Source organism: Orbicella franksi, chromosome 6, assembly GCF_964199315.1.
Source record: "Orbicella franksi chromosome 6, jaOrbFran1.1, whole genome shotgun sequence".
Taxonomy (NCBI): domain Eukaryota; kingdom Metazoa; phylum Cnidaria; class Anthozoa; order Scleractinia; family Merulinidae; genus Orbicella; species Orbicella franksi.
Genome location: NC_138150.1, coordinates 24,161,568 through 24,230,352, shown reverse-complemented (window position 1 = coordinate 24,230,352; position 68,785 = coordinate 24,161,568). Strand labels below are relative to the sequence as shown.

At 38.9% G+C, this 68,785-nt stretch overlaps 2 protein-coding genes across 12 annotated transcripts in view; one reads left to right on the top strand and one right to left on the bottom strand.

Annotated features, from left to right (window-relative positions):
• Positions 1 to 32,897, top strand: part of LOC145488906 (uncharacterized) — a 122,243-nt gene extending 89,346 nt beyond the window's left edge. The window contains exons 2-15 of one of the 8 annotated variants that reach the window (XM_081467751.1): positions 12,393 to 14,289; positions 14,586 to 14,607; positions 16,460 to 16,529; positions 17,515 to 17,624; positions 18,664 to 18,786; positions 21,371 to 21,538; positions 21,932 to 21,977; positions 22,581 to 22,725; positions 23,080 to 23,190; positions 23,915 to 23,997; positions 25,137 to 25,295; positions 28,734 to 28,821; positions 30,613 to 30,662; positions 31,319 to 31,424. In XM_081467751.1, the coding sequence (XP_081323877.1) occupies positions 14,196 to 14,289; positions 14,586 to 14,607; positions 16,460 to 16,529; positions 17,515 to 17,624; positions 18,664 to 18,786; positions 21,371 to 21,538; positions 21,932 to 21,977; positions 22,581 to 22,725; positions 23,080 to 23,190; positions 23,915 to 23,997; positions 25,137 to 25,295; positions 28,734 to 28,821; positions 30,613 to 30,662; positions 31,319 to 31,423 (1,374 nt within the window). In that variant the 5' untranslated portion in view covers positions 12,393 to 14,195 and the 3' untranslated portion in view covers position 31,424. Of the gene's footprint in view, positions 1 to 207; positions 5,598 to 10,492; positions 14,290 to 14,585; positions 14,608 to 16,459; positions 16,530 to 17,514; positions 17,625 to 18,663; positions 18,787 to 21,370; positions 21,539 to 21,931; positions 21,978 to 22,580; positions 22,726 to 23,079; positions 23,191 to 23,914; positions 23,998 to 25,136; positions 25,296 to 28,705; positions 30,665 to 31,318 lie in introns of those variants that run through there. The other 7 variants (XM_081467750.1, XM_081467746.1, XM_081467747.1 and 4 more) reach the window with 7 other exon arrangements.
• A 1,059-nt stretch (positions 32,898 to 33,956) lies between these two features.
• LOC145488903 (voltage-dependent T-type calcium channel subunit alpha-1H-like) lies at positions 33,957 to 55,712 on the bottom strand. 4 transcript variants are annotated; one of them, XM_081467732.1, is made up of 26 exons: positions 55,485 to 55,712; positions 54,825 to 54,919; positions 54,403 to 54,574; positions 52,383 to 52,689; positions 51,781 to 51,873; positions 49,969 to 51,030; positions 49,451 to 49,602; positions 48,546 to 48,849; positions 47,487 to 47,645; positions 46,419 to 46,658; positions 45,760 to 45,906; positions 45,179 to 45,285; positions 44,000 to 44,123; positions 43,254 to 43,322; positions 42,683 to 42,867; positions 41,707 to 41,833; positions 41,174 to 41,299; positions 40,401 to 40,490; positions 39,329 to 39,512; positions 38,652 to 38,800; positions 37,728 to 37,837; positions 37,164 to 37,291; positions 36,423 to 36,493; positions 36,076 to 36,154; positions 35,677 to 35,798; positions 33,957 to 35,039 (listed from the first exon to the last, which is right to left on the bottom strand). In XM_081467732.1, the coding sequence occupies exons 1-26, from the start codon at positions 55,613 to 55,615 to the stop codon at positions 33,957 to 33,959; spliced, it is 5,616 nt and encodes a 1,871-aa protein (XP_081323858.1). In that variant the 5' UTR covers positions 55,616 to 55,712. The 4 variants fall into 4 exon arrangements, with proteins under 4 accessions (XP_081323858.1, XP_081323860.1, XP_081323862.1 ...); XM_081467734.1 differs by having other exon boundaries at positions 46,548 to 46,658; XM_081467736.1 differs by lacking the exons at positions 33,957 to 35,039; positions 35,677 to 35,798; positions 36,076 to 36,154 and having other exon boundaries at positions 36,173 to 36,493.
• Between the last annotated feature and the right edge of the window lie 13,073 nt (positions 55,713 to 68,785).

The following is a 68,785-nucleotide window of genomic DNA, read 5'->3' as shown; positions in this document are numbered from 1 at the left end:
GTGCGGGCTCTAGGAACGATTGGTCGCTGGTGTTTTATTTCCGCTCATTTCCATTGTGCAAGAACGAGCCATCTATGTATAACTTAGAAAAAAAAACAACAAATTAAACAGGACAGTGGGTTTTCTGCAGTACATCTGACATGGCAAACAAGGTATTTACTTCCATTTAACTTTGTAAATGCATGCTGTTCTTTGTTTTCTGTTCAGATGTTACAGCCTACACGAACGCATTAAAGGCATCAATTAGAAGACAAACCGAGTTCCAGACCAAATCGATATCCTCTTCCACCATTTCCAGCGTCAAAACGGACGACATATTCACTAATCTTCTTATACAGCATGGAAGAAAGCCTGTTGAGGACGACTTTCATTTGGAAAGAAAGGAATCCCTTCGGCGATACGGTCAAGTAAGTGAGACTCGCCAAGTCAAACATTGTCAAGAAATATTCGTCCGTACCAACGATGACGACCGCAATCCCAAATCTATCCTTCTCACAGGGAAGGCAGGGATTGGCAAAACGCTGTTTTCCCAAAAGCTGATTCGAGATTGGGCTGATGACAACTTATTTCAGGTGAACACAGAGGCTGAAGTTCCAGATTTCAAGTTTGCATACTTGCTGACTTTCCGTCAGTTGAATCTTTTGGGAGATGACCCTGTTACCATAAGAGAAATCTTGAACCGTTCTTCAGTGCTGGATGACCACTCGATTATTGATGAATCTTTATTTGAGTACATAGCAAATCATCCTGAGGAGGTGTTGATTGTCATTGACGGGTTTGACGAGTATTCACAACAAGATTACATCGCTAGCCATTTGGATGAAAAGTACCCAAACAGCGCTCAAGAGCAAATGCCAGTAGCTGCTCTGTGTGGCAAGCTGATCAAAGGAGACATTCTGAGTGGTTCTGTTGTCATAACAACGTCAAGAGCCGACGAATCTGATCAATTGAAGCCTGGAGTTCGCTTTGATCGTTTTGTAGAAATTGCAGGATTTTCAGAAGAACAGGTGAAAGAATACATCAAAAAGTATTTCAAAGAAGATGAAAACATGAAGAGCACTGTACTTGATCACATCGCGAGAAATGAAGAACTTGCCAGTTTTGCCCACATCCCTGTGCTTTGTTTTCTGATGTGTTCTTACATGGAGTATCTTCTAAAGGAATCAGGGAGCGCTGATTCTCTCCCTGTCAAAGCAAGTGACGTTTATTTTGAGGTTTTCAACAAATTTGTACAGGACCACAAGAGAAAGGAAATTCCATCTGAAAGTACACTGAATAAACTTTCAGAGCTAGCAGCGCAATTGCTTGTAAAGAAGAAGTTTCTTTTTGTTAAAGAAGACATGACAAAGTTTGATTTACTTGAAGTTGAAAGTCTGAGAGCAAGTGGCATTCTTCATTGTGGACCTCCTTTCAGGAAATCTGCCTTTGAAGAGACGAAACATTTTTGTTTTACACACCTTACTCTGCAGGAGTATTTGGCGGCTCGTTGGTTTGTGGAGAGAGGAGAGATTCCCTCCACGCGAATAGTGTCTTCAATGGTTATGCAGTTCATGGCTGGTATTTTGTCGAAGAAAAAAGACAATGAATTCATGGAAAAATTACTTGAAGTACTGCAATCAGAAGAAAGCGACGGAGACGGCCTTCCCATTGGAGTTAAGTGTCTCGCTGAGTATGAAGACAAAGCTTTCGCCAAAAATTTCATAAAGAAGCATCCCTTTCAATTCAGGAGTTACACATTCCGCCGCTTAACTGATATGGACTGCATTGCTGTTTCTTTTTTGTTAGATGTGTTTTGTGAATTGAATGAAGAAGCCACTAAAAAACATCAACCATTTACTGACCAGCTATTGTTTGTTAACGAGAAGTTGTCTATCTCACATTCAAATCTAACACGGTCTGGAATTACACGAATCTGTAAAACTTTGGAAAAAGAATTTTGTCCAGTCGTAACACTGGAGCTGATTCATTATCGAATCACCGATGCCGGTGTTACCAGATTGAGTCAAGCATTACAGTCACCAACCTGTAAAGTAACCACACTATACCTGGAAGGTAATAACATCACTGATGCCTTTGTTACCAGTTTCAGTCAAGCATTACAGTCACCAGCCTGTAAAGTAACCACACTAGACCTGAGGTACAATCAGATCACTCATGCCGGTGTTACCAGTTTGAGTCAAGCATTACAGTCACCAGCCTGTAAAGTAACCACACTAGTCCTGGAACGTAATGAGATCACTGATGCCGGTGTTACCAGTTTGAGTCAAGCATTACAGTCACCAGCCTGTAAAGTAACCACACTAGACCTGAGGTACAATCAGATCACTGATGCCGGTGTTACCAGTTTGAGTCAAGCATTACAGTCACCAGCCTGTAAAGTAACCACACTAGACCTGAGGTACAATCAGATCACTGATGCCGGTGTTACCAGTTTGAGTCAAGCATTACAGTCACCAGCCTGTAAAGTAACCACACTAGACCTGTGTGCTAATCAGATCACTGATGCCGGTGTTACCAGTTTGAGTCAAGCATTACAGTCACCAGCCTGTAAAGTAACCACACTAGACCTGGGTGCTAATCAGATCACTGATGCCGGTGTTACCAGTTTGAGTCAAGCATTACAGTCACCAGCCTGTAAAGTAACCACACTAGACCTGAGACTTAATGAGATCACTGATGCCGGTGTTACCAGTTTGAGTCAAGCATTACAGTCACCAGCCTGTAAAGTAACCACACTAGACCTGAGACTTAATAAGATCACTGATGCCGGTCTTACCAGTTTGAGTCAAGTATTACAGTCACCAGCCTGTAAAGTAACCAAACTAAAGCTGGGTGGTAATAACATCACTGATGCCGGTGTTACCAGTTTGAGTCAAGTATTACAGTCACCAGCCTGTAAAGTAACCACACTAGACCTGAGTTATAATCAGATCACTGATGCCGGTGTTACCAGTTTGAGTCAAGCATTACAGTCACCAGCCTGTAAAGTAGCCACACTAAACCTGGAGGGAAATCGGATCGCGTATACTGTTCAGGAAAGTCTTAGAAATCTGAAACTCCGGAAACCAGATCTTGAAATCAAATTTAGAACAATAGAGCCAAAGAAGAAATCCTAAGGAATCGCTTTAAGCTGGATAGACAGAGTTGACAAGTCATTGCTGATATAGCTTAACTGATAATTTTTTTCCGTGTAACCTTTACGAAAATCTGTTGTTAGAATTCTTTAAGGGAAAAAACAATTACAAACATTTTGCACCATTAAAATAACATTTATTGAATCAGTTAATAATGACTAAGGGTTACCAAAGGTTGTTGTAATGCTGAGGGTTTGTGCTTTACTTTTGTCTTGATAAGAAGTCATATTTTGTGTTTTCGAAGTTACTGCTGCTAGGCATGCAGGTAACCACTATGTCATGATGTGTGCAAGTAAGGAGGGTGTCCAATTTTCGGATTGTGTTGGGAACTATTCGGTCTTCTGCGACTGGTAATCGAACGGAAGTCGGTGCTTCGTTCAAAATCAGAAAATATTCGAACATATAATATTGGTTTTCTCTCGGTTTTACAGGACCTATAATCGGACGTCAAACGCAGTTTCATCTCGGATTATACGACAGTCATAGGCGTACGGGCCGGGGAGGGGCGGGGGGAGGTTGCAGCTTCCCCTAGTTTCAGAAATGTTTGAAATTTTTCGGGCAGACGCTGATGATTCGGGCAAGAGTACTCGGGAGAAAACATTCTTAAAGGTAGTCAAGGCCAGGCTTGTAGGCTACTTTCTGTGACGTTTGCCTTGTCAAAACGGAGTTAAGGTCAAATGATATAAGGATGCAGGTATTCTGTTTTGGAAAAGCCACATTCCGTTTAAATGTGTATTGTGGAAATATACGATATGGATATTATTTCAGGGCTTTCCACAAGTTGCTAGAGATTTCACAAAAAGTTGCCTGCAATTTCTCAAAAAGTTGCTCAAAAGTTCAGTGCTCAAAACAAAGTCAAAAGTTGCTTTTTGTAAACAAAGTTGCTCAAATTTTGCTCCAAAAACAAACAAAAAAAATCATTTTGTTGCTCTCTTCCTCTATTTGGTTTGGTGCAAAAATATGCAAACTGCACAACAAAAAGTAAGATTTCTAAGCATTTTTGAGCAATTTTGCGGCGTAACCAGCGTTGCTAAATAGCTTTGTCCTCAATTAAAACCAATAAATGTACGAGTAAAAACTACTAATCTTAGTCCTGCAAAAATTCTTCACCTGAGACACTCAAGTCGGTCGAGTGGGAATCTTTGTCCGCTGAAGCTAGCAGCCCGGCTGCATGCATCTTGTACCCATCATCTTCCCCAGGGGGAGGGGGTATCTGGCTCCTTTTTCACAGGAAATTCATTGTGTCCACTAAAACATTGTGAAATATGGAAGCAAGGCCAATTTAAGTACTAGAAGCTGCTCCGATTTCTCAGAATTGATAAAAAACTAGAAATTGCTCAGAATGCAAAAGTTGCTCGAAACTCAAAAAGTTACTCGAAATACCAAAAGTTGCCAAAAGAAAATTGCCGAGCAACTTATGGAAAGCCCTATATTACTAACATCAAGAAAACAGTGACGAAAGAATTAAAGCAAACGAAGATCAAGGCTTTTGTTCTTGTGGTGGATTTGAATGTTTTGAATGGCTCCACAAAGCCGTTTTAAAATTTTTTTCTGGAACTTTTTGTACGAGAAAGAATTAACTGTTTCTTTCAATGAGTTTCTGATTTTACTAGGCTGTCGATCAAGGTAAATAGAATCTGCGTGGTTTCAAAATAACTAATTTTGGAATGATATCAGTTTCATTAGACGTGAGAATTGTGAACGTTTTTGGTGTTACTGCGATTTGAGTGCGAACTTTGTGTAATGTTTTTCGGGCAATAAATAAGGTCACCGCCCTCCCCCCCAAGTCCGAAGGTGCTCGTCCGCCTATGACGACAGTGCCGAACTGATGCCGAACGACGAGCGAGGCTAAACTTAAGCTTCTGTAGCTAATGATCGACTATAAATCGACTCCTCACACACAACCTATAGAAAACGTTCCGGTTGCGAGCTCGAGTTGTAAAGGAAGAGTCTATATTTATGATGTTTTTCCTATTCTGGACTAGTTATCAGGCACAGCATTCAAACAATGTGTTCAGTGTTTCACAGTAAAGAGTGTTTTAGATTTCTCGAAAGCGTGAATAGATTTTTTATCAGAAAAACTTTCTCAGAATCGCTGACATATGTGAAACGGCCGTGATGGCCGAGTGATTTGTACAGCTCAGGATCGTGCAAAATGCTCCGTGTACAGGATCTGGCAACTGATTCATAAACCCTTTCCGAGGTCATGTAATCCCCTTCGGGGAACGAAGTATTTCCTTCGGGAAACGATTTATTCCATTTGGAGAAAAAATATTTATCCAGCAAGACAGAAAAATAGACCCATCGGTAAATGATGATTGCTCTTCGGAGAACGAATAGTCCCTTTGGAGACACCAATCTGAACACGGGACAATTGCATTCGTCAGTGTTTACCAATACCTTTGGGCATTACCTAATGAACACGGGCAACTGCATTCGTTAGTGTTTACCAATACCTTTAGGCATTACGCAATCCTTTTGTTTTACTTGCTATCGTAGATTTTTCATATATTAGTTTTTCGTTCACAAAGTTAAAATTCTAATCCTCGGTGTGTGTGGTACGAATCGGAACTTCTTGGGCATTTTCGAATATCGAGGACACTTGGACTGTAAGGGCATCGTTTAAAAGTTTGGTTTATAAAATCGTGTGGAATAGAATAAATGTTTAATCTGGTAAACACAATATTTCTTTCCGGAAAACAAAGTATTTCCTTTGGGAAACGATGAAATCCCTTCAGGAGACTAGAGAGATCATTGGTAGTGGAACACTGAGCAATAATACTGACAACATCCTTGGTTGCTATATGCTGTACATGCGAAGCAAAATAGGTTGCTGGACACTGACACGTGCTTGGCAGCTGTGCCTGGTGTGGAAGGTTCCTTGTGCTGTGGATTGGTTTTATAATTCAGTAGGAAATAGCAATCTGTATAAAGATGAAGGGACTGTTTTTATTCCAGAATCAGTAGTCGATACAATGAAGACATTTTACAACATGAAAATGTTTAAAATGTTGTATATATAAACAATAAGCAACAATAAATCAAAATAGCCATAATGTTGAGTCACAAAAATAGGTGATGAAGATGAAACACATATCTAGGAGGGTTTCTGTTACCATTTTTTCCGTCCCCAATCTCAACTCTTAGCGCAGCCCCGATGCGGGAAAAAAGAGACTAACAGAACCCCCCTGTATACTGTATTTGTCTGGGCCCCGAATCTGGACTCCAAGCGTCGACTCGATTCGGGGAAAAATGCCACCGCAACATGGGGTAACATCAGAAGCCATAATCGGAGACGGAGACCGTAAGTATTGGGATCCGCGCGCACCTATGATGTGGGACTAATCGCTATCCCTGACGACATATGTCCGCGCGGACGTTGTAATGTGACGTGAGATCAAATGACGACAGCTTGCGGATTTTCACAGCGGTGGCAAGGAATAAGGTAGGGAATAAGAACCAGGGCCCTGATATGTAGTTTTATGCTCTGAGCTTATGGAAAAGGTGAGTTTTTCAGGGTCGAAAACAAGACTTCAATTCAACTCAATTAATATCTACTCGCGCTATAGTTGTACGCGTAAGCTTTTGCGTTTGTTCTGACTTAGAATAAAGCTTATGTAAGAAAACACTCTACTCTAAAGTATCGAGTTAATTTGTGAGTTTTCAAACAATGCTTAATCATAACCAAACCCTGTTTTTGATAGTTTCTTATTGTTTCTGCTTGTTTGGCGAGTTAGCAAAATTTTTGAAACGAAAGTGTGACGCGTACAAGTAGCTCGAGCGTGTGCACTTTCAAGTCCGAGTCGGTGTTTTCAATTGTACAGAAATCTCGACAAAGATTTCTTTCGTTATCTTTTGTGCTGAGATGCTGCAAAAATTTTCACCAACGCCAAAAGACTGCTAACATCATGTAACTTATGTTTCTGCAACATAGTGAAATATTATATACACTGCGAAAATAAAATAGAGAAGGAGTTTTGATAACTAAAGCGATAAAATCGAAATCTTTTTTCGAGTTGATTAAAGAAAGCGTCATCGTATCTTTGCTGATTATTTCCGCCGTATTCACATATTTTCAGCTAAGCTTTTAATATTCTCTCATAATATATTTTAAAGCTAGAGATATTGTAAGAGTTCGATGTACGTTTTCACACGAAGTGCGGAAATCCAATTTGTCATGTTTTACTGCATGACTGTACAAAACACGCATCGGCGGGCGCAATTTATTGGACTTAACACAAACAAAACTGGGCAGCATCTACAGACGTAAACTTATCGGGGCTTGATGAAACATCAAGCGTTGCTTATAATTCAGATGAAACTCAAGCTGGCGGTATTTTTTTTTTTACTTTTCGGTCGCTATAGACTCTGGCGAAATGCCCGCAAGCGTGTGACAAGCAGGGAGAGAAACTTTGAAGACCTGACACGCTGCTATATCCAAATATATCCAAATAGATTTTTTGCTGTGTTATGGAAAAACTGTTAATCTTCAACGTATGTGAAATTTAGAGTAAAGTAAGGTGGAGCTCTTGTAAAAGAAGCAGCGGAACACAACTTGCATATAAAGCGGGACATACCTAAATTCGACACTGTCATACTTCACTCAAATTGGAGCAGCTTACGACGAAAATACTGAAGTAAAAATTCCAACAGACATGAACGTGTTGAGTTGTGGGCCAAAAGCATCAAACAGCTCAGGAATTTCGGAAGCCATTTTCCCCGCGCGACGTCAGTAAAAATCCTCGCAGCATGTACGCGCGTGTGCCGTATGCGATGGCGCAATTTGTTCTAAAAATAGAAAAATTGTCCCATATCATAGGGACAGCCCCAATACTAGAAATGGCACGCGCTTACGGTCTCCGTTCCCGATTATGGCTCCTGGTAACATAATTATATTGTATGAAGACATCAATGATCATCGCAGTTATATACACAACTTAAGCGGTTGTGAAATTAAAGGGGCCGCGCATAATGAATGCAGATGTAGCCTGAAGCTCAGATTGAATTCAACTGAAAACGATTCCAATCCGAGTTGCATTTAATAACTTGAAAGGTCATGATGGACACCTTTTGACGCAGAAAGGCAATGTCGAGAGTGAACGGAGAAATAAAATGTATACCAAACAACATGGAAAAGTACAGTTCATTCTCACTGAGAAATAGACTTAGATTCATCGATAGTATTCTATTTCACAACACTACCATTCATACTCAGTTGAAATAAGATATGGGAATAATGATTGACCATCATACTAGGCCAAGATGGAACAGCTTGGCTTAGGGGAGGTCGAGTCTAGCGGTACGACCTACGCGATGACGGTGGGCCGTTCCCTTATCCCCGCGCCGCCGGAAAACGGGGTGGAAAACCGAGCACGAATGAAGTGAACAAGTCGCCTCGGTATTTTTTTTTTTTTTTGCAGAACGTTTACGTAACTAGTGCGAAGAATGTTCACCTTTTTGATAAAACTTCATTGTTGTTCCTTATTTCAAGTTTGCATATTATTTTGAGCGTTGTGAATGGTGAAAGTTTTTTGCTAAGTAGTCTGGATTGTTTTGTAAAAGGCAGTGGCCCCAAGTCTTTCAAAATAACAGCATTATTATAAGTGGCATAAAAAGAGAAAGAAAAAATGAAGCTGCTTGTGAAGAAAGGAATTTACCTATACAAATACATGGATTCTTTTGAAAGGTTCTGTGAGGCAAAGCTGCTTGCAAAAGAGGCGTTTTGAACCAAGCTGCAGGACCAGAGAGTTTCAGAAGAAGAGTTTGAGCACGCGCAGAAAGCATGGGAAGCATTCGGGCACAACATTGGTGACTATCACGATTTGTACGTTTACAACAGACGAGTTACTGTTAGCGAATGTTTCCAAGAACTTCAGAAAGGTGTGCATAGAAAAATACGGGTTGGATCCAGCGCATTATTACAGTTCTCCAGGCTTGAACTGGGATGCTTTTCTGAAAATGACAGGTGTGGAGCTTGAGCCCCTGACGGATCAAGACATGCCCCTTTTTATTGAAACAGGAATGCGAAGAGGCATCGCAATGGTGAGTAAGGGCTATTTAAAGGCGATCAACCCTCTGGTTAAAGGATATGACCTTGGTAAACCAAGAAATTATATATTAACTTGCTTTGATGCGAATAACCTTTACGGCTGGGTGATGAGCTTGCCACCGGCAAAAAGTGGTTTCAAGTGGAAGTGAGTCATGCCCGGAGAAGAGCAAATAATGAAAATGAAAGGAAATTCAAAGAAGTGGTGGATACTAAAGGTGGACCTAGAGTATCCTGAAGAGCTACACGAAGAGCAAAACAGCTATCCACTTGCGCCGCAGAAAAAGCAAGAAGTTGGTGCTGACGCTGGAGTACATAAAAAATTACGTGGTCCACCACAGAAACCTGCAGTTTTATCTCAAACAAGGGATGCGTTTGAAAAAAGTGCATAGCGCGATAGAGTTCGAACAAGAACGCTTGATGGAGCCATACATCCGGATGAACACGTAAATATGGAAGAAAGCAATGATCGACTTTAAATCGACTCCTCACACACAACCTATAGAAAACGCAAGAGTATTCGGCGGCTCGTTGGTTTGTGGAGAGAGGAGAGATCTTCAATGATTATGCAGTTCATGGCTGGTATTTTATGGAATAAAAAAGACAATGTATTCATGGAAAAATTACTTGAAGTACTGCAATCAGAAGAAAGCGGCGGAGACGGCCTTCCCATTAGAGTTAAGTTGAGTATGAAGACAAAGATTTCGCAAAAAATTTCATAAAGAGTCATCCCTCATTCAGGATTGCCATATTCCAAAACGTAACTGATGTGGACTGTATTGCTGTTTCATTTTTGTTTGATGTTTTTTGTGAATTGAATGAAGAAGCCACTAAAAAACATCAACCATTAACTGAACATCCATCGATTACTAGGGGGTTGAGTTTCACATTTTCAAATCTAACACAGTCTGGAATAAGACGAATCTGTAAACCTTTGGGAAAAAAATCCAGTAGTAACACTGCAGCTGAGTCATTGTGGCTTGAATGACGAATGCGTCGATTGCATGAGAGAATTAATTTCAAGTAGATTAACTGAACTAGTACTAGAAGTCAATGCGATCACTGATGTCGGTGTAATCCGTTTGAGTGAAGCATTACAGTCACCAACCTGTAAAGTAACCACAGTAGACCTGGGATATAATGCCGGTAGGTAATGTCTTAGAAATCTGTAAAGTAACCACACTAAAACTGGGAAATTATCAGATCACCGATGCCGGTGTTACCAGTTTGAGTGATGCATTACAGTCATCAACATGCAAAGTAAGCACACTAATCCTGTGGAGCAGTCAGATCACCGATGCCGGTAGGTAATGTCTTAGAAATCTGAAGCACCAAAAACCAAATCTTGAATTAAACTATTAGAACAATAGAGACAAAGAAGAAATCCTAAGGAATCGTTTTAAGCTGGATAGACAGAGTTCACAAGTAACTGCTGATATAGCTTTAGTGTTGAATTTTTCGAAACCTTACTGAAAATCTCTTGTTAGAATATTCTAAGACAAGGAACCATTGCAAACATTTTGAACCATTAAAATAACATTTGCTCAATTAGTTAATAATGACTGAGATTTACTACAGAGATTGTTGTAATGTTGAGTTTTTGTGTTTTGCTTTTGTGTCTATAAGAAGCCTTGTTCTTTGTAAATAAAGAGTTTGTTAATATCAGTGATCGACTGAACTTTGTTTGAACTCTGTCTCGTGGTGGGGTGATGATATTTAAGTCTAGAAGTCGTTTTTCAATACAAGACGCTCGAGGGATTGGGAAGAAAATATGGAAAAATTCCCCGTAAATTGATGAAACCAGAAATAACAATGATAAAACATCGAGAATCGTTGCAATAAGGCGTTTTTGTTTACTTTTTTCACTCGTGTAAATCAAGGTTAAAGTATAAGCAGTCTGAAATGTTTGATAATACGTATTTAAAAGTAGATAACAATGTATTTAATAGTAATAACAATATAGTCATTTTATCTTTATTTTTTCCCATATCGCTACAAAACAGTAAGGTATTGCAGTGGATGAATTATAAGCTGCCTTAACAATTGGTCCGCGATCAACGATTGTCGCTGGTTTGGATTTTCTTTTTCGATTCTCTCTCAGGGCGGGGCTTGAAACGAATGAGCCTGCAAGAATAAATATTTTCGTAAATATACATCGGCAATGGAAGCGTTTAAAGGGAGGGTTCCACGGTTCGGCGCATGTCTCTAAATCATGATGCTTTTGTTCGCTTCTTATCAATGTTATCGTTTTAAAACCCCACTCAGATGTAGATCAGTAATCACATGCCATAGTTAGTCGTGGAAGAATGGGGGATGACCAAAATTCTCAGAAGATTTCAGTGGATTTCACCGACGCTGTCGACCGTTGAATTTAGTACTGACCCGTACCATTTATTCTACGGTTGATGATTTTACGGCTATTTGCATAGGAAATTAGGTAATTTGCTTACGATTGTGTCTTAAGGGGGTATGGTACCCTAAAATATGGCGATGTTCATGAAAAATTCAATTTCTAGGAAATACAAGACTTAAGACCCTTGAGGACTTGTCAAACACATTTTGAAACGATGTTGCCGAATTTCCTTCCAGATGAGTGTGAAATTTAAGGAAAGTACACAGTGGTATAAGTTTTTTCACGTAGCAACGGCCATAGCAACGACTGTTTACTATAAGAACGTGACTAAAAATATAGATTATTTTTAACTTATATGAACGAAACTATTTAGAAAAAAACTTTTAAGACATGCACAACTCGATTGGTATAATTATTTGTGAAATGCTTTGCCTCAAATTGCCATCACAGGCTCATTCATTTCCCTTATGAAAAGGAATATTTCCCACAACTGCGGTAAATTTTTACAAAATATAACAACCATTGCACCCCTCCCCCGAGATCCAATCTGCACCCCCCTTCCCCGCTATTTGTGGCTCGTTAAATGCTTAATACTTCGGGTAAGAAACTTAAAGTGCATTTTTCTCAAAAGTTTACTTTTATACCGACTGACTTCGCGCCAACATTTCTACTTTGCAAGGTTTTTAAGTAGAATTCCCGAAACTTGGGCTGATCAAAGACCAATAGTGTCGCGATGATATAAACCAAAAAAATCGTAACATTTTAAGATCTGTCACGTGACATGAGATGATTTGTCCACTGGGTGTGGTAAAAAATGAGGTTATTTCCAAATAAAGCTGTAAAAAGCACTGAAAATAAGAGTTAAGGTGGCCGAACACAGTTTTCGCGCGCGCTTTTGCTGATGCAATTCAGCGCGCGCACAAGGATTGCAAAAAACAAACATGCTGTCAACAGAGCGATCATTTTATTTACTCAACACCCGCAGTATCTGTTCTATTTTTCTCTATAATTGAACGCAGTGTATTGATGGCTTTGGTCTTTTATCACATAGATAAGTTAGAAAAGGTAAAGATGCAAAGAACTCAGCAATTCTCAGCTTTTTCTTTGTTACCGAAAGAACCCAGTTAAATGCAGCGCATGCGTAGTAAGTCAAAAAATTGCGATTGAATGAAAATTTGCACTCTCGGAAATACGCCTCTTTCTCGAGAACCACTCATTAGAATTTTACGAAATTTCGCACGAAAACACTTTAGGAAATGAGTAGCTGGAGTATTGAAAATAATTGAACTTTAACAGAGGAAACTCTAGATACTCCAGTAAACCTTCAACAACGGATAATTAAAGATCTCTCTGTTAAATTATTAGCAAAATGGTGTTAACTTATGAGAATTGTTACAAGCTTGTATGTAAATTATAAAGAAAATCTAATGACTAGATTTTCTGCAAATAAACAAAACCGATTTTAAATGCCTGTTTATTTTTATTCGTGTTGCCATAGCAACGGCACATACGTCAGCGTAACCATCAAAAAACTAAAGTTTGTTTTGTTAACTTGCTTGCTGCCATTTTTGGCGACCGAGAGATCAAGGGTTTTAGAGAAAAAGGTGAATGAAACACAGGTATCAAAAACTGTGTTCAGCCACCTTAACTGTCAAAACTTAGGTTCATTGCACAGAACAAAACAGAAACTTACATGATATGCTTATTTGACAGTCAATTCTTGTTTTGTAAAAGAGCAGGAAGTGTTGGCGTCAATACTATAAAACACTCCTTCAAAAGGCTGTGGCTGGTTTCCATAGCAACCATTTTGAGTAAAACTCTAGAAATTTAATTTCTCTTCTTGAGTGCAATAGCACACAATTGATCTTTCTTCAGCATATTTAAACAAACTTTTTTGTCCGTATTGAGGGTAACATACCACCTTAAACAATGAAAAACTGGGCCTGTGCCAAAAAGCGTGCACAGGCGAATAAAATAATAATATAGAAATGCGCCGAACCTTGAAACCATCTCTTAAAGGTCTACTGAAATATACACTGCGGTAAATATGCTTACAAGGCATTGCATAATTTATTCTTGTGGGCCTGTAGAAAAATTGTGGTTTTACTGGTCCATTAGATACCACAACGGCATCAAATAGGCGTTTTTTAAACACGTTTTCTAGTCTCTTGCAAATTTATATCCATTCTTTTCCCGGCAGAAATGTCTCAACTTCCCGAAGAAAGGCATTCGTTTCGTTCATTTCTAGGGCATTATATCTACCGGGGGAGGAGGTGGAGCTGGGTGGATGGGTGTGTCATGGTGTGTTCGAAATATTCAGTGACTGGACTAGGGTGGGTGTTTTCTTTTTGGTGGGGGGGGGGGGGTGGACAGGCAATGAAACAAAAAAAAACCCCTTTTTTAAGAGTCGTCGGATAGTGCATAAATCTGTGCTATCTTCCAGACATATTAAATGCACAGTGGATCCAACAAGTTAAAATCAAAGCTTAGAAATGTAATACAGTGAAGGGTCAGTGAAGACAAAGACAGGCTGGTTTTGGTTGGTGAATAGTCCGATTTCTCATTCCCAGGGTCTTTTCTTCTTCGCTTTTTCCTCTTCTAGCACCAGTCCCCGACGGTTTTTCTCGAGTCAAAACAAATAAACAACGTAATTTGTCAGGCTATGCTAAGCTTTTCAATGGAGAAATTTCCAGTCAAATTGTATGTATATGATATTTCCAGGGGTTTAGCCAGGCAACTGTCTCCCCTTCTACTCGGTAAGTTTGTACAATGGGTTTCGAGAGAAGATTATGTATTCTTTATGCCGTTTTCTTACGCGGCTGTGTGACTCAGCAAATAGGTTAAATTTGTCATGACGTATAAGCTAAAGCTTAAGCTTTAGCAAAAGTGCCCGAAACCGATAAATTTAGAAGTATTAGAAGGTTATTAGGAAAGGTATGAAAATAGATGAAGTCAATTTTTCAAAACAGCTGGATCAATTACCAGCAGTTTAATGCCTAACACAACTTAAAACTAAGCTAAAACTTGTGTCTTTATACATTTTCATTCGCAGGGAAGAGAATTGATGGAGTTTGGTATGTGCTTTTGCCATAAGCTTATTAAGTTTGATTTGTACCTGAATTTATTTTCCTTGGACATAAATGTGACCTATTTGTGTTCCTTCTTTGCATTATATCAAGTGTGCAGTAAATTTCTTGAGGTGTCACAGTGATTTAGGTATCCCAGTGTTTTGGGTACCCAAAACACTGAAAGCGTAAAACTGGGCCAAATGAAATCATCCGCAATTCTGCTCAAAACCCATTTATCTTCTTACGAAGCTTTGGCTCAATAAATTAAAGCATTCTTTTGCTTGATATAAACACAATACGTCTCTGAAAATAGTCGCAATTCCTAACAGACTGTCTGATCCGAGTCCGCAGTTATAACGAAATACAAAACCGGATTCACGCGCCAAAGATCCTTGTGTAAACATGCGCTTTGTGCCTATTGATAACCCTTGAAATGCACGTTATTTTAAACGAGAAAGGCGCTTTTTAAACCTCGGATAGTGCGGTGATTGAATTTAATCAATATGCGAACGAACACACTGAGATGTGACCGTCACGCAATATGCAGATTTCAGGCTGTGACTGACCTCTGTGTATGTTGCCAGTCAGAGATAAACTTTGTCTTAGACTTGTATGTTGCTCTTTCTTTGACCATCCCTCCTAGTAGATTTTGCTGGTGAACAGTTCTCTTTGCCATTAAAGGAGTTTTTCGTTTCGGAGACAAAACCAAAATAAATCTAAATAACATAGACAAGGCTAAACTTTGGATATAGGGAAACAAATAGAAGTTAAGGATATCCAAATCCCTAGTGATATGGGTATTCCCTTCTGAAGTGTTGGCTTGTAATCATTTCTTTAATCCAGGGTAGCCAAATCCACTGAAGATAAAAAGGGAAAGCAAACTTACCAAGAGGAAAGGCAATTTCAAGAGAGGAAAGGACTAGAGAAATGCCAAACTGTAGGGGATACCCAAATCCCTAGTGATATGGGTATCCCCTTCCAATATGTTTAGTTGTTATCGTTCCTTTAATTCTAGGGTATTCAAATTGACCAAAGATTAAAAGGAAAAGCAAACTTAAAAAGACGAAAGTTATTCCAATGAGGAAAGGACTAGAAATGCTAAAATGTTGGGGATAGAGTTTCACTACTATGCGAGCCAGCGAGTCATGTAAGTCACAGTGCGAGCAATGTGAGTCACAGGCAGACCCTTGGGGATACCCAAATCCCTAGTGATATGGGTATCCCCTTCCAATATGATGAGGTGTTATCGTTTCTTTAGTTCAAGGTAGCCAAATCGACCGAAGATAAAAAGGTTTGCTTAGCCTTTTAATCCTCGGTCAATTTGGCTACCTTGAACTAAAGAAATGATAACAAACAAACACTCTAGAAAGGGATACCCATATCACTAGGGATTTGGGCCCCTTACATTTTAACATTTCTAAGTCCTTTTGTCATTGGAATGACTTTTGTCTTTGTATGTTAGCTTTGCCTTTTTACCTTTGGTTAATTTGGCTACACTGAATTAAAGAAAAGATAACAAGCAAGCATATTGGAAAGGGATACCCATATGACCAGGGATTTGGGTATCGGCCCACTTTCCCAGTGTTCAAAGGACTTAGTCTTGTCTACTTAATTTGCATTTTTTTTATACATGTCTTCGAAGAACAAACTGCTTTAATGGCAAAATCTAGTAGGAGGGATTCACATGCCCCAGTCTGTGATATTTAATGCTTTCAGTGTTTTGGGTACCCAAAAGACCAGGGATTTGGGTACGAGGGTACCCAAAACATGGGGATACTCAAATCACTGTGACAGCAGCACTTTGTACATAAGTCAAAGGGGACTGGGCCTTAATTTAAATTTGTTTTCTGACTTGTAGGCATACAGGTTTGGTTTGCTACGATAGAGAATTCTTTTATGGTGGTGATGGCATATCCAGTTGTTCTCCAGTAAGTGTTGTACACATGTAGACACACACTGTATTATAGGTTTATGTCTGTAGTGACTGGCTGTCAACTGAAGCATGCTGTAAGAGTTGGCCACTATAAAACGTATCGGATCGTGTTAACTAAACTCGGTGTCTGCTGTTGAGTGTTGATCGATACCCTCAATCAATATCTTCTATGGACCCTCGATCAACACTTGATCAACAATCAATCGACATGTTGTTAACACTTAAGAGCGACACCAGATCAACATCTCAGTTGACAGTGGGTAGAGAGTCAACTAATGTTCGATTAATACATATGAGTCAGTTGAAATTCTGCCGACTATTGACCGACTGTTGATAGAGTGTTGAGCGAGGGTTGACCAAGTATCGATTGGGATGTTGAGCGAGTGTCAATCAAGATGTTGATCGAGTGTCGATCAAGATGTCGATGGAGTGTCAATTGAGGGCCCATCAAAGGTGTCGATTGAGGGTATCGATCCAACCATAGATGTGTTAAGTGTACATGATCCAACCTATCTAGGCCTTCCAAGGTGTAGGCTAGTTGCCATGTTACCAATTTGAAATTGGATCTGAGTACCAATGTTGCTCAGTGTTGCTATGGACCTTTTCAGCAAATTATACGGTGACCATTTTCAATTGAATTCTATTATGAGATGTCCAGGGGGAAAATTAGAATGTATTTGCCCCCTAAGCATCCTATAATAACTATTTGAAACAAGAATTCAAAATGGCTGCCATATTGCTGAAAAGGACTCCATTATGAACATTTGCTTTGAATACCTTCAAACTTAGAAAGTTTGGCAGGCAGTTCTTTGCATATAACCAAAAGATTTAAAGTAATGTCTGATTAACCTTAATTGGAATTTCCAGAGGGGTAGGGGGCCTTCCCCTCTGTGGGGGAGGTATCGATATTGTCTCATTTTTTTATAACTGATATTATTCTTCAATTCATGTTGTGCAATAATTATTGTTTTTTTTTTGAGGGTGGAACAATTCTTGGTAGCCCAGACAAGGTGCTTGATCTTGGAGACACAGAGGTCACCCAAGATGTTTTTATGGATTTCTTAAGTGGAATTGAACAACAAAATTTTAGGTTTGTCACTATAACCCCAGGGGGGGGGGGGTACTCTGGATTTCAAGTGATGGGAATGATCGAAGGATTTTATTGGGTTTGGAAGTTTTGATTTTGGGATTTTGATTTCGGAAAATTTTGGCAAGTATTTTTTTTGGGTAGCTTGATTTCATGTCATTAGAGACATGTCTATTATTCATCATGGTGTAAGATAGGACAGATGAATTTTACTCATCTGTCTCACGATGGAGTCACTTTGAGATGTCGATTGAGACTTTTTGACTGCTATACTGCAAGTCTTCATCAGGTGACGAGGTCAATTGTTTTGTGTCGCTATTTGTAGCACCTTGGTGTGCTGCTATTGGTGCATTTCTATCCCCGTTATGTAACTGACAAGCTGTTGTACTTTTTGATTGTAGGCATCTATGCTTCAGGAATTTCAATTCCACTATCTCTATTGATGTTATTTGGATGAGGTCTTAAATGAATAGTTTCCTTGACCCTCCGCGTGTACCAGTGAGGGTCACAGTCAATAAACTTGACTTTGTCCTAAATGGGTAAATGATCCTCCCTGTCACTTGAAATCAGGAGTACCCCCCTGGGGCTAAAACTACCATAAGAGATTTAACAAATCATTTTCATCCAAAACAAAAGTTCAGTAAACATTATTTAATGGGATTTTAATGTAATATCCATTAACAGATTATGGTAAGGTGCAGTTGAATATTTTTACAGAAACTGTGCTGTATAAATTTTAATCATTACCATTAACATTGTTAAATGACAAAGTAATGTAAACTTGTTGTAAAATACCTGATTTGGAGTAAGGGTGCTAATTACAAAATGCCTTTGAATGGGGGGAGGGGGTGGAGGGCAGCATTTTTAATTACTTTGTTTGAAAAAAGAGGGCACTAAATTTGAATAATAATTGTGGTGAAGAAATGTAAATTAAACAATTTATACTTGTAACAAATGCCACAATAGTATTATAAAATACGACATACTTAATTTATGTATGTAAAACTATGTAATTTGTTGTTGTTGTTCATTCCTATTACAGAGGTGACAATTACCACCTGTTTGAACACAACTGTAATAGCTTCTCTTCAGAAGTTGCCATGTTCTTGACAGGCAATAGGATACCTCAACATATTCAAGATCTCCCCTCAGAAGTTCTCAGCACGTAAGCTTTTATTCGTGCAGTACATGTATGTTATGCATTACTTTTGTTTGGCTACGAAGGTTTTACAGTGCGACTTCAGGAACTGGGCTGCTTTAAAAAGAGGGCTACAAGTTCATCAGTAATATTACATGTAGTTACTGTTACGTGTCACCCTTATAAAATAAAGATTTTTTTATTTTTTATTTTTTTAAAGAGTTAACCAATCAGAACGTTACTTGAGAACAAAGGATAGCCATCAATGAACCATTAACATTGAAGAATACAAGCAAATTATTTTGCAGTTTTGCACCAAAACATTATTGGAAACCCAGCAAAAAAGTGAAGTATGGCTTTCCTCTCAGGAATCAGCTTTGACATTTATTGGTTGGTTAGTTTTGATCCTAAATCTTGTTTACTTTTCAACAGGTTTGCATTAGTTGTCACAAAACAATTTTCAAGCTAGCTTTTTTGAGTGAAATTTACAATATTATAATTCACCGACTGAAGGACTGAATCTGAAGAGTGACTACAATCAACAGAGATGGGCTGATAGTATTTAAATGTATTCATGTCAAACAAATTACCCTTGCTGTACTTGTTCTAAGCTTACGATTTGATTGGTTAGTTTACTTGTAGCCAGCCTGTCAAGAAGTCGCACCCTAAAATATCGGTAGTATTTACAACTTTCTTTTATAGATGTGTTCAGCATTTGAAGGGTAGCCAGTTTAATGTCGTATTACAAGATTATCTGTGAGGTTGATGCCACCCTTAAAATTTACCATGTATTTAGTTTTATTTACTCCTAAGAAATGCTATAAATTTACAAACTGCTTCCTGCAAACACTACATTTTGGATCTGAAGTATTTTAATCTATTACAGCGGCTGCCACAATGTTAAGCCAAGTGCTTAGGGTATCATGGTAGCTGGTATATTTCTACCGTATTTTCCCGTGTATAAGTCGACCTTTCAAGACCTAAAAATCAGTCCAAAAATTCGCCCTCGACTTATACATGGGTCAAACCTTGAGATCCAAGCGCCAGTCAAATAATTAGCATAATAATTGTCTTTCAATGTTAACAAACATGTGATAAACGGCAGCACAGTTTACAACGTACGTTCGCTTAGCGATCTGTCTCTCCATATCAGAGCTTCAAGTTAAAATGCATCAACATTTATTCGTTAAATTTTAACCTGGATCTTGTAGATACTCACTGGCTCAATTTTGTCATAAAGAACCAATATTTTTCCTTTAAATAAAGCTGTAGTAAAGACGCTCGGAGAAAATATCTTTCGCGCTTGGAACTTCTCTGCTTGGTAACTTGGTATTAAAAATGCGAAAAATCTTTTTTTTGCTGTTCAAATTGAGAAGACTGAGATAAATATTTTGCAAAAAGAATGGGAAGAAAAACTTTTTTACTTTTTAAGATAACGAGAAAAACTATTTTTGAATCTTATTTAAACCCCTTATGGTGCGTCAGCACCTCTAATTGAAATTCACCACCAGTTGTCACGTGAAAGGCAAATTGTGGTGTGATATTTCATTTGTGCATGTGAAGTATTCTCAATCTGGTTGTTTCGTTGCAAGATAGCTTTCGTTCTTGTCAAATTTCTTTATGTCAAGATGAAAATGCAAGAAAACTTTTTGCCCATTTTCGTCTTCGAAGAAGCCGATTAGAGGCGAAAATCTGGAGGAACCCACCTCTAGGTTCAGTGTTGAACAAGATCTTTGGCTCTGAGTGAGCAGAGCGACCATGGTTGCTTTGAAACTAAGGAGAATGGTTGAAGGGACTCGAGGACACTTTGTCCCGCCAATGAAGCTGAAGGACAATGACAAGTGCCAGTCGCACAAAATTGCTGGAGAACAGACATGATTCCAAAACTTCCACACCGAGAGAGTCAAGCGAATATGTAGATGTAGATTAGTTAAACCTCAAGATTTCCTCTTTTTGGCTCAGTTCACGAGGCATGGTTTCAAAGAATGTCTAAACTTGAGCAACATAATACCAATGCCACCGACAAAGTCTTCTTAGTAAAAGAAGTCACAGCAGTTTAAATACAAACCTGTATAAAGCTCTTGGTAGTTTGTCGCTTCTTGGACGATTGTAACACTGGGATGGGTTTCCGTGTCAGACTTGTAGATGTCTGTTTATTGCAAGTTGTCATAAACCATTGTTGTGGTAAACTGACCCCTGCCGACATCTGTCAGTACAGAGGAGTTTTTAACCCCTAATCATACCAATCTCATAAAAGGTTTTTCGTCTTTTTCTTGATAAAATAAAACTGCATATAAGGATGAACAGGATGAAAAAAAATACCTCCTTTGAAAAAAGGTGTGGGCTTTGTTTACTTTTGCTTCCGTTTCAAAGTTATGGCCTCTTTAGTAGAAGGAAATGTCCACATTGAAAGTATCAAACTTTAGAAGGGTGTACAAAAAAGCAAACCACATCTGGAAAATCGCCGACACCCATTTTGAGGGTGATGTGTGAGAGAACATTTCTGATGTTAATCGGGCTGCACCAGCCTTAGAGCATGATCTCCAAACACTGTCAATCCACCTACAATGATGATGATACCTTAACTTCTGTCAGTAATTTTCTTTTTCAGTTCCTTTGGTCAGATGATAAGACCCATCATCGACTCCATATCAGTGAGACCATCTGGAGGGACATCAGTATCAGGTTCGGCAACATCGTCGAGAGGCCCAGAAACAATATTTGAACCAAGAGGTTCCCCTTCTGCACAGACTGCACTGAGAGATCAACCTGATGGCTGGTGAGTACTGATACAATGCAGTGTCGTACTTAGTAACTTAGTTCCAAAATTATAGTTACTGCAAAATTAATCCACTGTAATTGGTCAATGAAAATTGCCAATTGCAGGCTTTTGTAAGCTCTTAAAAGGTGTAAAATAATAATCTTTAAGCTGTTACTGATTAATTGCTAGGTATAATTTATGATTTTAAAGTTAATATTTTCTTTTACCATAGAGTGATTCACATTGTCAAAAATCAGGGACAAAATTTGCACTACTAACATGTTTGCTCAAAACATACAGTTAAAACTTTGGGGTGAAAAACTGAGTGTTTGCTAAGCAACATTTGAGTATATCAGATAATTTTTTAGATACATTCCTTGACCAATTTATTCTCTTTTCTCTCAACATTAGTCAAAGTGCAGTGCTGAGGAAACCTAATGTATACAAGGAAATTACTGTAAGTCAGTTCATTTGTGCATGCGTTAATTATTACCACTAAATCTGAAGAAGGGGTATACATGTAAGTTACTTTGCCTCCATGGCCAGGATTATTTAATTATAAATTTATTTGTGAATGAGTCATACAATAGTGCAGGTTATAAACAAAATATTTGGTTGTTTATAATAAGTGTTCATTGAGGCATTTAGATCACAATGCACATTGTGTAAAATTCTCACTTGTCTAGTTGTTCCAATGTCAATCCCTTGAATGTCACTCAACCTCTATACTAGGTTTGCTTATTTCTCAGGGGAAACTCCATACAAAAAAGATGGGGGTGCCTGTCGGAATGTCTAAAATAACCCCTAAGTGGTACCAAGATCCTGTTTTGTGGGCGTGGCTTGAAACTTTTGTCTCCCCTAGGAGGTACCAATTCTTGCATCTCACATTATCTCCTGTCATATTTTTTCCGGTCAATACCCTAAAAGGTACTGCAAAAGCTTCTGCAAAAGCTTCTGCTGTGGACCTTTTGAGGCTGAACACCCTAAGAGTTGCCAAAAACACTTTTTTAATCCCTAAACTAACAGGAAAATAACATTTGCGTATCTCTTCTCTGACAAGGTACCATTGGCTATTACTGATCTTAAAGAAAGCCTACAAACACTGGAATTCACAGATGAAGATCTAATTCACCTTGATGAGCTAAAAAATTATTTTGAAAATGATAATCTTCCTGAAGTAAAAGAAAGCCAAATACATGTACTTGGTAAGTTAACACAGATGTCTTTCAACAACTGAATGAGCTTCAGAATAAAGAGTAGCGAGATAAAAACGTGACATTTAGGTGACAACATGTCACCATTATCAAATGCAAATTATTATGTGTTCATTGGCATGGGTAACGTTATATAAAGAATGTAGAGTGGGAAAATACATTAGAATAAATGAGGTGGGGATAAACAAAAGAATGAGAAGAATTTAAATAAAAAGTTTTGTGGGAATGGAGTCCTTTTGAGTGTTCAGAGTGGGACTCTTTTTCCTTATAAAAAGCATCTGATAAATAAGGCACTCAAACTTTCCACAGCATTTCTTTAAGGTATATAACGTTTTCTTTTAACAGATCAAATACTTGAAAAACATTTAAAACAAGACGAGAATCATATTCTACATCTCACTTTACAACTTTTGCAAGTGCTATTGTTATGTGAGAAGTTATTTTCTTCTTCTACTGGTGAGTTCAGCTTAGAAATAATCTGACAAATTAAGAAATAAAGACTGATGTTCCACAGAAGATACAGAATTGTTTTATCTTCTCAAACTTCACTTTCACTATTAACCTGCTTGTCATTTATGACACAGATGCAAATACTGTGAAATGAAGTCTAACTTAGTGCATCACATGTACAAATCAAATTTGCAGACTGCTTATTTGTGATAGCACAAGAATAAATAGTGCACTTGGTACAGTCAAATTCGAAGCAGTGTTTCATTAATTTTAAATTCATTCTTTAAAATATTTTAAAATAAAATATTTCCAAATATACATGTAAAATAAAATATTTCCAAATATACATATTCATGTTATTACTATTTGTTAAACATTAATCACCTTGTTCTGATGACTCCTTCTTGATTGCCAATTTCCATGTATAATTCTTATAGTGCAAATAAAATGCAAAAACCGAGTGGATAAAGATTGAGAAGAATATTTTAATTGCAAAGCCATCATTTCCCTGTGGTTTGATAGATTATCTCACTGGCCCCAGTCAAATCAAAGTGTTCTTGTTTTTCCGTCGCATTTGCACAGTAACCAAAAAAATTAATAATAATAGTAAGACTGTCCCCTAGATAAGTCTTTGCGGAGTAACTCTGTACCCCCATCCTGCCCTTGCTTTTTCATGTGATTGCTTCTAATAGTATGTAAAATATATAAATGTCACATATTTTAATTACAGGACTGCAAGAGATTGTGAACAAGACCTGTAGGGATTATTCAAGCATTACATCTTGTTCGATTCAAGTTGATTGCATCAAGTTGGTCAGTAAATATTAAATGAAGCTGGAAAATAGGTTAAATTATATTGCCCAATATCAGATATAGAAGTTAAATGAGAAAGATGTCATTTTCATCATGAAATGAGCGTAAGACTAAGAATAAAATCTTAGTCTATATCTCTTCCTGGTGTTTGAGAAGTCACGGCTTCAAATCCGGTTGAGGACTCATAATTTTTTTTTTTGGCCCATGCTCGTAACATGATGGACATCACATCTTGAAATCTTTAAAATCTATAAAATCTTTCTTTGTTCATCACCACATAGTATGCTTTTGACATTGCTAATCGTAGCAGTATGCAGGACACATGTAGCATACATGTATGAACCTAGAAAATGAACCAGCTCAAAACAAGTCTCCTCTATAGTCCAGTGGATAGAGCGCGTGCACGCTCAGTGGTTTGAATACCGTCAGAGACATTTTTTCTCTTTGTCCCTCACTCATGACATGATGAGCATTACATCATTGCACTACCAAGCTTAAAATCTACCATGACTTTCTTTATTTAGTTGCTTCCCAAGTCAAGTCAAAACTTGTTAAGTAAACTTAATAGAGTATAAGCTTAACAGTTATGTGCGTTGCAACTCATTATAAAAAAAGTTCACATTGCACTCGTGCTTAGTTGGCCTAAATAAAGACATAAACTCCCAGGTGAAGCAAAGGCACTGTAGAAGTATAGTGTCTTGTCCAAGGACACAACTCAGTTACCACGGCTAGGGCACGAACCAGGACCGCTTGATCCAACAGGCTAAAAGTATTGTATCAGGCCATTGCACCTTTCTATCCACGCTCTTATTTTCCCGCTCTATCTTTTCTCTTTGTGTTTTTAGTTTATTTTTTTCTCAAAGACTTACAGAGCAAACAAGGAGTGTAGGACTTGAAGTCTAGAATTTTGTTACATTAGAGCCACTGTTCACCATGTGCATCAAATACATGATAATAGATGCCAATGCAGCCATAACACTATATAACTGGAAAAAAAGACCTGAAAAAATTTTGAAGCTCTGAACGGGATTCGAACCCACCACCATTGCATCAAATACAGTTTTCCTAAGTTACATGTTGGTGAAATCATTATTAGATTCGTTGCCTTAGTTGAGTTTTTTGTTTCTTTTGTGTTGTAGTTTTGCTGTGCTGTCAGCCATCAGACAGGCCACTCAGCCATGTTGAAAGACCATCGTTCCACGCCACTGCTTGCTGTCACCATTAATTGTCTTCTCAGCAAAGATGGCGAACTTCAAAATGTGGGAGCGGCGTTAGCTTCAAATATTGCTAGATTTAAGGTATAGACGATCTTTTTCCTTAGTTTATAGATTACAAAACTGTATAGCAACGCATATAACACTGTCAGACCCATTTGTTTAAGCAGATTTTCAGTTTTTCGAGCATGGGACAAAAAAAGGTCGGAGTCCACCCGGGTTTTCTTATGTGACATGCGTCGCGCATACTGCTAGGATCATGAAAAAACAATCTGACCTAGAGTTCTGCAAAACGGTTCGTACCTGGGCAGTAAGTGGTATATTATAAGGTCCGGAACGTGAATGAAAAAATTTTGAGTGAGATTGGGGAGAACAACAGTTCTGGTTTTCAGTCTACTATGAGTGGCAATTGCTTAAGAGTGCCTGCCTGTAAAAATCAGACAAATTCTTAATTTCGCGGCAAGGGTCGAAAATTCGATTTCGCTCATATTCTTATGGTAGATAGGCTAGGGCATGACAAAAACTACTGGATAGTTCTTTTGGCAAAATATCCTTTTATTTCAAAGAAATATGCAAATTACCAAATTCCGTTAAAATCGTCATTTGACGCACCATTTTATTAAACAAGTTTGAGAGCCTCGCATGCAAAACCACATCATTCTTCCGTCTTTAAAACACTCAAATATTTTTGTGTAATGTTTAAATGTGTACTGGGTTGATTTTAGGGAACGCTGCGTTGTCTTTTTGGGTGCACAATAATTAAATTTCGAAGACATGTATTTCATTCACTTAAAAGTACTTCGTGAATATAATTAATTTTCACCATGTGCGAAACCTTCAAATGAAGCAAGCTTCTGGTGGTTGAATCGCAGAAGGATGGTCTACAGATTCCTGTAAAAATTTCTTTGGGCAAATGATTGTGAGCGACGCGAGAGCTTTTCAAAGTACGTCAAAAATGCAAATATTTGACCATCCGTCGTCAAATTTCAATTTACGAGTTAGACGTATATTTTAGCATGCGCCACATGACTTGACCTATGTTAAGTTGAAATAGACACAGAGCTGATAATTTCGAAATGTTCTAACCTCATTTGTTGTAAAAGGCAGGTCCAAAGCCGATTTGACGTGTTTCTCTCACCATTCGTCGCACAAAAAGCGGAAGTTTGCTTTTGTTTACATAACGTCCGATGTACAAATACGCCAACTGTCAACTTATATAACGGTCGAATACGATGAATCTGTGACCCTCGTTCGACACATATGATCACCACTGCATCTAAGTCAAAAACGGCTAAGTCATTCGTAGATAGTTGCTTACTTTGCACTACACCAAAATATTACGTTTGATCATCATGGTTTGATGGCTTGAATCCTTGCTTGCAGCGGTTCCTTGTTCGTCACACAATTCTGTCATCTCATTTTAGGGAGGGGTGGGACAATTTCTATCCTAATACGTAAGGCTCCGTAAGGCTTGGAATCACTGGGAGCACACAATCGTGTTGAGTAGGAAGAGATTAAATTAAGAAATGAAAAGAATGAATAATTTACCATTGCCCCTGTTGTTATCTTTTACTCGACCACCGCTACCTACCATGCCCCTGCGTAATACTGTAACGTTAAACTCATACCTAGGTCTTTTCGCGCTATGCGATTATTTTTGGTTTACATGTAATAAAGTGGGCTACCCTCGGGGAAATGGGTGGCGACCGCTTAATGGGGTTAGCCGCTTAAATAGAGGTTGGTGTACCTTGGATATTTAATTTTGCACTATCGGGCTATAAATTTCTTGGTGAACATGGAGTCAATTCAATACAATCATGACAGACGTGTGTTTGAATTATCACTCGTCATGCACCTTCAATTTCAGACTCTTATCTGCCATCGCCCTTTCCAAAACAAAGTTCTTAAATTTTGGGTGGCCGCTTAATAGTGGTAAAGACAATAATGAAACCCTTGCCGGAATGACCAAATGATGGCCGCGGAGGTAACCGGTCAATAGGTCTTTTATTTACAATATTTCACTGACGATAATTTTGGACTGTATTGAAAACAGTCCTCTATTTTCTGTTACATACCAATGCCTCGCCACTAAGCAAACAAAATACGCCAAATAAAATGGCATGGCCAGGGCTATTTACTCACGTAATTACTAATTAAATTTAGTCTGTTTTTCTCACGAATTAGACACGTTGTGATTTCCTATTTTTATTTCAGCTAGTTCTTGCTTCATTAATCTATAATTTTTTTATGGCGATTTTCTTAAAATTCTAGTGAGTACAGGTACTAGCTTTATCAGCTGTTGTCTGAAACATCAGAACGTACAACAAACGTGATTTGGACCGAGGCCACGTACACTATAGAATATGATTATATAAATATACACATATATTATTATATATATGAAAAAACAGATGAACAATGATTAAATTGTTTCACTTATTCTGAGAGTACTCTATACAAAATAGATCAAAATGTGCAGCATATGCCGTGACAGCATTGCGTGACGAACAATTACGGCTGTAAGACTGTGCTGCGCCGACACGCTTATCAGCAATGGTCAGCAATCGATCAAACGCAATATTTTGGCGCAGCGCAAAGCAAGCAACTATCTACAAATGACTCAGCCGTTTCAGACCTAGATGCAGTGGTGTTCATATGCGCAGAAAGATGGTCACAGATTCATAGTATTCGACCAATAATAGGTCGACAGTAGGCGATGTACATCGGACGTTAACCTTGTGTAAACAAAAGCAAACATCTGCTTTACGTGCGACGAATGGTGAGAGATCGACTAGAAACACGTCAAATCGGCTTTGGACCTGCCTTTTACATCAAATAAGGTTAGAACATTTCGAAATTATCAGCTCTGTGTCTATTTCAGCTTAACATAGGTCAAGTCATGTGGCGCATGCTAAAATATACGTCTAACTCGTAAATTGAAATTTGACGACGGATGGTCAAATATTTGCATTTTTGACGTACTTTGAAAAGCTCTCGCGTCGCTCACAATCATTTGCCCAAAGAAATTTTTACAGGAATCTGTAGACCATCCTTCTGCGATTCAACCACCAGAAGCTTGCTTCATTTGAAGGTTTCGCACATGGTGAAAATTAATTATATTCACGAAGTACTTTTAAGTGAATGAAATACATGTCTTCGAAATTTAATTATTTTGCACCCAAAAAGACAACGCCACATTCCCTAAAATCAACCCAGTACACACTTAAACATTGCACAAAAATATTTGAGTGTTTTAAAGACGGAAGAATGATGCGGTTTTGCATGCGAGGCTCTCAAACTTGTTTAATAAAATGGTGCGTCAAATGACGATTTTAACGGAATTTGGTAATTTGCATATTTCTTTGAAATAAAAGGATATTTTGCCAAAAGAACTATCCAGTAGTTTTTGTCATGCCCTAGCCTATCTACCATAAAAATATAAGCGAAATCGAATTTTCGACCCTTGCCGAGTTATTTTCCATTTTTATGGACAGGGACTCTTAATTCGTCTTTTTCCCAAAGTGCTGTTATCAGATACAAGAGGACGTTGCACTGGAGTGTTCCACAGCCATTATTGAACTTCTCACCAAGGATGTGTCCCAGGAGACAGGTTGGTTAGAACTCTGAAACTCATTACCCAGGGTGCCATAGGTTGTTCTTTCCAGTTCCAGTCCCGAAACGTCTCGAGGCGCGCCGCGATATCCAGGCTAGAAAATCTCCCTCATGTACAGAAATGAAACCAGTTTTCACAGGTGAAAACTGCTCTGACTAATAGATTAATACACTCTTGAAAGAACTAGTCTCAGAATCTAATCAATGTAATGGTAGTTCACCTGAGTACAAAACTCTTCTCACTGCTCACGTTTTTGTTGTAAAAAGTTTCTTGAGATCGCTTGGGGTAGTTCACAGTTATTCCACGAACGCGCGTTGGGTATGAAATGGTAAATAGCCAACGATGCGCGTAGTGCCGAGTTGGCTGTAATCATTTCATATCCGACAAGCGCGAGTGGAATAATTGTTTTTCTTAAAAACGTCCCCAGAATATAAAAAAAACTGAATAAAATAAAAATAAAAACGCGTCCCCCAAAATTACGCGTTCGCTTAAGACATTTGTAGAGCATGGTATAATGGCTCATATCCCGTGATGGCCAACGAAACTCTCGAGTTGCATTATTCAATGATCTAGTTTTTAATAATGATCATTAGATACCGCACTGGCTTAAAATTATAACGGAATATCGAATATTTCAATCTTCCATCACCTATAGTAGAATTCTACTAGTATACTAATGCAAATGCTGCAATCTGATTGGCTGAGCTACTCGTATACTATCAGCCATTATATTGGAGTACAGTTAATCGTTTTTCCGAAGTTTTGGAAGAAAGTTTCTCAGATGTAACTAGATAGTTAAATTCCTGAGAAGACTGAAAGAAGGAAATTAACGGTTTCTTGACTTTAAAAACTTGAAATTATTGAAAAACCGAGTGGGCGCGCGTAAACAACTGCAAATTTACAAAGGACAATGCAATACGTGCGATTTTGTTAAAGCGTGAAGTTCAATAATGCGTAGAAAAGTAATTGGAAACCGTTATTTGCGTGAATTGCAGTTAGATTACTACTAAAACAATTAGATTATTCGCTCTCGATTTCTATCGGGCCTTGGCCTCATCAACTATCACCTCATAGAAATCTCGAGGTCATAATCTAATTATTAAAAAATTAACATTGAATGAGGATTGAACTCGCATATTATCCACCAGAATTGAATGGCAATGATTTTAAAGTATTTTGCGTCGTCTTTCAGTCGGCTATCTCCGTTGTAGTTCGGACCTGTTCGTAAGGTGGACATAGTTTGCTTGCCAAATTTCAGGTGTTTTTCCTTAATTGAACTCTGTGTAAGATGGATCTAAGTATGTCCGTCATAGAGAGGGTTAACTGTAACCATCTTGTCGTATCGGTTTCAACTTTGCACCAAGTTTCTTTTATCTTTGGTTCATAACAAGCTTACGTATCTTTATGTGAAGCGTAACGCGCACGGCTGTGACTGTGTGACGATCTAGCTACAAAAAAAAGCAAGGTAAAAGGTTAAGTCTTCATACGACCTGAGTGGCTGATCAGGTCGGCGCTTATCTCCAGTTTCTGTAGCATGAAGCGACTAGGAGTATAGTCCATCGCAGGGTTACCCCCAGCATTAAATTCGTCGATAGACATTTATACACCTGGGTGGAGAGAGGCACTGTGAGAGTAAAGTTTATTGCCCAAGAACACAGCACAATGTTCCCGACCAGGGCTCGAACCCGGACCGCTCGATCCGGAGGCCAGCGCGCCTCCACAAAAAAGTAAAGCATTTGTGTAAATTACATATCACGACTCTAATTCTGAAGCACTGTTTATTTCCAGTGCATAATTGTTTGTACGCTTTGAGAAGATTTATGGATTACAATTCTGAGGTAGGTTTTTATTTGTGTACTAGCAGGGGATTAAGTAAATATTTTTTTGAAGACCTTTTTTTTTCCATTTCCATTTTCTCGTATTGTTGTCCTTATTGAATCCTATTGTTCATGTGCAAGTTTATTCTTGACCATTATCGAGAGATGGCAATCTCAATTTCCAGAAAAAGAATTTTCAACTCTTGCCCCCCAGAAATCGATCTGGCACCCGCACTTCTGTTAACTTTGGCAACTAGTTGGCTTATTAAGGACGGAGGAGTGTCATGAGAGGATGTTGTAAAGTACTCTTATGGCTTATGGCTATGAGGAACGTTTACTAGAGTTTATAATAGAGCTGCTGTAGACTCGCATTGGATCGTCAGCGCACATTATTTCAGAAACTGAACACTGAAAACCATCTTCTGTTTGGTTAAGAGGCGCTTGTTACTGGCCAAATTTTCTCTAATGGGGCTGTTTAGAATTGCGGGGGCTCTTACTAGAGGGAGGGCCCTAAATCGGATTACAGTTTCCAAGTCACAACTTTCCAATGTTAGCTTTACGCTTGAAATCTTAAATGTGACCTCTACTGAGGTGACTTAAATAAGGAGAAGCCTTATGACGTTGTGTTTTTCTAAAAATCTTATCTTTTTTTTTTTGGATGTGGTTTGTTCCTTTAGGTGGCTGGTCTTGCAAGTGTGATGGGTGTTACCGTAGACAAGTTCAAAGGAAGCTCCTCTGAGATTGATCAACTTTGTAGTGACCTGGAAAAGTTACTCAGCTGACATCGCGATCTCTCTGCCGTAAACCTGTGGACTGTCTTCCCTGTGAGGAAGATTACCAGTTGTAAAGCTACATTTTATAGAATGCTCTAAGCACTTGTTACCATTTTATTCGCTGGAACAGGTGATAGTCGACATGGCGAAAACCCTTCATCTTAAATTGAATGATCCCGCGGTTTCCGTAACAGAGGTTGCTAAGCAACATAACCTGGAGCACTCGTGAGTACTCGTGAGTACTTTTTAGCAGTGGGCTGTCGTGGGTACTCGTTAGCTCTCGTGAGTATCTGCGCTAGATTTTGATTGGATAATACGAGCTGGAAATACTTCGACTGTCGTATACTGAAAATGGCTATTTAAACATGTTTTGCACAGGTCTTGAAAAGTCTTTGAAAATTTGCCATAACCCTGGGAAAGTCCATGAAAATTTCTTATGATATTTTTCCCAGCTGTCCTTGATAAATTATAAGAATAAAAAACCCAGAACTTTGCCACCAAAAGAGTTCCTGCAATGGACATTTTGAGGAGTACATTGCCGGTTAGTCTCAAAACGTTGGTTCGGTAACCCTCTTTCCTGGACAAATTTTAGATTCGATTCCGGTTTAATATTGTTGAATTGTCCCAGAAAAGGACTTGAAAATGAATCTTAAACCATGCTTAATACCTTTATTTGAAACTAAGATTTCAAGGAATTCTCACAGGCAGACAAAGGTAAAAAAAATTGTACGTACTCGAAATGGTGTATTTAATGTTTAATTACTGGAAAATATTCTCTGCCCGGCATATTACGGGTTATTTAACATTATTAAGGCTAATTTGTATTACGCCAAACATGGTGAAATTGGTTGGAGTGGATTTTTCGCTGCTCTAAATTCAATTCGTTAGGAATATGCTCTAACTTAATGAATGGTTTATCTCTCTTGAGAAGAAATGTTTTTTTAGACTGGGTACTTTGACTGTGACAAAGTAAAACCCGAAGTATTTGTCAAGAATAAAAGTGAAAGGTTATAAATTAGAGCTGCTCTGCCATATGTGCATGTGGTGGTTTTTTTCATGACCTGTTTCATACGCATGCGTTGTAGGACAAAGTATGGTCTCGGGCCTGAGAGCCGCTCAGTTCTGGCAGGTACTGGTTGTCTTCATATCAGTAAGGTTTTTTAGTAATTCATAGGTGACAGATCAAGTACGTTTGTCTCCTCGGGTAGTACCGGGACCCAGAACATCGACCCTCAGTCCAACCTCGTTCCAAGGGTCGTTAATCTTCCCGCCCTAAGAAGACGAGAGACCCTGGGAACGAGGTTACCCTGAGTCGAGGTCCTTTCATTACTCCCCTCACCGCGTTCGATATGCTCCATCAAGGCTCAGGGCCGATATTTATCCAGTACGACTCTTGCGTTTGGTTCTGAATGAGATGTATCAGAAATGTTTGGGAAATGATGGTGGAGGTTGCAGATGAAAAGAGAGACAAATAAGCAACATTCGAAACCACTATTTTCAATGTTTTATTCTGTTGTTAAAAACCATAGAACAAGAAGTTCTGCAAATTATATCCTTTACACATCTTTCTTTGCATATCTCGTGAGATGCAGGTTAGTGTCTACGAGTTTCCACCACCACGTTTCTTTTTACACGTTTAAGAGCCGTTCACTCCTATTTACAATGATCAACTCCTACAAAAATAAAAACTCCACAATTCGAAGGGTTTCTGTTCGATTAATTGAAAAGTTTTCGTAGTCTAAAATTATTTTAAGATCAATCTTTGGACTGCCACGAGAGCTTGTGCAGATTGAACAAGATAAAGGTACTCCGCTGCAATTTCCTTGTACCGCGGTCGTAGCTCTAACGAGCAGGCGCAAACGGGCTTACTGATCTTTCTATAGGCAAACTAAGCTATCGCCTTAAGCGACTACGAAATAGTTAAAATAGAAGGGTTTTGGTCTGAGAGCGCAAAGCCAGAATATCCAAAGAATTATAATTAATGCACCGTTAGCACCAACATATTAAACATGTTGAAAAGTGGTGTAACTAAACAAGGGTTAAAATGAGCTGCTCATCGGCATCCACACCCCACAACTTGACGAGGTAAAAAACTGCTTGATTAAAATATGTTAGCAAGGTGGTTTGAAATTTGCCTCCTCAAAATGACTGTAAAGCGTAATCTACAAACTGGAAAACCTAAACTTGCTTAAGTTAAACTAGTTTAGTTGGTGTGAACGGGGCATTATAGATAATATACGACCAACATACGCATGAAAAAGAATCTCTCGCAGGTCACTCTCAGGATTTCCCAACGACTACACAATGAACAGCTTTCACATTATAGCCGGGATTATAGAAGGACAGTTTTTATATATTTGACTTAAGTGCGACCACAGTATGCCCGAGTGTTGGAGTGAAACCCGTAAATTAAAGCTTACGTGCATGACATCCCTTTAAACTTGACGTGTCATCAGCGGTTGAAGTGTCGAAAATACACGCCACCGCACCGTCTTCTCTGAGAGTAGAAACATCTGCATCCAATCGGAGATGTGAGCGTCTGTCACACATAGCTTTGGATTTGATAACTCGTTTCTTTGTCATCTTTATTTTTTGGTTCTGTTTCACCGAGTCTCATTTCTTCTTTCCCTTTTCCTACTCCCGCAAACACCGGAGCAGCCCACCTAGAGTCGGGTTTGACCGGTTTTCCGCCCTGTTTAGCCGGTTTACTTTCCGGTTTGGGCGACACAATTGAAGTCGCTTTTGGTTCCTTCTTGAAAGCCTTCCCTCTTAAAGGAAAAGGTTTCTTAAGAGAAAACTTCTTCCTTTTGTCTTCATCTTCGCTGCTCGAGTGTGGTGAAGGTGAACGCACTGATCCTTTTGATTTAGCAGCTCTGTCAACTAGCCTAAACACTCTTCCTCGGTCTCGATTAACTTCCATACTGCTGTCATTTAAGTCACTGTCTTCACTCATGACGTATATGGGAGCCCGAGGAGATATTTGACCATCCAGCCGACTTTTGGCAGGCTTTTCAGTTTCGGGACTAGATTGTCCCGACAACGATGAATCATCGATTTTCTCCGAGCTTTTACCGATCTTATTAAGTCCACTTAATTGGCTCCCTATCGGTGGAAGTCGTAAGGTAGCAAGACTCGGGCTTTGCTCTGGTTTCGTGTAATCAACTGGGGGAAGCCGCTTTCGTAAGTGCCCGCCGTCTCCGACAGTTTGTACATTATGATCAAAAGAACTCAAACTACTGTCCGAGTCATTTGATTGACGAAACCCAATTACAGGGACCACGACCATAGCGTTGTTGTTAGATTCCGATTTGGTCCCACTCCCTCCCGGACAAGAAGGATCTGTGTAAAAATCTCCATCTTTGGATGAATGACCCTGTATGGAGTCCACGCCTGGGTTCCAGTCCACTTGCAAGCCTGGTACATTATCAGTTACTTCCTGTGACGAATTAATGGGGAGTTCTTCTTTGACTTCTTCCAAGTGCTTCATTAACACGGCTACCACAACATTCAGCAGCACGAACTGTGTCGCTAGAACAAAGATTGCAAAGTAGATTGGAGCGATGTGCTCTAGTGCGGTGCAGCCTGGTGTAGGATCGAGTTCACAACGTTTCTTGTTGATGATATCCTGTTGGCAAGACAGAAAACATAGAATTAAAAAAAATGAAAGTGAAAGAAAGGAGATAAAATCCCACTGTCTCACACGAGTCCAAGCCGACTTATCCAGGCTTTCCATAGTTCCTGCTGCCCCCAGTTCCTAAATCGATGCTCAGTAACGAGAGGAAACTGATCCTCACAGTTAAAAGAGAAGGGATAGAAACGAAAACAAACAAACAAACAAACCACAACAAAAAAAAAAACAGTCGATTATAGTTGCCCGATATCTCGAACTAAGGTGCTACAAAAGAAAAATCAATACAAACGTAAGCGGACCGTATTTCATATAAGAATTTTATAAAAGTGGTAATAGGAGTGAGTAAAGTCCAAATTCGTCTGTAATCCACGCCTTTTTCACCCTATAGTCTTGTAGTGATGGGTATATCCCCTTGCAAGGCCCTCCCCCGCTGTGTAGATCTAGATCTAGTTGGAGTTCAGCTTTATTCAATCGCGAGTACAATGACAGACAGGACTGAATGACACAAAGTCTTGTTACCAATTAATCAATACCATAACAAAGTTTGATAGCCATAATTATCAGCTAAATGCCTCCAGTTGATAAATAATGATTTTACTCCAAGCGATGAAATAAGGGCAAATTTGAATACCTTGAGGATTCCATTCCAGTTGTCCCCAGTTGACACTCGAAACAAAGTCAACATCGAGAAGCCAAAATTCTTGAAGTGCGCATGATTGTCCAGTCCTTCGCAGGGTACCTCGTCCGTGCAGTCTTGGGTACAAAAGTAGTTAAAAACAATTAGTTTCGTCAAGAGACTTTCATTACGATCTCTTGGTTTTGTGACAAAATTTTCATTGCTTTGAAATTCTGGGGGACAGTTTCTACAAATAGTTTGGTTGTAGTCAAGTGTGTTTTGGCAAACTAAATAAAGAAGGTTTAGCAATCTTTTACATGAGTTAGCTAATCATATCATTATTTATTCGGAGAAATATATGAAGAATACTAGCTAACGCGACCAGTTTATATGAATCATGTTTTCATGACTTACCAATCTGACCAAATAGTTCCATACCCAAGGCGGCAAAGATAAAGAACATCAGAAGGAACAATAGACCTAAGTTTCCAACCTATATCAGGAGAAGAAAAAACAAAACTCGATCAGTTTAGCCTGTTACCTGTTTCGGTCGGCAACGAGTCCCTAATCGTAAAGAAAAAACAAAATGCCGATGTAAATTTCAGGACTATGAAGGCATAACCAAGTGACGTCATGTGCTAGATTTTGTTCTGATAGATGACTGGAAAGGAACTAACGTGCGTAATATCGAGTCTTGCAAAATGATGAATTAGGGGCAACGTTGCAGTTTCATGTTAAAATTCAGACTTAGGACCACTTACCTGTGGTAGGGCCTCGGCAACAGTGTCAAGCAGCTTTCGGATTCCTTCAGCTGTCTTCAGAAGTTTAAGCACTATAGTTGAAGAGAAGAAAAATGCTAGCAAAATGTGCCTTGCAACAATAAACAAGGGGTCAGTGTTACGAGTATCGTTGTAGAGCAGGGTTGTTTCCAGACAGAACTCAGGATCGCCGGTAACAGCAACAAAGTAATTTATTTCCGTAAGATAACTTCGCGAACTTAAAGCACTAAGCTTATTCAAATTTGAATCAATCTCTCTCACAGAAGAAACGCTCGCTCTAATATACATGAGGCTTATAGGTCTAGAAACTTCTATTAGGAGCTAAATTAAGTAGTTTGACACAGTTTCTAATCTGAGTAATTACATAAGGATCAGAATGTTCTGGAATGTTCTTATACAAATTGGTCACGGCTGAATGACTTCCGGTTCTAGATTGTTCTAGAAATTGACTTAGACAATTTTTCGTAACAGTCAGTTTTCTCATAACAAAAAAAATTAAATTGCTTTCGATACGCGCGGCCAGTTTGACATTTTGCAGACTTTTCAGCCAACCAGGAGACACTTCATAGATGAGCATATAGCCATGTCATCAGTATGTTTCCTCCTTCGGCTCGAATCCTGTTGGGGGAGGGCAGGGGTTGTTGGAGGTTGGAAGGGGGAGGGTGGTTTTCATTCTTTGCCCAGTATGATTGTATGATTTGAGTAAAAAAAGGAGGAACCCACCTCGAGCGATTCTGAGCACTCGCATGACCCGGATGATAGTCGGGTTGATTGGCAGCTCAGAGTTCATCTCTTCCAAAACAATTCCGACAATTGATAGCAAAATGATGAACAAGTCCAACTGATTCCACCTGTTAACGATAAGAATCATTGTTACCGAGGGTGCTTTCCATTATACCAAAAAGTCCGGGGATTTCGGTCGGAATTCAAATGGAGAGGTCTGTTTCGGTTTATTTGAGGTAGTCCACTTTGATCGGTCGGACCGGCCGGACAATAATGCGCCGCTCTATTTTGACAAATCGTTTCATTGTCCTTCCTCTCTTCAGTAGATTTCTGTAATGTGGGGATCGGGGAAAGGAATAGAAAATGGCAAGAGCCGTTCCTCACGGTTGGCCCGGTGTGATCGGAGAGTGTCGTTCCACATTTTTCCTTAGCTAGTCCAATTGGTCTCTGATCGGTCGGTCTGGCATAATGAAAAGCACCCTGAGATGAACACTGATGATGCATTCTGATGACCACTTACAGCATTGCAGTAATAGACGCAATGAGCCATTCATACTGTTTTACCTTTCTTTGATGTATTTCCTGAATCCTAGAGCGTAGATCTTTAAAACGCCTTCCACAATGAAGATAGCCGTGAAAACGTAATTGGCATACTTTAGAAACACACTCATTTCCTAGAAAGTGTAAGAATTGGGTAACAAAGGGATCATGTTAGAAGGTAAATAATTGCACTGCACTCTGAGCTGAGAACCAAATCCATAAATCTGAGTATAGGAAACATGCTAGGCCTGTAAGTCTGAGTAAGATCTGATTTATGAATTATATACGCTAGAACCTGTTACCACCTCTAAGTGGGGGCTAAATTGTATTTTTAGAACGTGTGGACGAGTTGCAATTTATGCAGTCCACATTAAACATTTAATGTTCAGCTCGGGATACGACCGATGCTTTTTGAATGGTCCCTGTTAATCGGTACATGGTCCCATAGCACACCAAATAGCTGCTGTCGGTGTAGCCGAAGATGGGGTCTCATGCAGCTGCAAAGCAAAATTTTCGTGGTTTTTTGTTTATTTCATGATACTTTAAAGGTCGTCCATGCTCACTTTTCAGGCCTTATGTCGTATCAGTTTCTCTCGCTCGACTCGCACGTTGTCCGAGAAAATATGGATTTTCTGAATGCTGGCATGACATAGCAAATGGTAGCAATGCAATAACAAAATGGAGGGAAAGCCCCTTTCCAGAAACGATATCTAAACTTCAGTTGAACTGAGACGCCCGAGGGACTCCGTCAATTAATTTCACCTGGATTGTCAGCTGAAAGACAAATGACATTGCAACCCACGTCACTTCTAAACAATCCCTCCTCTCCCCCCCCCCGCACCCCCCCCCCAAAAAAAAACTGACGGCAAGCCATGTACAGGTACATGTAGTTGTATCAAAATACACAAGGCTGTAGAACACAAGATTACTAAGAAGAAGATTTCTTACCTCGGGTTGATTGTAATGCTCCATAGCCATACAAATGACATTTAGAACAATTACAGCCGATATTCCCAGGTCAAAGTACCCGTGGGTACAGATCCGGTGAAAAAACCGCCGAGGTTGTGGGAATTCTCCGCCCTCTTCCTCGTTGGATTCTGTGAGAGGAAAAAAATGACAAATTAGACCAATTTTTTTAGGTCTTGAAAAAATGGCGTTTCTCTCTTTCTGAAATAGAATCTAAAATTCAATTCGAAGTACAAGTAACTGTACAAAGATCGGTGTAGCGTCGACAATTGCGCGCGTAACCAACAACCAATCCGCACAGACCATACACAGGTGTCTGAAAAATAGGCCATTTCCGAGCTACTTTTTGCCTCTGTTTCAAAACGAGTCTTCGTACAAAAATGAGTTTGGTTTGCATGAAAATGAACCTATGGTCGAAACATATTTTCATGCGAATGGTTTGACACTATGACTCGCTTTGACACAGAGGCAAGAGGTAACTCCGGAATAGCCTATTGCGTCATCAGTATGGCATTTGTCTTGTGGAGTCCGGAAAGGAAAGAAATCTTATGACTTATTCCAGCTAAGCTAACTGAAACTAAAACCTTAATTAGCTACCTTGGGAAAAGAATGATGGTTCGTTAGCTTATTTGAGATTTAAATGAACTGCATGAACCCACCTGATCGCAGTTTTTCAGCTTTCTTTTTTTCTTTCTCTGCCAAGCGATCTTTTTCTATCATGTCACGGCACTTTTGGAAATTTTCCACAACTACACCAACCAACATGTTGAGGACCACGAAACCAGCCAACAACAAAAATGCCACAAAAAACAGCACGTTCCACTTGTTGTTGTCTCTTATTGGCTGAAAAAATAAACAAAAACAAAAACAAAAAACGTCAATAAGCAGTGTTTCGTGGATTTTCGCTGTGTTCTTTTTTCTGGGACCTACAAGCTAAAGAGACACAATCACTTTTTTCCAAAACTATTACTTATAAATGGAGTAAACGTGCACTAAATTAACAGTGTGAGACCTCTGAAGACATTGCAGAGCGTTGAAAATTAAAGCCATGTCATCACATTTGTCCACAGCGTGATGTAACCCATTTTAATATTTGCCATCTTTAGCCATCGTCCCTTCATAATAGTTTCATATCATTTGTATGTCGAATAATGTTCTACGAAAACAAACCAGGGAGGGTACATTTCCTCATCGTAGCTGGATTGGGGGAATGCTAACCTCCCAGAGGAGACCCCAGCGGAACATTTTCCTGGAGCCGGGCATCTCAATCATTCTGTCTTGACTGTTCACCATCCCCGAGGGGGTACTCACTTATATGGGCTCTATAGGTATATGCGGCCCCAAAGGGTAGGGTTTTTCAACCGTTTTGGTCATAAATAGGGTATCGCGTTTTGGCCATTTTGGTCATAAATAGGGTCAGTGGGTTTTGCACTCTAGCCTTGAATTGGGTATGTTTTTTGAGAAAAAGCTACTCTTGACAAATTATCTTTAGGGCAACTGCGCCAGCCACAATGGTCATGAATAGGGTGTCGGATGTTTGGTCAGGTCATAAATAGGGTAGGGAAAATCGCCGATTTTGGTCATCAATAGGGTAAGGGTTTTGGGAAGCGGGCCGCAGAAGCGATCCAATATTTCTGGGAGTACCCCCCGGGATACCAACACAGGGCTATTTAACTAATCCTTTAAAGTTCAATAATCCCAGTTACATTCAATAACGTCTTTTATGTGTACCTGTTTGTCGATACCGACAGCATCTATCCCATCATACATTATGGTCACCCAGCCGTCTTTAGTTGAGAACACGAACAATGTCAATAACGCCTGTCAGAGAAAAGGAGAGTGAATCATTTGACAACTGAATGTTTCTACATACAGGCCATTTGCATACGATATCCGGAGCTGTTTTAATTCAAGGTTATGGTATTTTATTTGTCACAATTCGGGTATAAGGTATCTAGTTTCTTTTCCTGGATTTCAAGTATTTGGTATATAGACATGAAATAAATGTAAATAATTTTAGGTTGTTTTATGAGTCATACATCACGTGTTTTTAATATGAATGTAATTAGACAATTTGAATTTATTCTATTTCCTTTTTACTCGATGTAAATTAATTCTGAAAAACCCATTTGGGAGAATAAATAAAATGCATTGTATTGTATTGTATTGCATTGCATTGTTGTTAGCATCACACGTTTTACAATTTTGAGGTATATTGGTATCTTATGGGGAAAAAAATCGGTTACCTATTGGTATCCCAATATCCCCCCCTGGCCGGAGCTCTTCACAAGAACTCTCTAATAGGATTTAAAAACTATATTAGTATGGTATCGCTCGTTAACCTCCCTCTGCTCATGTGTGATAACGTCAAGTTTCATGGCAACGTAACTGAGCTAGAAATGAAAAAATCGCTGGCTTGTCGCTTAACCTCCCCCCCCCCCCCTAAAAAAAGGAAAATAAATAAAATGAAAACAAAACAAAACAAAACATAAAAAACAGTTCACCTTCGCCAAGTTATCAAAGTTGTATTCCTTGTTTTCCCAAGTGTATCCTCGATGTAGACAGTCTTCTTTTGTTATCACAGTTGGATATTCGGCTTCCTTGCAATAGTGGAACTTTCCTTTAAACAACTGCAAACAAATTTCAATCACGTGATCAATGAGTGCAACGTTATAAAATCTCTCAAGCACGATTAATTGTCCCAAGAAGTTTGACTCCCATGAATCGAAAACAATTTTGTGTGACCTGGGTTTATATTTAAAGAATGTGTTAGCTAATTAGATATGTTACAGTTTTTGAAAGCCAATATCTCCTTCAATATTACAACGAAATGGCTTAAAATGCTACATGTGACTTTCTCAAACCGGCCTATAAATGTTTGAAGTATGACGACTTCGGTTCGAGTCGTATGCTGATGGGGAATAAATGCAAACAGTGACGTCATCAAAGATCCTCCCATAAAAACGCTGTCCTTAATAAAATGACAATGCAGTATATTACATGTACTAGTTACAGTAATTGCCTTGCAGATTTTTACCTGTACGCCAAGAATGCCAAAGATGATGAAAAATGTCGCAGCTATAAGCACAATGTTTCCAATTGGTTTTAATGATGATATTAATGTCTCCACGACAATCTTCAGACCGGGCGCTCTACTGATGACCCTGACATAACAACAAAACAAGTTGTATTAACGATTGTCCTTTCTGAACAAGTCTTCAGCCAACAGTTCTCCTCTAGCCCCGCCTCTCCTCCATTCAATCTTGAGTTTGTCACGCCAACCTTTCTATCATACTTTAACTTTCAAAATTCTCGCTACAGAATATTTCTTTTCGAAAGTAGTATTCTGTCTGAAGGAGTTTTGACGAGTCTTGCAACTGGGTAAATTGCCTAGGAGTCAGTTCGTGTTCAAGACAACTTCCCTAAGTGTTAAAGTAGTATAGTAAGCTAGATAAGACATTGACTCGCCACAATTAGCTGGAAGAAACGTATGTCTTTAAATTGCAGAATAATCAAAGAAAGTTCGGTAACGTTGTTTTCAGTGTTAAACATGATAGATCTGATCTACAACTTTAGCATTTAAGGGGCAGTGTCATTTCTGGCTGATTTCTGGAAGTTCTCTTTCCTAATCTCAATATATTACTGGAAGATGCCTCTAAATATACCAATAAATTGGATAAAAAGACTGTGGGAGCAAACAGAATCGGTATTTACCGGGAGGAGTATGTTATTACAAGGAAACAAGTTTTCTGTCTCTTGACAGGGTATCAAGAAACAAAAGTGACAGCTTGGTGAAATTTTGTCATTGAACAGTTTTTTTCCCTTTTAGTTTACATTCCTTAGTTTCAACCACTTCTGGCAAGGTTTTCCTTCCATTGCAAAATAACAAAGCTAGTTTTTAAAAAGGTTCCCCGCTACACTGATTAAAACACGACACATCAGCCTGGAGACTGTCCCTTCAAGCATTTTATAGCACGCAGAACAAAGCACAGCTTGGCATGATCGAAACTTACCTTAGAGGTCTAAGTGTTCTTAGTGCTCGAAACACGCGTAGCACACCCAAAATGGAACTTTGCGTGTCGGTTGTCAGGGAAACGATGACGTCAACCCAAGACACGATCACCAGAAAGCCGTCCATAACATTCCATGCACTGCGCATGTACGTATCACGTCCAATCCAAAAACCAAGAGCAATCACCTGGAGAGGGGAGGGTGGAAACGTAGAGAGCTGGTATAATTTATCACTCTGGTTGCACTGTGGGGAGGGGCGGGGGACAAGGGTAGGGTGGGTATTGGTTACAGGTGACTGTTAAAACTTTGTACAAATATGGCAAAGGACAGCAAACGATGATGTTGCTGGTATACGCAGGATCTGTAACAACAGTTTTGATCAGCCAAAAATAGCAATAAAAAAACAATTTAGCAAGGCTAATGACACATGCAACCGTGTACAGTTTGTTTTGACCTTGTTGGGTGTCGTCAGCAGGATGTATCTTGGCTCTCAGTTTGGACTCTATCATGTCACTGTCGCGAAACGTTTTTGGTATCGACCTTGTTTAATTGCCATTCTGTTAAAAATTTTACCTTGATAATCATTTCTAATGTGAAGATCGCCAGGAAGATATACATGCAAATAGTAATCACTTTCTTCATCTGCAACAGAATGAACAGCCACAAGGTAAAAATGGAATAAAAACAAACTACACGAACAGGAAAGAGAATTTATGTTAAACAGCGAGCAATAAAAGAAAGTTCTCTCTTTCTTCTTCCTTGACCACTTGAATATTTCATCTTCTTATCCATTAATTAGCAAATTGGATTTACTACTTAAATAAACAAGCAATTATATTTTTCATTTTGTTTGGTTTAACATGAAGAGAGCACCCGAGGAAAAAATGGCAAATTTTACCAAGCGATCAAACTTTGCTTGTCAATTCTAGTAAGTTTTTTTCTGAACAAACCACAATTAATCTAGGAACTCGTTGAATAGTCCGGTGATCCTACTCGCTTAGTCTCTCGCTCAAAGAACTGAAAAATTCTCCAGAAGACATTTTTACGTTTACACTTACTCCAAGGAAAATCCCGCTTAACACCGAAGACAATTGAATTAGTGTAGGTACCAGTATGAATACGACTGTGATTTAAGATTACAATACGAGTAATATTTGAAAATTCTTTCAAAATTGGACGAGCCTTTTTCGCGCGCGTTCACTGGCACTGCACTGCAAATTAAATGTTAACGCTAAATCGGCCTGTTCTTTTCAATGGTGTAATTTTCTCAGTCATATAATAAAGACTGTAACAGATCGAGATCAATGTGGCTAACTAACCGTGCTGTCGCTGGGTAGATCCGGTCTTTCAAGGGCCATAACAATACAGTTCAAAAGAATGAAAACCAGTACCACGCGGTCAAACCACTTGTTTCTGTACACCGTCACCATCCATGTGCGAAACCTGTAAAACAATTGTTATTCACATTCTTTCAGAACATGGTAGTTTGAAATTCGTCCGTAACTAAAACATTTCTGTTCAAAGATAAGTAAGTAAGCAACTAGCTAGTGACTAAACAAAGTATTTTTTGCAGCAGTATATTATATTTATTTTCATGGGCATTGCCGACTCAATGATCTTATCGTATTTAGGGCGTCAACAACAACAACAACAACAACAACAACATCTTTATTTCTCAGTACAAATTATTAGAGTTTCGTCCTTCGTTCTAACCAACGCAATGATCAGTTTTTGGAATTCTTGAACATCCAGAGAACCAAACTAATTTGTTTTCTAGCTTTACTGTCGAGCTTCGCGAACGTATAAAAAATTGAGTTTCACGTAACCCTGTGGATTTGATAAACATCTGATTTCTGTTATAAGTATCATTTAGACAAGTATAAAGATTAAAGAATATCATCTACTTATCAAATAGATTCCATGTCGCAGTGCGTCTGTTCAGTATTAGCATAAATCTACTAGTTTTCTATCACGAATGCTGTTCTCTGATTGACTACGCTACTCACTATCTATTCTGCGATAAATAGTGAGTAGCGTAGCAGTGTGCACTTCATAGTGTCAACAAAATGACGGCCGCTTCATAGCGTTTTCGATGTGTCTGTGAAGATGATTTAGATAATTTAATTTTTGAACGACTAGTAGATTTATACTAAAGCAATTAGATTATTCGCTCTCGATTTCTATCGCGCGATAGAAATCTCGAGCTCACAATCTAATTGCTTAGTAGATCACAGGTGACGTCAAAATGTGGTAAGAACAAAAAAGTGGCACACGAGGCGATTGCCGACTCTGTCACCGATGGCAGAAATTTGTGTCCTCTGTGGTTGGTGATTCTCAAATCAGTTTGATATAGTGTCGGGGACACCTTATAGCTGCGAGTTGGCCGTGAGCTGTAGTGAAAGAGAGCGCCTGTGTTTATTACATGTAACTCTACTTAGCAGTTTCAAGTTAATAGTCCACCATGACCAATTATAGTGGTGCTTTCTACGCATGCGTACCTATTGGATGGCGAAAAAAGAAACAATGACCAGTTCCTTCGCTTGTGACAACAGGTCGAGCCGTCCTGGATCCTAACGACAGCCTCGTCATCCTCCTTGGCACTAGTCTGTTACAAGAAAACGAAGAAAAATATCACGCCATTTGTCGCAAATTCATCCTGGGTATGCTTTTTAATATGTGCTCGCTTTTGCCCCATCTTGACCTGCGTCGCCCAGTCCAGTCACATATGACTTATAGTTGCATTCTTAAATAGCGCTATCACGGGATTTGTCCTCCTACATGTCTGGTCAAAACGATGCTTGAAACATGACTAAGCACCTTCGCTCTTACACGTAACGCGCCTCCAACACCAAGATGAAGATTTGAGTGAATCACTTTGGAATTTTTCCTAGAGACAGGATAGAAACTTGGAACTAAGATTGCGCGACCTTTTCAATCCGAGATAAAAAAAAAAAAACCTATGCATGCATAACGTAGACCATTATTTTTAGGATTACATTGATGTAGAGAATTCTTTTTAGGGAGGTCCTTTTGGCTTTATCATGCTTATTATGGCGAGCCTTTATCTATCTATACACACCTCGTTTTCATCATCAGAAGTAATACATCTTTCTGCCTGGGCGGGGTTAGCGATCACCATGGTTTTTGTGTCACCAAATGACAGGGTCTTACGAGTGACGTTTGGCGAAGTGCTGGCCGGGGAGGCTGGAGCCGACGCGTGACATTCCTAAGAAAAAAAACCGCGATAGATCAAATTGCGCAAAATGCTTGAATCATAACTCAGTACCAGTCTTCAATAATGGATCGATCCGATGAAGTTCGTGGAATTTATTAAATGTTGCCTTGCTACTGAAACACTGCAAAAGTTTGATTTTTACTTGTTAATTAAGGATACAAATTATGCGATAAAATAAATTTCAAAGCTCAGAGGAATCGTGCAAACACAGGTCAAATTTTATCATCAATTTCGTTTCACCAATACTTTCGAGAGTTTTATGTGAATTTCGAAATTTGTTTTCGATATCTGGTGTTGATAGAAATGAGATTTTTTGAGAATATTTTTAAAATAGTCGCACAGAAGTTTGCAACACAGCGTAAATAAACTCAGTATAAAGTTTTGGTCCATTTGTTATTCGAACATCTGGTGGAATCCTTCTTAATTTCTCCTGAAAGGTCCGCATTTTGACGGTTAGCCTGAATAAGTGACTGGATGCGAAAACCCTACATCTTTAAACTCACATCTCTAAATAGTGAACATTTAGGTGACAAAGAAGGGAATGAGCAGCGCATATGGTGCACTGGCTCAGCGGTTTCCCTATAATCATCTCTTGTCGTGACGTCATGGGATGGTGTGGGACTCACGCATACCCGTGGGGTAACCATGGGATACGGGGCCATGCCTTTGCACGTCTCGTAGTCTCCGTCGTGCTTTATGGAATAAGATCGTGATTTCACACTCCAACTGCTACTACTTTTTTCCTAATAAAGAAAAAGAAAACAAAAATGTGCTTTCGTCTTTCAGTGTTGACAGCACGAGAGGACCAGAAGTAATACTTCCAATAATATACATGAAAAAATTACTCGATTCTGATTGGCTGAGAACAGTGCAGTTCAAGTGTAACACCAGTGTAAATTACACATCGTAATTCTGGATTATGATTGGTTGAAAGACAAGAGGAAATTTCCTGAGCCAATGAAATCATGAAAAATGACGACGGAACGTTTGCGCGGAAACTTTGAAAAACTCACTCGTGCAAATTAATTCCAAATTAAACTCAAAACCGTATGATTACCTACACAAACCCTGGATGTTATACTAATCTAATTCGGGCTATTCCCAGTCTTCTCAACATTTTGGTTGGTCCCCCTTTGGGTAATGAGACGAATAGTGGGAGTAAAGTGTAAGAGCACAACAGAAAAACTCGGCGTCTAAGGCTCGAACTCAGTTGCAGACTTATCGATCCGCACGCAGTCCAACGCTTTAGTCACAAGGCCACTGCGCCATCAGCAAAGCCTCCCTTTATCTTTATGCATTTATATTGGCCGGCACCTTAGGCATCTTTGAATTTGCTTACCCGAGGTACTTCGACATCGACGGCCGGAAGCTTCTGGGCTAACAGAAATAATAATCTAACTCTTTCTTAAGGAGTAAGAGAGTATGTGTAGTAAAAAGGTAAAGTCTGCGTACAAACCAAGCAGCCCAACAGGTCGGAACTTATCCCGGTTTCTGTTGCATGAAGTGACCAGGAGTATGAATAAACAGTCACGTGATAAATAGCTTCCAAAGGACACGTGAAGTAATCTTACCGGTTGATTGGCAAATCCTTCAACCAAGATGGCGACCAATAAGTTAAATAGTATATAATTCCCGATAGTCATCAGCAGTATGAAGTACAGCGCAGCCCATTTAGATGTAGCTCGCATCCCATCGTACATGACCGTGTTCCAGTCCTCCTGGGTCAACACCTGCATTAGAAAGAAAACAACATCAGTCTGAGAATAGAGCGGTGGCGCTTTCCATTGAACCAAAAATTACCGAGCTTCATTAGTGGAGCCTAATGGTACGGAAATTTCGTGGGAAAGTTTTCGGAAATTCCGAACATTGCCGACCATTCAACTGAGGAAAGCCAAATGGAACGGAATTCTTGGTAACAAAGTTTTGAAAATTTGGGTTTACCTCGCGAGATTGTGCTTTTTTCTGTAAAAATGCTGTTTCATTCGCTACTGGAAACTTCCGAAAGCTCAAGTGGGAAGTTTTGCTCGAACAGAAAGCACTCCTAGAGACCCTGGAACAGTTAAGGCGCGGCTTTTGTGCGCTTGCTTGGTTTTTAAGTAGGTCTGTAGTCAGGTTGATATAATAACAATCTCGTGGTAAGGACAGGTGATAGTCGATTGTGTGACCCATCTGTCTGGCACATATCTACGATGAACAGCCACAAGGGAGCTTAAGCAAACCATGACGGCAATTACAACGAGAACGTCAAAAAACAAAAGGTTTAATGAGCAGAACAGTGACTATGCACGTGCGTTAGAAATCTTTGTGCATTTTGTAGCAATCTTCTGCAAAACAACAACGTGAAATGACTAAGTTCTGCGTATTTTGGAGAACGTGTGAGCCACGATAGTTTATTTTTCGTATTCCTTTTGGACTTATCCTTAGCATTACATGTTTACTTTGAGCAATTTTTTAGACCGATCAGCCTAATTGACAGATCTATAGAAAACTGCGAAATTCGAAGGCTAACTATAAATTCATTTTTTACCAGACGTTGTCCTTGGCGTAGCCGTCGTCATTCCTTAAGCTCCCTCATCACTTGGCAATAACTATTACCTCAGCAAAAATTACTGTGTCGCTAGGACCCTTACCTGGAAAACTGTTACCAGGGCCCAAAACAGGTCATCAAAATTGGCCCGTGCTGCGGTCTCGACCCCATCCTCATCCGGGAACATATACTTGCCTCCAAAGAGGTTCATTCCCAGGATACTGGCCGTGAATATAAAGAGTACCAACAGAGCTAGAAACGTCATCACGTTGTCCATCGTGTGGATCATTACAAGCAGCTGTCGTCTGAGCGCCGGCAGAAAACGGACCAACTTGAATATGCGCAGTAAACGAAAAGACCGCAGCACTGAGATACTGCTGTCACCTCCACCAAATAGTTCCACGATGCTGCAAAAGTTTGAAAAAGATCTGAAGATGAATGTCAATTCACACGTTTCCCCGATGTAAAACGAGTTTAGCAAATGTGAGGACAGGACTTCGATTCAGGGACACCTTTAATTTTTGTTGCAGTTAATCATACCGAGTTTCGTTGCACTTCAGTTTAATAGGCCAATTTCCTAGTTGCATTTTGTCGAAACGAGTCTTCGTGCAGAACCACCATTTGTAGGAAATGCGTTTCGACTACAGGTAATTTTTATACAGCTCCAACTCATATTCATATGGGAAGTTTTGCAAAAAGACTCGCTTTGAAACCGAGGCAAAACGTAACCCAGAAATAGCCTGTTAAAGCTTGTATTTTTTTCAGAAAAAATGATATTTTTAAATTCGGCTGTTTGTAAGAAATTAAATAGCAATCAAATCAAAGAAAATTTCAAAGATCCCCAAAGAGGAGCACACAAACAAAAAGGGGAAAAGGTTGTCATGTTATGAAAGACTTTGATTAGGTTAAATTGCTCACGATGCCCGCGCGTTAAGTCGGCGCTTCAAAAATAAAATTAATTCTGGCCTTCGATCTATATATCAGGTCAATCAGTTTTAAAACACTGACCTCATTACGACGATAAAGCCGTCAAACAAGTTGAAAGGATCCTTAATATATCCATAGGGACCCAGGCCCATCAGCTTGAGAAGCATTTCAAAACCAAATATAGCCGTGAAGATGTAATTCAGAATTTCCAGCACCTCCGTCATCTTTAAAGGCTATGAATACAACAAAAGAGAACGTAAGGCAAGTTTGATTGCATGGAGTTGTTCTAATAGCAATAAATACAACTAACAATAGTAGTGTTGCTCCTCTGTCAACTTTTTTCCCTGTTTTTTTTTTTTTTTTTCAGGAAGGGCCTTCAATTTCTTCACCTTCACACGTTAAGTATCTGCTTATTTGCCAGACGTTTTCAAAAATTTTCCGGAACCCATTTCTTCACCTCTGTAAGAGAGAGCCACTGTGAAAAAAAGCTGTCTTGCTCAAGAACACAACACTATGACAAATTGAGTCTGCCGCACCAGCCTTGATATTGAGAAAGATAAGCGCCTTAAGAAACTATTGCGCTCAGAATGTTTGCTTACCTGTCCATGATATTCAATACCCATGCTCAAGGTATTAAGGAATATTGCACCCATGATTATGTACATAAACCATTTACTATCCACGCTATTGCGGCACATGTGACGAAAACGGGAAAATGGTGTTTTCTTGCGTTGGGCGCCTTCTTCGACCTCATCATCAGTGTATTCGCTCTCACTGCCAGCATCTTCCTCATAAACGCACTCAGATTCATAATCCACCTTGATGTCTTCCTCCACGTGCTCCACTGCACACGTGCAAACATTATGTATTGCTGACGCCGCGGCGGCGCTAGCCGTAGCCGTTGCGGCTGCGCTAGAAAGTGAAGCCGCTGATAAGAAAGTGTGCGCTGAGATATCGGCCACTGCAGATTTCCCATTTATGGCCACAGCTGCAGTTGCTGTGGTGATCATTTCCCCACCAGGCGCAGAGGAAGACGGTTCTTTCTTCACGGAACAAGAAGATCCCGTTACAATAGAAATCGTTGGTATTCCTCCTGCCTCGTTGCTGTTTTCCTGTTTATCGATGTTCGGTACTTGCCCAGGCACAGTTAGGGTATTACCAGCCGGTTTTACCGGTTTGGATTGAACGCGTCGAATATCCACCGAAGATGTGCTAGGTGTAACCTGCTCACTTCCTGGATGTACGTTGGAAAACTGCTGACCTATTTTACCGCACTGACATCCGGGATCTGTGCAATGCACGTGATGGTGATAATGATGATGATGGTGGTGATGATGGTGATGATGATAAACAAGTTTTTTTTTCCTTCTTCGGCGTTTTCTGTGCCTTAAAGTTTTCTTCCTTTTGCTTTCACTATCGCAGTATTTCCAGTTAAATCGTCTATGGATTCTGCGTTTAAACCTCCTTATTAAGTGCTCAATGTACTTAAGTATTTCCACCCAGCAGCCATCTTTTCCATACCGGCTGCTTGCTATTGTACTCGTGCTTGCGCCCTCTCGACGGCGGCTCGCGCGTAGGAGTTCATTTTCTCGCTGTTTTGTTTCTTGAAACTGCGTTGTAATGACGACTAGACACAAATTGGTCATAAAATACGAAGCGATCTGAAATTGAAGGAGGTGATCGTTAGTCATGATATCAACCTGCAAATTCTCCTCATTGATCTCCCATACATTTTTGTTTATGAGTTGTGAGAGTTTTGTTATTGATATAGGACGATGAACCTCGGCCCTCATGTCCAATGTTCTCACATAATAACAGGAACTGTATCGGTGGAGTCTTAAAGGTTCTTGCTTGATACAGCTTAGTGATTCCTTGCCTCTTGTGTCTATTTGCAGATATTTAATAATAAAGAAATCGACGCTTCTATTCTGCTGTCACATTGAGAACACGATAGAAAGTTACGAAGCACGTACAAGGTGTACATGTGTGGGTATTACGATTTATACCATACCATAGAAAATACAGCCAATCAGAATACAGGGAAGCCGGTGTATACTCGGCGGTATTACACCCAACTTTCCAATCGTGCGTTGCAGTGATTCTGTTGGCGACTCTATTTTCTATGGCATGGTGTCGAGTAGTCAAAAGGCGAGTTTGTATACCGCGCTGAAAAAATACAAGTGTCAAGTGGAACATTCCATGGTATACCACGAGAAAGTGTTACATAACTAGACAGTATGTATAAGAATGTCTCGGATAGACTAATAGGATGTCTATAGTGTGACTTATGAGACGGCTTTTAGAAGTCCCTTCTAATACTTTGAATACACATCGTCCATTATATCAAGGATAACTACATGCCTGCTGCGATCCAACGTTCGAGTTTCGAGTAACAGGCTGAGAGTACTTACTACGATAAGAATGACAAAATAAATCCAGTTCCACAAGCCATGCGCGTCTTGAACATAATACATGATATCTGTCCAGCCCTCAAGTGTAATAACCTGAGTACACAAGGCAGTAACGAAAAATTACAAGATGTTTCATGCATAGCATGTTTTATTGTGTGTTATTACTGATGCAGAACCCATCTAGGGCTACCTGGGCAACCCTGTTAACATATTATACCAAGCTTCTATAACTTGTCAGTATATTAAAGTCTCGTTTGGATAATAGGACCAGATAAATTTAGAGTAAGCCTTGATTTTCAAAAGCTTGATTAATCAGGGAGACGAACCTTGCTCGTTTAAAACATTATTTTACTACTTCTTCTGTTAGCAGTAATAAATTATCTATATGTTTATCAACTCTCGTCGTTTTATTTTCTCCTACGGTTAATTTTTTCGTTGTTGTGTTCCGCATATTATAACCTTAGTTTGAAGATTTTAATGTACATCGGGCAATATTTTCTAATCTGAGTCTCGCTAGTGAACAATTTTAATTTTTTAACCTGTCTGCTTAAAAATTTAATTTATCGCTGTTCAGTGTCAAAAAATCAGATGTTGATATTTACCTGAAATATAGCTACCCAGGCGATAAAAATGTTATCAAACCCAATGGCTCCCCAGGATGGGTTATCGCCTTCTTTTCGGCACTGACTGTAATATTGATTCCAGTTGACGCAAGCATTGGAATTATTTGACCTCCTTGTTTCGTTTAGATATGCTTCATAGCTTAATGTGCACGTTCGTCCAGATATTTCATCCTTCAGGGGCGGTATTGACTCACTGTTGCAGCTTTGCATGCCTGGAATACCCTTCATGGCACATATAAAGTCAGGTTCGTCAAAAGACGGAACGTAAAAGTCTGTCAAGTTGTAACTGGAAGAAGGCAAGATGAACTTGTCAACATTTAGTCATGAAATTAGGGCGGTTTTCAATCGAGTGTCATAAAAATGACCAAACCAAAGTAATCACTCAAGCCAATCACAAAGGACACAGACAATCCAATGAACCAATCAAAACACAACGTATATACATATAGCTGACGCAAAACGCGGGAAAACGTAAGCGTGCGATCGGGTCACGATTGGTTTTGGCTTTACTTCTGATCTCATGAAAACGTGGCGCGAGTTTTTTAAGCGAATTGCGTAGCGCCTTAAGTACAAAACCAATTACTTTACGATACTCAAGCGAAAACCGCCTTGTCATACCAGTTGAATAAAGTTATAACCCTTGAATAATTTTAAAAAGTAATCAAAAACATTTTCGCTCTTGCTTCTTTTTTTTTCTTCCCTTTTTGAAGTCAGATTTCGCCTATCGACAGAAAATTTCCCTATTTTCGTTTTTCTTGAGCAGCATTATCGAATTTGCGACGTTTTGAATCCAATTTCCGATCATTTACATTATTTTTTAGCTTCCTGAGAATCCAAGATCGCAGATCCGAGAGAGTGGTTTAAATGACGCCGCGTAACGTCACAAGACGTCGAAGGAATCGAAAAATACCATGCTAAGGGCTAGATACTAAATGCAGAATAACTTTGAAACAAATATTGGACGAGGTTAAGAAAAATATTGTAATTTGTCTGAGGCGAGCAGATGAATTATTTGGCCAAAGTCGAAGGCGAAGGTAAATAATTATCGTACCGGACACAAATAATTGTTCTGCGAGACACTGACAAATCACGATGTTTTGCAATAACCGAGTTCTATCGTTGTTTTATCACTCGATCTCCAAGTTTGTTTTCTTTTTAAAATGACTCTCTGCTCAGGGAAGCGATCTGCCATTTTTCACACAAGAGCGTGGTTACAATTACGTGTAAGCAGAACATCCGGCAGCAAAACACATTTAGACGGTATTACGCATGAGCAGATCATTATTTGTAGGTAGTTATTTGCAGGTCACGTGGTGGTCTCTCAGCCGATAAAAAGGAAGAAAAAAAATGCGTCAAATGATAAGTTTTAATGATCATCTAAGGGATTCCAACCACCCTTCCCTTCCTTTATTTGCCTGTATGTCCTAGGATTAAAATAAGTTAGGAATTGCGTCAAATCTTCTCATTTTAAAACCCTGGGTTTCTCTGCACTATTAACAAGATTCTTTACACTTGGTCAACTGTAACAATAGATAAAGAACACAGCCAATGTCCCTAGCCCTAAGAACAAAAGAGGTGCAGATTAACAAAACCGAATCAAAAAAGAGGTTTTAAAGGTGTGCAGGTCAACTGAAAATCCTTCTGGGGTTAGGGTTAGAGTTAGGGGAGCAGGGTTGGCGCAGTGGTGAGAGCGCTCGCCTCCCACCAGTGTCGCCCGGGTTTGATTTCGATCCGGTGTCATATATGGGTTAAGTTAGCTGTTTGTTCTCGCCTTGTTCGGAGGGTTTTCCTTCGGGTTCTCTGGTTTTCCTCACTTCACAAGACTAACATCTCCAAATTCTAGTTCGATCAAGATAGAGGACCTGCATGAAAATCAACTCAGGCTGCATGATGTGGCTTCCCTTCTAAATATTATAATTTGTATATTATTTATTTATTTCATGATTCTAATCCCTTTTGAGTTATACACTCCCAGGTTAATAACTTTTTTTACGCTCACCTATCTCGGGAGACGTTCGCCGGTAGTTCAAGGAAGCATCTTCCTCTAAGCGCCCCTCGCCATAACTGAACAGCGACAATACCAAAGATAGCAAAGATGAAGAAACAGATAGCCAAGACATTCCACAACATTGGCAATGTGTCCAACAATAATGTCACAAGAATCCGTATACCTGAGATTAAAAGAGGAAAACAAGAAAAAGAAAAAGCGAATAAATTACTTTGATAGGCTCCCTTTGTTTTCTCATTTTATCACGAAAGGCAGGCTTCGATAATGAGCGATAACATTTTTTCTGGTTTTACGACTTTAGGTTAAAAACTGTTCTACACATTATGACTGCAACTCGTTTATTGATCAATTGTTTTTTAACCATGCTGGTAATCCCAGCGGCTAACAAGGCCGAGTGAGACCTAGAAACTTACTTGGAACTCTGTTTATGGCGCGGAGTGGCCTGAGTACACGAATAGCGCGAACAGCACTCAGATATTCCCCCTGGTTATACAGCAGCTCAAACGTCCTAAAAAAAACAACAAAAATAACGAAGAGTTTGTAAAATTCTGTAAGTCTGCATTCCGAGGAAAATCAGCAGATCAAAAATGGCGACCCACTGGAGTTCTTCATTCAAGCAGAACTACTAAAATGTTTCTCTTTTGTAGCTGTTAGATGCCCAGTAAGTTTTTTACTGAGTAAGGAGAACAAAATTAAGGACACTTTCGAAATAAGAAATATTTGGTTTCGGATTGCGTTTAAGAAGCAAAACTTTAAAAAAGGCAGTCATTTGAAACGTAGAAATGCCAATTTTTATATAATCTCTATCGCCACGATCCCACAGAGCTTGTGTGCGTCGAGTTTTAATATTTAAAAACATTTTATCACAATACTTCATCATAATCAACATTTAGAGAACCCCACAAATAGATTTTCAATGTTCTTAATAGAATTGGGAACCTTTTAGAAAAAGAATAATTAAATCTAATTTTCCATTTAATACGCCCCTTGGTCTTGACCCTCTGTATTGACCGCTCAAACAATAAGTGTTTTATTTTATGACAGAAGCGACCGACAAATTATTTTTTTCTTACCCCGCAGCCACAATGAAGCAATCAAGGCGATTCCAGGACTCGGCAAAATAAGCGAGCTTTCCAAACAGACCCATGGCTATCCATTTGCACAGCATTTCCGCCAAGAAGAACGTGTAGATGACTTTTTCCATGGCGTCCAGCGTCTGACATCTTTGTGTTTTACACTCTGGATCAAACGGATCGTAAAGTCCCAATGTGACACAGTTTACAAGTATTACTAGAATACTTAAACGCTCAAAGTAATTGAATAGTATTAAGGAAATATAGTCGAAGGCTTTAAAGCCCACGGCAGGCCAAAAAGAGTCAGACAAGTCTTTTCCGATTCTTTGCGTGACGGCGGTAATTTACAGGAGAACGAGAAAATAGTGGAAAAATACACTTGCAATTACGTGTGCTTAAAGAAGCTTTTACATCTCCAAGTAACTTTACATTGAAATTATTTCCCAAGAGTAGAAAGTCTCCAAAGTTTTATATAGCAAACAAACTACAGAAATTTAAAAGGAAAAATTTAATAGTAAAACGTATACATTCAATAGAAGCTGAAATATTGGTATAACCCCCTGGACTATAATTAAACATTATCGCGACAATTATCTGAAGCCCTATGAAATATTTACGATTTGAATTATTACTACGCGGGGTTAAGATAAATATTTATTTTGTAAATGAGAATGGAAGAAAGTCTGGTTTAATTAACGCAACATATGAATTTTAACAAAACAAAGGGAAGATTCTCGAAATTACTGTAAGGACTGTTAGCACAGACTTCAAATAAGTTCAGTGGTGAGAAAGTTGTTCGGTTATTTAGGCGTTTTATAAAACAAAAGAAAAAATAAGGATGCGGTTACTAAAGGGAAGAGCAGATAATAGAGTGAGAGAAACCTTGGGCGTAACGAAAAATGTTATTTTACAAACGAGTTTAAGGTTGTAATTACTGCCTCTCAAGTATACTTTGACAATTTACTTGTTCGACATGCGGTAGGCAAATATCTCACTCGGAGAAGAAGAATGAAAGCAAATTTCAATTAACGAATTGGCCAAAAACAAAGTGAAATGAGCCAAATTGTCAATGAAATGTTCGCATTAATTGACACCAGCATAATTTGACAACAAGCTGTCTTTCATAGTCGTTAAAAAGACCTTATTCAAATACCTCAATGATTCTCTGACATTTGGCTTAGACTTCGACATTTCATAAATATACCCGAGTCTGGTGAAATATAAGAATTGAACTATTTTAATTTTCTTTATTTTCATCGAAAAATTTCTTAGTGTGCTTGAAAAAGCAAGTTCGAGTGTACACGATTTAAATCATTTTCTTAACCTTGTTGATTTCCCAGAAACAAAGCTGTAAATTATCTTGGGTGCAAAATTTCTGATTTAAAACCCTGTGGGAGGGGAGTGTCATATAGTTTAATTTAAAAATTCACACTCACTGAGCTTGCCTGGTCGTCACAATGTCATGTTGCGTGACTTAATTTTTTGGAAATGATATAAGTATAAACAGGGCTTGAAAGTTCGAAAGTAGAATGTCTCGTTATCGCTACCAAATTGTAGTCTTCAGTGAAATCGTATGCAATTCGGTGGTCTCATATTGCCGGTCTGTGCTGCGGTAATTTCAAGGAAATTTGCCCGTCCAAACCATGATACACAAACCAAACTTGATTGTAAAGAAACTTGATATTGCAACCAAGCGCGCCTCCGGAAGAGCCACTGAGAACAGAGGCTCTTGATGGACTATTGAGTTGCCCAAAAATTTTAACAACTTACTAACGAGCCTGCGCAAATATACCCCTTGTAAAAACAACGAAGTTGAGTAATTCGATATACGTCTCGGTAATTCCTATTGATTTAACACATTGGTATTAAATTCACCGCCGCAATCATCAATGAAATGGAATAATAAACTTCAGATTTTTTGTTTTTCAGTTCCGTTAACAAAGAAGCCGCTAAGAGCGTCCTTACATCAATGAAAGCTTGCTCTTTTGACCAGTGACATTTGCCTAATGTGACTTTACAATCACTTTTAGAATCGGTTTCCTTCCGAGGACAGATAACGAAAAAAAGCGCGTCCATATGCACGCAATCGTGCACTTACAGTTCATTTTTAACACAATGATACTTCGTAAAAATCAAAGTTGCCACGTAGAATGAAAAGATAAATAACTTCTATAATACGACTTACGCGTATTCCACCTCTCTTTGCGTTTTTTTTTTTTTAATCGAAGCACCTTCTGCAGCACGTTTTAATTACATAATTATAATATCAAGCTTTTGATTCATTCTCGGATAGGTCACCGCATCTATAAGATTCGATCTGACCATTGTTAAACGTTTCTTTCCATTTAAAAAAATTGTTTTCATATTTAATTTCATCACGCGAAGAGATTGAGAGACGCTGCTCTAAATAATTATTCACAATTGGCTTTCAATCGTGGGCATATGATTTAAATATATACTTGGACGAGTGAAAATCCACAGCTCTGTGATAGCATTACGTGCCCCAAGAAAAACCAAATAATTCACGATTTTAGCGGTAGCAGAGAGCCACAAATGATAAAATAATACTACTGTAATAGAGTACTGTACGTAAGTAAAACAGATTCGACCGCGATGAAATGACGTAACACGTAAAATATACAACTGGTTGAAAAATTTTGATTTGAAGAGGCAATTCAGAAATTCATTTCCTTGTTATCAAGAAAAAAAAAACAGCCAAATGACTGTCAGTTTTGCTTATGTTCTGATGCAAGAACGTGCGGGATGAAGCAATTTTCTGTCATTTGTTATATTTGCCAAGTGGGGACCGACTCGTTTTGAGGTTGGAATCGTTAACCCACATTTGAGTGGACAAATTGAATTGATAGCCCGTCCTCGGTTTAGTAGAACGGAGAAAGACTTTTTGCTGCTTTTAAAGGTATTAAAAATTCAATATGGAAAAGTGTCAAAAATATATAATCACTAGGCTGCGTGAAATTAGGACTGACTGTGTTATTCAGTACAGAACCGGTATATATGAATGGTTATTTATAGCTACTGCGAAAATCCTTCAAAGAAAAGTCAATAACACACTTTGCACACAAGAGTTGAAAAAAAAAGGTCTGCGTGCTATAGAAATAAAATACAAAAAATGATATTGAAAAAATTATGAAACCCAGATTGTCTGCTATTTTACATTACAACCGAAAAAGAAACATCAAAATTTTAAATTTATGTAAAATTTCAACTCACGCCAGAAACCTTGCGATTTTTTTCGTAACAAATTTCTAGATTTAAAAAACCGGATCGACTAGAAAATTTGAACTTGAAAAAATATGTATAATTCAGTCCGAAAAAGACAACGCAACCTTTTCATCATCGTATTCACGAAATAACAGCAAGACCTATAAATATAAAAGTAATTATTTTAAAGCTTAAAAGGATATGGCCATGTAATAAGGCGAATGAACCACTTCCGAGGCCGCTTTTCGCGGTGAAGAAAAAAGAAAGCAACAGGCATAAAATCTTGAAAGACATTATGTTTTCCTTCGATGTTTCCAATTTCATTTCCATAGCGAGGCTCTGTGCCTCTGTTAAGTTTACACTCTACCACCAAACTTGGATTGCTACGTATTTTTTCGGCGTCATCTTCGCGAGAAACCTCAGCGTTAAGTTTTTCTTCGCCTTGCATAACTCGTCAGCTCGGTCTCGTAAAAGCGGATAATCCTTTCTGGTGAGACCACGGAAAGCAAAATATCAGTTGCAAGCGATGACAATGCGGGATTTTAGCGCGACCCGCCGGCCATGAAGTTGATTGTCTTTATTTTGAAGATCGGTTGAGGTTTCACCTTTAGTATTTGTTGTCAAGCATGTACTTCGTTGAAATCCACCCATGTCCAGACAGGTCGCTGAAAATATTACATTTAACAGCACGGAAGGTTAGATACCGGCGATGTACATGCCATGATATCGACCTCGCGGACTGGTAAGGTAAGAGAAGATCAGCTTTTACCGGCTGGCAACTAGGCAAGAACTGTATTGAGCTGTACGATTTCACTCAGTAAGTGGCTCTGTATTGGGTAGCCTAGGAAACCACGCTTATTCTATAAAATGTAAACTTCAGTGACGGCAACTGGTTTAAATCACGCGTCTTGAGCTCATTCGATACACGCGCGCATAGACACCAAAACCCGACGGCGGCACACGAGCCAAAGTTCAGACAAAACACATAATTCCAAAAGAAGTGTCGTTGGTTAAAATTAGTAGAGAAGACTTCGATTGGCTCCTGAAAAAACAAACCAAAGAAGAGAAGTCGAAATTAGCATGAAATGTGACGGTCCGCCTTTCATTATCCCAGAGAAGACATCAAAATATGCCTGAATTTACCTCAATTGCCGGTTAAAATACGACAAAAACCCTTCACCGCGCACCGTCGACCAACGCCGAGCTGTTGTCACCGAATGAACATATTGGCTTATCCATTCACTGTAGTCAACAATGAACCTTAATTTGGCCTTGGTTAATGCGAAACGTGCCAGCTCTGATGTCTCAGATGTTAAATTTATTTACAACAAACTTGGCGAGAAAGATCGAAATGCAAATTACGGGCTCTTAAAAATAATCTGAAATGTAGTTTATTTTACCTACCTCACACGTGTACTGCGGTTAAGAATCCAGACCTCGCTCGGCATTTAAAGACCGGTCCTTAGAGAGCTGTGGTCGTAAAAAACAGAACACAAAAATCACAAAAACTTTAGAGTCGCGGACAGTTTGAACAGCTAGAAAAAAACTGAGAAGAAAATAATATTCTGTACGACTACCAAAAAAAAAATCATATCAATACGTCTGTATTATAATTCAATTGCTTTGCGTTGTTCAAGCACCTGTTCGCCACGTGACTAAATGAACCACTTTGATTGGTCGTATGGAATTATTTCGCTGAAGGTTCTCGTTTCTCGTAGCGTGGTACGATAACTGACAAAAAAGAAAGCGATTAATGACAGCTCGTTAGTTTGTAGCACACTGAGCGCTATTCTACACTTATTTTAGTTGTCTGTCGAGGTTAGGTTCCCAAACTATACCGTTATGTCGTTGTTGGATTCTAACAACACAATAAAAAAAAAAAAATGGACACAATTAAGGCAATGCAATATCGGTGATACCTTATAGCGAAACATGTAGTGGTGTTAGATTCATCTAGCTCAGTACTGTCAAAGTACACTCAGTGAGCCAGGAGTTGTACCTTTATTCACCTCCAATTCTAAACATTTCTAAGCTAGTAATTCTTGTACAAAAAATACATCAAGCTGACAATTCAACGAAAAGGAGAAAAATTTGCTCGCGAGGAAAATTCTTACTAGGGGACAATAGCTTTGAAAAAAAAAAAGTGAATCTATTATGGAACTGACGTCAATAAGAAAGAAACATAATTATTTTCAATATATACCACGTCATAACTTTCACTTTACATTAGCTGGTTCATAATTTTTTGTGCCAAAATGTAACGGAGATGCCTTTATGTAGATATGCAAATATGGTTCTTGCGTAAGTCCAGGTTATATTTGCCCTGCATAAATATGATTTATCACATTGTCCCACTGTTTTTATGATGGTTGACACTGCACCTGACAAGTTTGAAAAACAACTGCTGAGGTTCAAATATAATTAGCACATGACTGTTTGCTCGCACGTAAATTCAGGGAGGATCTTAATTATTTCTCGTACAATGCCATTTCATCTTTTGTTTTTTTCTCATATTCTTTCCTGTGCTTGCTCAGTTCTTGTATCTCAATTCTCAGTTAAATAAAATAAAGAAATAAGTTGTATATGGCGGGTTAGATAGATGCAGAAAGCTGGTAAGGAAAAGAAACAAGCTGCCGCAAGATTTGACGGCAAATTTTTAGGTTAATTACATTTATAGGAATAAGCTTTAAATATATTAGACAGTACTTATGATACTAAATGTTGATTACATTTAACGGAAAAAATATTTTCTCTCCGTTCGAAAGAACTTTATTGATTCGTACACTGGAGAACATAATCTAACGTCTTTTTTGTTAAAAAAAAGAAATAATAGGACATTGCTAATAGCCGGGCGATACAGGCGGTTTCGATTTTTCAAGCTTACTAATGATATAAGAATTCTGAATAGCCCATATTTGTATCCTCGGTATTAGACTGATACAGGGTAGCTTTTCAAATGGAAATTAAATTCATTTCTTTTTAATGATATTCCGCCGCGCGAGCCTCCATTCCAAGCTAGTTCCAGTCCAATACCGAGAATGTGAATATGGCCTATTGCGGAATCCGGGAGTGCTAACAAACGATCTCCCTGGTGCTTTACTTCCGGTCATTTTTATTCCTTTTAAACACCATGCCTAAAGTAGTAATGGTTTAATGCGTAGTAGGATTAATTAACCATTTAGCTGGTTTAGAAACAATTATTAGATTTCACAGCACTAGACTACCAGAAATTTCATCTTTTAGCGAAGCAGAGATAAGCATACTTTTATTTGAGCCATGCGAACCAAAAACATGTACACAGCGACTACGGTTCTATCGTTACACCACGATGTCCGCTTGGAGCTCGAACGTGACTTGTTGTTGTTGTTGTTGTCTTGCCTTCATTTATTTGCCTCGGAAAAAGTTATTTTTAAAAACAGGGTTAGGATATCACCGGAAAACCACCTCACTAGGTTTGTATTCCGATAACACTGCAAAAATTTATGTCAATTTTTCTTATTTGTGGTCATCATTGCTGAAGTTCAGTGTCCCTTCGATTTCGTCTTCCTCTTTGGTGTTTTCTACCTTGGTAAACTGTATAACTTTGAGGATTCCTGACGCGATTTTTTTGTTTTACGAAGTTGGATGAAAGTTTTTAGTAGGAATAGAAATAAAAAACATCGAAAAGGCTACCTACTAACCGGCGACAGCATTTCGGGCTGTTAGCAGTCCATTTAGGTTTCTATCTAAATTATAATCATTTAGCAAAGACGCTTTCTGATTTCATGCCTCCATTAGATCTATATTTCTTCTCCATTTATCTCAAAACCATTTATCTCCTACCAGCATTCTCCTTTATACACAATTTTAAAAATTATCTAAAAAGTTCACGGTACCCTTCAGTGTTTCAAATCCGAGACTGCAAAATTTCCCCAACAAAATTGCTTCAAACTTCAGAGAGCAAGAAGCAAAAAGTTGGAAAATAGTGAGAGGGCATATGAAATTTTAAGATTTTGCCGTTCGCATTTAAGATACATGACCCTTTACTAACGTTGACCTTAATTCCAGGTACAATACATATCAGATATTATTCTCAAGTTTCTTGGACTTTATGCTGGACATGAAGTGGCGTGAAAGCTAGCTTTCTCGGCTGAAAACAACAAGGATCTCAAATCTGCGTTGTTACTTCAGTGCGAGATTGAATTTAACCAACTTGGCGAAACACTGTAAATGCATCCAGTGTGCATTTTCAATACGGTCATTACGCGGATGAACGCTTGCGCAGTTATCAACATCATTTCCTCGTCACTGTGTGGATGGAAAATAGTGCCGGAAATTGCGCCACTGCTTAATAAGCTATGTAATCTTCTCTAACAGGAAAATAACCGACTAGAAATATCGAATGCCTATCTAGAAGTTTCCTGGTTGCAACTTATCAAACTCAGACCACCAGGATAAACACCAATCATATTATCGATACGTTTTCCTGGAAAAAACCAAAATGAATCAAGCTAGCTTAGAAACGAAGATATTTATCAATTAATACCTTCTCACAAGGGAAATATTTTTCGCTTTGTTTAGCCTGAAATACAACTTTTCAACAGTTTACAACGGCTCTTTCATCGTCTTGGGAACGAAAAGGTTTGTCTCAAAACATGAAATGATTTGTATCTTACTTTTCGAGACAGCGTCTGAGCAAAACCGTTCTCGACAAGAGATTTGCCTCGCTGTCGACTGTTTAGATAAATATTGTGACATGAACTCTATACCAGCACCGTTACTCAGCTTAGTTCTCAGCTAACTTGAAACGAAATTTGATTTCCGTGTTGAAAATGACTTTCTTTGCTCTTGAGGTTTAATTCAACAGTGGAATCTTCTACTGACCTCACTAGTAACCGGGATACCGCCATGTTGAAAAAACAATACAAAACAAAAGTATTACAAAATAACTTTAAGCATACCTTAGTTCTACGCGCGACTGCGACCAGGAAAAACGTTTTGATTTCCATTCACAGATGAAGAACTAAGAGCTTGAGGCGTCGAAAACCACACCACGTCTCTTAGAATTGTTGTAAAGACGTCATGCGTTCGCCGGTAAACAGATTTTCATACTCGTGACTGGTAACACCTCTGGCTCATTTGCAATTTTAAATGATTGGAAATTTACATGTAATAATCTTAGTTACTTTGCTTGAGAGCGCTTTCGTATTGCCTTAATCCCTTGTGCGTAATGACACCATTGTGAGGCGACGCTTTCACGACGTAATTCTCAGCTGCATTTGTGTAATTACGCAGTGGTCGTGGTCGAACGAGGTTCAAAAGTTCATAAAAATCATGCAAATTACCTGCTAACAAGGTACCATGCATGGCTGTGTCAAGCGAAGAAGAAAGCAGCTCAACAGACTGAGTTATGAGCACCGCACATTGAATTGTTCAAATTGTTAATCCTTAAGAATAATTATTGTTTTCCTAATTATGAGTTCCCAACGAAATGATCGACGAAAGAACGCCTCATGAACTGAGACACAAACTTTTCCCAAAAATTGGGTCCTTTAAATGTCTTTCTTTCCAAAATATATGTTTTCCGATACGGCATACCTGAAAGATTGCGTGGAATTAGTTAAAAATAATTTTTTAAATGTGTATAATTAATTTTCTGTTCGTTCAAACGACTTACTCAGTAATCTGATAAGTGTTAGGTTTACAAGGACAGTTAAAAAGAAGCATGTTTACTTACCTAATTCCCAGACGAGCAGTTTTAAATCATAAAGAAAGGCAAAAAAGCCGGCTTTATGGGTGAAGCTCGAAACGAGATGAAATTGGTCGAACGCTTTGTTCTGTAAAGCATGACGTTGTTATAAAACTCTCTGTCACTGCCTCGGGCGACCACAATAAGTCTTCAAAATAGATAACTATTTTTAATTGAAAATGATTAATGCTTGTAAACAATTTTTGTTTCATCGGCGTATCAAAAACAAAGAAAAATCTCAATATTAAATTAAAACAACTGACTTCTCTGCAGGTCTGTTCTCAATTTTTCCTTTCTGTTATGATTTGTCTTGATCACTATCACATTAAAGAATCTTGTAAGGCATTTGTTGAGTTAAATGACCAAAACAAATGTTGGAGTTTAATTTGGCCGGATTGTGTTATGGATAACTTTATAAGCGAGGTCTCTGACAGACAAAAGAAAAACAAACCAAAACAACGTCAAGTGATCAAAGCGGCTTTTAAAAAGTTTATCACAGTGACATGTTTTCCTTTATATAAACAGGATGTTCCTGATATAAATGATTACATCACTAGAATGACCTGGAAGTCATAATATGTGTTACCCCACCCCCGGTGGGGTACTCCCATATAAAAAGGACGGGGGTAATCATCGGAAATTTTGAAAAGAACCCCTACCACTAAATATCAAGAGGTACCAATGTGAGATCCTGTTTTGTGGGCGTGGCTTGGAATTTTTTTTCACCCCTTAGAGGTACCAATTGCGTTTGATTGCACTCATGAAGAGAAAATAAATTTTGAAGGTTTTACTTAAAAACATAGCAACCAGCCACACCCTTTTGAGGTTTTAATTTGCAGCATTGACGCCAACTGTTCCTGCTCTTTTACAAAACAAGATTTGACATTCAAACAAGCACATCTTGTAAGTTTCTGTTTTGTTCTGTGCAATCAACCAAAGCTTTGACAGTTACCTCTCGTTTTCGGTGCTTTTTTTATCTGGAAATAACCTTATTTTGCACCAAACCCAGGGGACAAGTTTGCGGGTTGCATATCGGGGGAGTGTATAATGGTTGTTGTATTTTTAAAAAAGTTACCGCAGTTGTAGGAAATATTGCTTTTTATAAAGGAAATGAATGAGCCTGTGATGGTGTTTCAGGCAACGCTTTTCACAAGTAATTACAATTATCGAGTTGTGCATGTCTTAACAGCTTTGTACAAACTATCTTTCATATTTGTTGAAACTGATCTATATTTGTGGTCAAACTGGGCTTTACATGTTATGATTTTTTTAAAAATTGCATTTTTCTGAATGTCGTCATTTTTTAGCCTATCGGGCCACTTGAAACGTCGAACGTTGACTAAGAAACGAACTCGGCTTATACGGATAATCTTTCTGTGTGTATTAAGGCCGGCATCAGACGAATTATGCGAGTGGATGGTTATGCCTGTTAGTATAAAGTCGGGCAGAACACTGATAATTTGTCAAGACGAACTTACCATTACTTTTTGCACCTTGTACCACAAACTAAGGGTTTAAGTACATCTGCTAGTTTTTGCAAATAGACGTCCTAGACGTATAAAACAGCAGACCCTTAAAGAGGCTCAGTCACGGTGTTTTGAGTTGTTTTGGCCACGTACAAAATCTCCTTTAAATGCAAGGAACCTGAAAATAATAGTTTACTAAGATAGAAAACATCAAAGAGATAATAATAAACCATAAAGGAACAAGGATGGTCAAGGATGGCTAAGATTGACACGGATTGCAAACGACGACTTAGAAAACTTTACTGTAAGCTGAACTTTTCAAAATGTGCAAACCGTGATGGTGTTTCCTAAATGACATATTAATCACCTTGTTCGCTTTCTGTTTCAAATGACATTTTCTTGCATGTAAAACACAGTTCTGCACCCAGACTAAATAAATAAATAAAATTTCAGTTAAAGAGGAAAATTCTCTTAATTTTTCCAGGGGAAATTCTTCAATGGAAAGTTTCAGCCGTCGGCATACCACTTGCTTCTAGAAGTGTTGCTTACAATTTACAGGGTTGACACAGCCGCAGTGTGACGAATAACGAGTTAGACTTTAGCGACATTAAACTCATGATGGCCAAATCTAATGTAGTGAAGTATCATTTAGAAAATTCAGAAAAAGTGAGTGTTACGTAATGACAGATTATTGCATTCGGTTTTCTCGTGATAACAAGATATCAAGACCAGGCGGCCTGTTTGTGTAATCTGTTTCAACCGTTTATCTCGATAATCGTGATCAGACAATAGCGAATCCAGAGATTGTTTATTATAATCACCACCACGATACTGCTCTCCGTTACAACATTTCTCAAAATAAGCTATGAATTTTGATTCATTCTGAAAATTAAACCACCGTGCGACCGAGACAGCTTGCTCATTCACTATGTTCCCATGAATGGACCTTGCCAGAAATTCTCTCCAAGTTGTTGTTGTTCGGTGTCATGACGAGCTTTGCTCAGGAAAAAAATCTATGCAAATTAGGTTAATAATAAGCCATGGGTGTGTTGAATCCACCCATGGCTTATTATTAACTGTAACTGAAGATCGAAGTTCGCAAGTTTTGTACGATCGAGGTGTTATTTGTCACATTTGCGGTAACACATAATGACACTAATTTAGTTACAAAGCCCATCCAGCGGCATTATTTTTCTCATGCGGTCCGCAGCTTTGTATATTGTCACGTTTCATGAAATGGCCGTAATAATATCTATTAAAATGTCCTGAAATCTCAAGTTAACATATAAGACTGAGGTAAGATATTTCCAAACTTTCGTGTTCGCGGAACAAATACCGCTAGCAGACCAGTTCCCTATGGAGAAAGAAAAAAAGAGGCAGATATTATGTTAAGCACGAAGATGATTCCTTTCTCAAAATATTGAAACAACTCAAAATACGGACCTCTCAAAGAAGGCAAGAAATGCTGGGGTGCAAGCAAGTGAAATAAATAAAGCAGAAAAGGTTAGCATTATTATTCTGCTCGACAGATAACAACAGTTCAATCAAGAACTGACTACCCAAGTAAGACGGAATTAGCTAAAGCGCGAGGTTAATATTCTGCCCACAGATAACAACAGCTCAGTAAGAACTGACTACCCAAGTAAGACAGAATAAGCTGGCGCGCGAGGTTAATATTCTGCTCGACAGATAACAACAGCTCAATAAGAACTGACTACAGAATGAGCTAGTGCGTCAGGTTTATATTCTGCTCGACAGATAACAACAGCTCAATAAAGAACTGACTACCCAAGCAAGACAGAACAAGTTAAGCCGAGTTAAGCATGTATTTGGCGCAAAGTGAATCAGATAATTCGCTTCATTGCGACATATGACAACCGTTCTCTACAGAACTCTTTTCTCTGGTTTAGGCTAGATAGGTACGCAAATATGAGAGCTCTCTGATCTGATATCAGCATATTTAATAATTTCAGTGCAACTTACCACTGCAGTCTTTTCCTTGTTCCATGGCATCGTGGATCGGAGGATTGATGGCAATGCCGTGCGGAAATTTCCCGCCAAAAATAATTTAGTCCGACATGAACAATGATCATCGAGACACAAAAACACCAAATGCATGCCTCGTTGTCTTAACCCAAGAAGACGTCATTTATTCCAAGACCTGGCTTTGAGGATTCGCACTCGTCTATACTAGCTATATAGCTAGAAAAAATAATATTGCAAGGTAAACTGCGATATCTTGACATCATTCTAACATAAGAATGTGGCTCAAACAAAACATAGAATGTACTCGAAGTCGTAGTCATCAATCGAAAGTGCCGTGCGCCATGTATCCCCATTTCGCTATGCCAAAATTAAGACTAACGATATAGTAATTACTGATTTCAATCTTGTTCGGCATTCATACATATGTTACCACAGTAGATTTCTACTGGCGGCTTTCGCCATAATTGTTCATAATTATTTTGGTACAAACCGGCTTCCCTTGACGCGACGGTGTTGGCAATGTTTCCACACAGAAAAATGTCATAAAATTATAACCATCTCTTTTAAGCCCCACAGTGAGCTATTCTGGCGGTTTAGCAAGGAAAGTACCGTAACAAAGATGCGACAAACGCATCACTGGCTTCAAGCATGTTCGCAAAGGCAAAACTGCGTGATAAATAAAAGCAAGTATCGGGTCCTGTTTCATGTTACATTTCCTGGCGTGCGATGATAAGTCGTGTACAAGATTAAAAGACCCCCTGGACAGAATTTTTTTAGAGGGTAAAGCTCCTCATGAAATCCAAAAAAGTTCGAGTGAGAAGGGACACAGAAACACTTCAAAAACCGATGTTAATAAATAATTCGTCTGCCATGGTGCTTATGGATACTATTTTGCAAAA

What these genes read in the sequence shown, in the direction of transcription:
- LOC145488903 (XM_081467732.1), bottom strand. Translation starts at nt 55,615, where the DNA reads ATGGAAAAAGTCATCTACACGTTCTTCTTGGCGGAAATGCTGTGCAAA. An exon ending in CCCTGGTAACAGTTTTCCAG is followed by an intron (nt 47,646 to 48,545) that starts GTAAGGGTCCTA and finishes TTTCTAATGCAG; the next exon opens with GTGTTGACCCAGGAGGACTG. An exon ending in AGCTGAAAAACTGCGATCAG is followed by an intron (nt 38,801 to 39,328) that starts GTGGGTTCATGC and finishes TTCCTCTCACAG; the next exon opens with AATCCAACGAGGAAGAGGGC.